The 72,089-nt window shown below is 36.7% G+C and overlaps 1 protein-coding gene and 2 non-coding genes across 3 annotated transcripts; 1 reads left to right on the forward strand and 2 right to left on the reverse strand.

Annotated features, from left to right (window-relative positions):
• Nucleotides 1-21,862: 21,862 nt before the first annotated feature.
• LOC107625337 (Integrase-type DNA-binding superfamily protein) lies at nt 21,863-22,961 on the reverse strand. Its single transcript, XM_088506317.1, has one exon. The coding sequence runs from the start codon at nt 22,768-22,770 to the stop codon at nt 22,027-22,029; it is 744 nt and encodes a 247-aa protein (XP_088362443.1). The 5' UTR covers nt 22,771-22,961; the 3' UTR covers nt 21,863-22,026.
• A 7,715-nt stretch (nt 22,962-30,676) lies between these two features.
• On the reverse strand, nt 30,677-30,784 carry LOC148574209 (small nucleolar RNA R71). Its single transcript, XR_015905758.1, has one exon. It is a non-coding gene; the product is annotated as a small nucleolar RNA R71 (small nucleolar RNA).
• Nucleotides 30,785-65,967: 35,183 nt separating this feature from the next.
• LOC148574210 (small nucleolar RNA R71) lies at nt 65,968-66,071 on the forward strand. The gene has a single exon (XR_015906899.1). It is a non-coding gene; the product is annotated as a small nucleolar RNA R71 (small nucleolar RNA).
• Nucleotides 66,072-72,089: the final 6,018 nt, after the last annotated feature.

Here is a 72,089-nt window from a genome sequence, read left to right on the forward strand (position 1 = left end):
CACTCTTGTGAGTTATTACTACTTGATGCGACCCGGTACACTTGTCGGTGAGTTTGTGTGGAAATCTAATTTTCACCATCAAGTTTTTGGCATCGTTGCCGGGGATTGATTTAGATCGACAATGATTAAGTGGGTGAGAAGTCTAGATTAAGCATTTTCTTTATTTTGTCCTTTTAATTTTCTATTTTCTTCTGAAACCAAGGTGTTTGTGTTTTTGCCTCACTAAGCAAATCTCATCTGACACATGAATTTCAATTTTCATTGGTGATTGTGTCTTACAAAATTCAAATGAAGTTCAACTCATCTTATGATCAAACAAATTTTATGTAATATTACCCACCATCACCAATTGACTATTCTAATGATGGCTGGAAATATCACCAAGAAATCACAAATTCTGAGCACTCCAATCAATGGAGATATGCTTCAGAGCCACAAGATGAGCAAGACAATTTCATGGAATATTGCCCACCATCACAATATGATTCAAGTCATTATCCTAATGATGGTTGGGAATATCACCAAGAAATGATAAATGATGAAGCAATTCACATGAGATATGATCCAGAACCACAAGATGATTTATGTCATTACCCTCATGGTGTCTGGACATGTCAACAAGAGTGTGAACAATCAGTTGAAATGGGACACTTCCCAGAGACATAATATGATCCAGATTTTGATGAGTCTAACAACTACTCATATTGTGGCTGGGAAAGTCAAAATCAAAAAACATCTTAATAATCCATATTTCGTTCATCAAGAGACATCTTCACTGGAGTGTACTTTCAATAAATTCATGCAAGATTGTCCCCCAATGCAACAAGATGATCCATACTGTGATGAATTCCATAATTCTTCAAGTTGTGATTGGGAGGATCAAAATCAGAGAGCATTCAATGTGTCATACTCCATTAATCAAGAGCCATCATCACTTGAGCAAACCTTAAATTCATTCATGCAAAATTGTCCTACCTCACCTCCCAGTTTCTCATACGAAAATCCTTCATCACTTGATGATGTCTCAACACAAAGTTTCCTCCACGATCCATACCAACCACAAAATTCATTCCACAATTCACACAATTCATTCCATGCCCCTCAAAACATCACCACAACACATCCATGTCCACAAAATTTCTCTCAACCTTCATCCCTTGAGCTAGCATTTGAACAATACCTACAAACATCCATAGACTCTTGGAAAGAACAAAAACCCTTTGTAATAAGATGGATGGATATTTGGAGCAAGCAAGGAGAAACAAAGAAGTGCTAAGCAGGGGAGATGAAGACCAATTGATGGATGTGAAAGAGGGAGTAGAAAAACAAGATAAAGAGGCTACTGTATCAAGTAAAATTTCAATAGAGGAGGAGGTAGTGGAGGTATTTGAACCTGAAACTGTACATCTACAAAAGCCACTTGAGATGACAAGGGAACATGGAAACTCACAACCCCCACAAGCTGCCCTGAACTAAAAACCCTCGACACTTGAATCTGTGATTGAAAGATATGAAGAGGAGATGAAGAAATCTTTGGAAGAACAACAAGCATCCTCCATGAAAGTACTATTAAGTCAAATGTTGAGTGCAGAGAAGGAAGTGGAAGAACAAGAAAGTGAGGAAGACAACCAAGAAAGCTCATACTCAAGTGAAGCAGAAAGTTGCATAGAAGAAGGGCTCATTGAACCACCAATTCAAAAATATTTTGATGAAGATAATGCTCCAACCATCACACAACCACCAAGTATTAATATCCAAGAAGTGAAGGCAACTAACAAGAGCACCAATCCTACCCCTGATCCAGCAAGCAAGTTCAATCAAGCCATTAACAAAAGGAAGCTTGCTGAGGAGAGACCAAGACAGGGGACAATAGCTGAATCTTCTCCCCCCTTGAGGTCATTCCTCTTAACAAACTGGAAAAAGAGGAAGAAAGTGAAGAACAACATGTCAAGCTAATGACACTAAAAGAGCGCTTGTTGGGAGGCAACCCAACTATAGGTAATATTTCATTTCTTTGCTTTGTTCACTTTTTCTGTTTGCTTTGTTTAAATTCAATAAATTGGCATATGATTACATTCTAAGTTTGGTGTTGCCCTGCAACAATTTGTTTTCAATCTTTTTGGATGATTGCATCAAATCAAAAATGACAGTGTCACACTAAGATTCTAAGTTTGGTGTGCCACTTATTTTCTATGCAATTTATTCAGCAACACCACTTGTCTGCATAATCATAATGCCTTTACAGTATTATCTTTCTTTTGGTTTGACATTTTTTTCTCTCTTTGTTTTAGTCATTTCTTTGTTTTTAATGCTTTCATTTATTTTGTTCCTTAACTGTTTTTGTTAATATCTCACCAAGAAATCCTTATTCATGATAGATTCTTTGCTTGGTGATTGTATTTAACATATAACAGTTTCATTTGCTTAGTTTTAGTTCAAATAAGTGGACATGCGATTGCATTCTAAGTTTGGTGTTGCTATGCAACAAAATTCATTTCTAATCTTTATTTGATACTTGCATCAATTCCAAGTGAAAGTATCACACTAAGTTTGGTGTGCCACTTATTCTTTATGCAATGTATCATGCACACCCTCCTATGTTTGCAATCACAATGTCTCTGTTTCCTATGCCTTGATTGTTATCTTTAATTTTGCCTGCTTAAAACACATGCACTACTAACATTTTTATTGTGTAAGACATTCATGGTCCATTTTAGACCCCATCACCATTGTTCTAATTGTTGCTTGAGGATGAGCAAGCATTCTGAATTTGGCATGGGAAGGGAAAGAATAGAAGGAAAAGGACAACAACAAGAAAGATGAACTACAAGGTGGTAACGCTCCTTTCTCCTCCTACTACTTCCATCATTGTAAATTGCATGATTGTCTTTATCTTCTCTGTATGCATGTGTGTTATGAATAAGCATAGTTTGATTACTGATTTTTAACATCTTGCTGTGACATTATGACTACCAACCTGAGTTTTGTGAGTACAAAAGCAATAAAGCATCATGATCATAAACAAACAAGGTCATTAAAGAAGAACTTAGCATGGGCATATAAGTATTGCAAGGCTAGTATGGTTAATTGTTTCTCAATTGCATTAGATTTTATTTAATTGAAATTTTCATCTAGGACATTTTATGAAATTGTTTGAAATCATGAAAACCTTGAAGAAGCAATTGCAAATTAAGGCAATAAAGAAAAAGGGAAAATAATGAGAAAGCTGAAGGCTCTGAGTACCAATGACAATTCATTTGTTAAGTACTTGTGGTGTTTATGTATCAAGCAAAAAGCTTGAAAACAAAACACTTAGAGTCAAGGCTAGGCTCAAGTGCAAAAGCATTCCCTCAAAGCTCAAGGCTCTGAGCATCAATGATTAGAGAGTAAAGAAAAGAAACAAATGAATTTAATGAAGTCCTCTAATTAAATGCTTGTGGTGCTTATGTATCAAGTGGTAATACTTGAAAACAAAGCATTTAGAATCGTAGCTTTGTTATCAACTCATGGGGCAAAACACCCAAAAGGAGAAGCTAATAAGAAAATCAAAAGCTTATTTCAAGGAAGAAATATAAGGAAAAGATTTCATAAAATGAGCTAGATAGAAGCATCAATTATTTACATTTCTTTTGTGATTGTAGCATGCATAGAAAACTAGCCAACCATGAATATTAAGTTGCTATTCTTCTTACCTTGGATTGTCAATTTTATTGCATGATTCTTTTCTTGCTTGGGGACAAGCAAGGTTTAAGTTTGGTGTTGTGATGACTGCGCATCATGTTGTGTTTTTCTATGCTTTTTCATACAAGAAATTAATGTTTTATGCTTAATTATTGAGTGTTTCAGTGCTTAAATAGTATATTTCTTTGATCTTTTGATTTGATAAACTTTGTAGGAAATAAGTAGAAAAAGAAGCAAAGAAGCACAAATTTAGCTCAATTAAGCTCAAAAGGAGCAAAGAGGATTTGCAACCCTGACCTCTTCACACTCCAACAAGAATAACTCGAGCTATAAAGCTCCAAATGAGGTGATTCTAGTAGCATTGGAAAGTAGGAATCTAGAGATTTCCAAGCATATATGGCACTACATGGTGGACACTAAATCTGAGGGAGAAAACTTATCCCGAAAGTGCAAAGATAAACATAGTATCAACCTGTAGTAAGGCCAGCTGTCCTCTTCACCGTCCAAGGAAGATAACCTGAGCTGTAGAGCTTTAAATGATGCGATCTCAAATTCATTGGAAAGTAGACATCTAGAGCTTTCCAACGATATATAATAGTATGGGGTGAACCTTAAGATTGGGCTACAGAAGCTGGTGCTACCTTTGGCCTCCAAACAGCACCAAGAGCGCTACACTTTGCCAAGAAGCGCTATGCTCTCTTTAAGAGCGCTACACTCACTTTAAGAGCGCTACGCTTTGAGCGCCAGCGACCCTGACAGCACGACCATGCCTTTTTCAAAGGACCATAACTTGAGCTATAGATGTCCAATTGATGCTCTTCCAGTTGCGTTGGAAAGCTGACATTCATAGCTTTCCAACGATATATGATAATCTATATTTGGCATGAAATTGAAGCACAAGTGATAGGCATCTTTATGGCCCAAAAACACACGTGGAGTAGCACTCACTTCCAAAGTGAGCGTCACGCTCACTTAGTTAACTTTTTCCTGAATTTCAAGCTTGGAGCAAAATCTGGTGCTATCCGTACATACTAGGATCGCTCACTAAGTGAGTGCTAGTGAAGAAAACAAGCGCACCAAAGAGCACACTTTGTGAAGTGAACGTTGCGCTCATTGTATCAACTGAGCGCTCCACTGTAGGCAACACCCAAGACCCATTTCATTGAAGCCCCAAAGCAAGAAAAGCCCATTGACATGACTCAAAGGCACAAGAAATAGTTAGACTAGGAATTTCATTTAAATTGTAATTTATTTTCAATTTCAATTTCATTTTCATTTTGTAAAGCCTATATAAAGGCATCAGTTTCATTTCATTAGGGAGGTTGGCTCTAATAGAGAGCAGTAGGAGTAGGAGAAGGGTAGAAGGCTCTGGTAGAGAGCTTAGCTTTCTTTTCCTTTTCTGAGATTTTACATTTCTATTGTAATTGAATTCAATTTGGCTTATGCAATTTCAGTTTCTGATAATTCACTTCTGCAAATTTCCCTTTTTGCAGTTTTACAATTCAGTTACATTGAGCTTGATTTTAATCTTCTGTTCCCATTGCTTTCTGTTTACTTTCATGCAATTTAATTCTTCTGCAATTGTTCTGACTTTTGATTTACTGCCTCATTTAATTTTCCAGCATCCAATTCCCTTTACATTTACTGCACTTTACCTTTCTTGTCATTTAAGCTTCTGCAGTTTACATTCCTTGCTCTTTAAGATTCTGTCAAAATTTACTTTCTGTAATTTATAATTCCTGCAATTTACTTTCTGCTGCATCAATTCTCACTCAATACTATTAGCTTGACTAAACTAATCACTCACTAAAGTTGCTTGATCCATCAATCCCTGTGGGATCGACCTCACTCTTGTGAGTTATTACTAATTGATGCGACCCGGTACACTTGCCGGTGAGTTTGTGTTGAAATCTAATTTTCCCTCATCACCTACCATAGTAAACTCTTTCCATTCTCTTGTATATAAAATCAATGAATGAATTTAGTTGCCATTGTAGGTAGTTTTTCATATTTTCTATACTCTTATACATTGCTTTGATTGATAGTTTGTTTGTTAAATTCATGTTTTGATTAGAATAGTTGTTGTATTTTGCTTAAAGCGTAAGTTTTGTTTGTTTTGTATTTGAAAATTTTTCAAAAATAAAAAGATTTGTTGTCAAATTTGAATTTTGATTGTTTTAGAATGCTTGTAGAATAGGAGAGTGCCCTGTCTCTATTTTATCCTAAAAAAAAGGGTCACCCCACGAATAGTATGGGCGATGCTTATACGTCGTATGCCATATGCAGACTCCTGGTACAAAAACCAGAGAGTTGTGCGGAAATTATGCTGGTTTTGTGCGAAAAGCACAATCTGGACCCATGCGTATGCGTGGGCGATGCTTACGCGTCGCTTGTCCCTGCTGCACCCCACGCGTAAGCGTAGGCGCTCGCGCCCTGTTTCTTCTACTTTCTCCTTTCTTTCTTCTTCCTTTTTCTTTTCTTCTTCTTTCTTTCTATATTTCTTCTTCTCTCTTCTTCCTTTATTAGTTTCTTCCTTTCCCTCTCTTAAAAAAAAATTTAAAAATAAAAATAAAAATAAAAGTAAAAATAAAATTATTAAAAAAAATTCTTTTTCTTATCTTTCCTTTTCTTTTATTGCATTTGCTTATTTTCATTCATTGCATTTTAATTTTATTTTTATAACTTGATTTTATTTTCTTTTCTAAGTTGTTTATTTTAATAATGGTGTTAAATTCTCATACTCAATTGTTGAGAACTTCTTGGATTATTTTGGTGCTTCTTGACTTGTTTGATATTGTTGGGTGATGAAATTTTTAAGTGAATGCTCAACCTTTGATGACTCTTGCATCCTTTGTATATTGATATGAACTCATATTGTCTTTCATGACCCACTTTTTCTTGTTTGAACTTGATGCTCAACATGCTCTTCATGCTTTGACTTTACTCTTGCATCAAGTATTAGTTAATATGCCTTAGCTTATATTGTTTTCTTACTCACATGTTGTAGCTACCATGTAGATGAGAACCATACTTTTATTTGACATTAGCCCCTGCCTATGTTCTATTTGCTTTGATATCTTTGTTTTAGGGCTAATTTTCCTTCTTTTTCTCTCCTTTTAGGCTGGCCACCGAAAGGGAAAGAAAAAGCTTCTAAATGGGGCAACAAACAAGTTCACCCGCACAATCTTTCAAAGAAACTCATCAATTGTAGCAACCCGTCTACCGTACTCTTCTTTGCATGCACTGAGGACGGTGCAATCTTCAAGTGTGGGAAGGTTGTCCGACTGATCTCCATGGGTAACAATTTCCTTTTTCAACACCAATTCTTAATTTTCTTTGTAGTTAGTTGTTGCATTGCATGTTGGGGTGCATGTTAGTTAGAATTTGTACATATTTTTACCACTTCCTTTTTATGTTAGGACTACTCGGTTAGGGTGATGATTTCTCTTCCAAGAAAAATTGTTTTAGGGCACCCTACCAATTTAAAAAAATTTTTGTTGAACTTGCTTGAAGAATTTATTTTGGAACATGGTTTTTGAGCTAATAACACAAGCATGTGAATTTTGAGCCCAATTGTGTTGTTACATCATATAACCACTTATTTCCATTCTTGTGTGCATTTTTCTCTTTCTATGATTGCAATCCTTGATTTGTTTGATTCTATATGTCCATTATTTTGTGTATACATGCATTTATATGATTGAGGCCATCATTTCATTTAGCTCACTTACCCAAATGGCCTACCTTTCATCAACTATTGTCATCCAATTTTGAGCCTATTTAATCCCTTTTGTTCTTAATTTTAGCACATCACTACCCATAAGTGAAAAATAATAAATGTCTCTTAATTTGGATCTTTGATTAGCTTAGGCTAGTGAGGGTGTGTATCATTTGGGTATGGGATACTTGGGACATTGGTTGAGGTAAAAGTGTATTTAGTATTTTTGTTGAAAATCATGGGATTGGGTACGTGCTTATACATTAAATATGTAAAACCATATGCATTAATACGTTTGTATGTACTTTGTTGTGGAAAAAAATGATGAAAAAAAATGTAGAAAAAGAAATAGAAAAATAAAAGAAATAAAATATATAGAAAAAAATGCAATTAAAAGGGGACAAAAATGCCCCAAAGTAAAGTAACAATAACAATGCATATGGAATGTGAATTAAAGAGAATGCATGAGTATGTGAAAAAGTGGGAATCATTGGTAGCTAGGTATTTTATTAGAGTTGTATAGGTTGTTATATGTGTTTGGTGAGAGCTTAGGTTAATCAAAGATTCAAATTTCAAGCTCACTTGACCATACGCATCCTTACCTTTACCCTAGTCCCATTACAACCTATGAATAAGTCCTCATGATGAATGTATGCATGCATTGAATAATTTTTTATTGTTAGATGAAAAATAAATCTTGAGAACCTATCGAAAGCATGATTAGAAGAGAATTGAGCGAATCAACCCAATACACTTGAGCGACTAGAGTGGATATACTTCCGATGAGGGTTCGATGCTCAATTCCTTGTTTTCGGGTTTCATAAGCTTTCTTCTTGCAAATCTACTTGAATTTCATTTTGATATTTGAATTGGTAGGATTCATGATTCATCATACTACTTAGCTCTACATGTGCATATGTGTTTTCGGAGATTGATTTACTTTTAACCAAGTAGGTAGAAGCATTCTGCATTTAGTTGCATTCATATAGTTTATTTACATTGAATAAATGTGAGGACATGCTTAGTTTAAGTGTTGGGAGGTTTGATAAACCCCAATTTTGTGGTTTATCTTGTGCTTAATTTAGGGAATTTTATCATCTTTTCTCACATTTATTCAATGAAATAGCATGGTTTTATGAATTTCTCCTAATTTGTGCTTAAGAGTAAAAACATGCTTTTTAGGCCCAAAAATTACTAAATTTAATTCACTTTAATTCCATTCGATGCTTTGATATGTTTGTTAAGTGATTTTAGGATTAGAAGGCAAAGATTGGGTTGAAGGAATGAAGAAAAGCATGCAAAGTGGGAGAACTCATGAAGAAATGAAGGAATTGCTAAGCTGTCAATTGTGACCTCTTTGTACTAAATCAATCATAACTTGAGCTACAGAGGTTCAAATGAGGCGGTTTTAGTTGCGTTGGAAAGCTAACATCTAGAGCTTCAAAATGATATGCATTTTGCCATAGTTATCTTGCAGTTAGGTGACGTGCACGCGTCGCCCATGCGTGCACGTCGCAGGATCAGCGTGGGCCATTTTAAGCAACTCGTGGCCAGCGATTTCTAGCTCATTTTGGGCCCAATCCAACTCATTTATATGATATTAAACCCAAGGATTGAAGGGGGAATGGACCAAGGAGTCATAGTGTAGTTTCTATCATGTTTTAGGGTAGAATTCTAGAGAGAAGGGCTCTCTCTTCTCTCTAGATTTAGGGTTCTTATTTCCATTTCCTTTTTTATCTAGATTTTAATCTTGTTTCATTTTAGTTTTCCTTTACTTTTATTTGTTCTAGTATTTTAGTTTATTTACTTCTCTTGTTAATTTCTTATTTTGCTCTCTTTTATGTTGATGAACCATTGTTGGATCTTGATTTCCTTTTAATGCAATTTTATGTTTCTATGTCTTCTTTTATGTTTATCTTCATTGTTATTGTTGATTTCTTACTTATGTTGGTTATGGGTTTCATTAATTCTTGCATTTTGTGATGTTTACTTTAATTGTACTCTAGGTGTTTGTTAAAATGCTTTCACTAGTTTTTGAGTAGTTTTCTTAACTCTTGGCCTAGGCTAAGAGAATTGAGTGACCTTGAGTCATTGGGTCTCATTGAATTGGTGATTTGAGAATCCTATGTGGTCAATTTGATAACCATTGATTCTAGCCTACTACTAAGTCAATTTGTAGCTAGGTTAGGACTTATGGATAGATGTTGATCAAGCCTATTTGACGTACTTAATGCATTGAGGTAGACATTATACTTACTTCAAGCATAGGAGTAGACTAAATAGGTTGGTCCCTCATAATTGTCAATATTTGGTTTGTAGACAAGGATGGTGATCTCAATTACCTATGTCTAGCCAAGAGTTCTTCCTTTCTTTTATTAATTCTTGTTATTTACATTTCTTGTTCCTTATTACAAAAACCCCAAAATATTCCTTCATAGCCAATAATAAAGCACTTCATTGTAATTCCTAGGGAGAACGACCCGGGATTAATACTCTTGGTTATTTTATTGGGGTTGAACTAGTGACAATCAAATTAAATTTGATTTGAGCATCACTTGTCGGTTGAGAACTATACTTGCAACGAAGTTATTTCCTCTAACCGAGAAGAAATTATTAGCCGACGGTTTTGCTCTTTCAATTTTCTTGGTTTGTATATATATAATAAGTTTAGTCAAAATAATGAAAATTTTCCAAGAATTTATCTATAGGGCACACCAATTGATTTGTGTAAAAAAAATTTCATTGAACTTGCTTGAACTACATTGTGAAATATGGTTTTGAGCTAAGAACACACAACCATGTGAGTTTTGAGCCTAATTGTGTGATTGTATCATATTAACCACTATTTTCCTTCTTGTGTGTTATTCTCTGTCTATAATTGTAATCTTTGATTTGTTTGATTCCTTATGTCTATTATTCTGTGTATGAATAAATTTATATGATTGAGACCTTTATTTCATTGAAGCTCACTTACCCAAATAGCTTTACCCTTTTGTCTACCATTGTTAACCAATTTTGAGCCTATTTTAATCCCCTTTTGTTCTTAATTTTAGCACATCACTACCCCTAAGTAAAAAATAATAAATGTCCTTAATTTGGATCTTTGATTAGCTTAGGCTAGTAAGAGTGTTTATCATTCAAGTGTGGGAAATTTGGAGAACATTGGGTGAGATAAAAGTGTATTTCATAGTTTTATTGAAAATCTTGGGAATTGGGTACATACTCATGTATTAATTATGTAAACCATATGCATTAATCTTTTTGTATATATTATGTTATTGAAAAATAATTGGATGAAAAAAAGAAAAAAAAAGTAATAAAAAGGGGACAAAATGCCCCAAAGAAGGGTAATAATAACAATGCATATGTGTTATAGTTGAAAAGAATGCATGAGTATGTGTGAAAAACTGAAGAATGCGTAGTTAGGTTTGTATTTGAATTGTATAAGTTGTTATATGTGTTTGGTGAGAGTTTAGGTTAATCAAAGATGCAAATTTCAAGCTCACTTAGCCATATATATATATATATATATATATATCCTTACCTTGACCTTATCCCCACTACAACCTTGTGGAAAGTCCTCATGATATTTGTATGCATACATTTAATAATTGTTGATTGTTAGATGAAAAACAAATCTTAGAAAGAATGATTAGAGGAGAATTGAGTGAATCAACCCTATACACTAGAGCGATTAGAGCGGATACACATCCGATGAGGGTTCGATTGCTCAATTACATGTTTTCACCTATGATCATCTCTTTTCTTGCAAGTTGTTAAATTCTTTTCAATAACTCAATTCAATTGTGGATTTGATTTGATTGTGATTGCTTTAGCCCTTATGTTTATACATACTTTCTTGGAGATTGATTTATTTTGACCAAGTAGTTGCATGCATGTAGATAGGATGCATTTAGATAGTTTACTTATATTGAATAAATGATAATACCCTTTTTTGTATCTTTCTTGGTTTATCATGATGACATGCATGGTTTAAGTTTGGGGAAGTTGATAAACTCCAATTTTGTGATTTATCTTGTGTTGAATTTAGAGGATTTCATCAACTTTTCTCACATTTATTCAATGAAATAGTATGGTTTTGTAAATTCTCTCTAAATTGTGCTTAAGAGTGAAAACATGCTTTTTAGGCTTTAAAATTGCTAAATTTAATTCACTTTAATTCTATTCGATGCCTTGATGTATTTGTCAAGTGATTTCAGGTTTTGAGGGCAAAGCTTGGATCAAAGAAGTGAAGAAAAAGCATGTAAAGTGGATAATTCATGAAGAAATGAAGTTTTGAAAATCTGCCAGGCGAGGCGTACGCGTGACTCACGTATACGCGTGACAAGCAGCACGTGACCTTATTAAAGAAACACGCTGGGGGCGATTTCTGGGGATGCATAATCCCAATCCAACTTATTCCTAAAGCTATTTGATGCATGATGAGCGGATATTTTTTACGCTTTTTGGCATCATTTTCATATAGTTTTTAGCATGTTTTGTTTAATTTTTATTAAGTTTTTATAGGTTTTATTGTAAAATTCATATTTTTTTATTCTACTTTGAGTTTGTGTGTTTTTATGCAATTTCAGGTATTTCTGGCTGAAATTGAGGAGCTGGAGCAAAAGTTTGATTCAGAGATAGAGAAAGCACTGCAGATGCTGTCCGGATCTGACCTCCTTGCATTCGAAAGAGCTTTTTTGGAGCTACAGAAGTCAAAATGAAGCTTTCTCAACGGCTATGGAAAGCTAACTTCTAGAGCTTTCCGGCAATGTATAATAGTTTATACTTTTCTTTAGAATTGAAGGCCTAAAACCGGCGTGCAACACCAGCCTCCTGTCCTAGTCCAGGCGTCCAGCGCCCAAAGGAGGAGACCAGCGTCCAAACGCCCAAAGAGGACCCCTAGCCAATGTTCAATGCCCTAGAGGCCTCCTAGCACGTGGATCTCATCAAAGCGCAGCCCAAACACTCACCAAGTGGGCCTCGGAAGTGAATTTTAGCACTAAAAGACTGGTTTATCCTTTCTTATGTAATCCTTAGTCATTAGCTTAGTATTTAAAGACTTTTTACACTTGATCTTCGAATCATATAGGAGGATCTCTTCCAACATATTTCGTTTTTATGATTGTATTTTCTATCAGTATGAGTTTCTAAACCTCCTAGGTTGAGGGGAGGAGCCTTACTGAGTTTTATGGATTAATAAAAGTACTATTGTTCTCTTCAATCCGTGTTTGATTTCTATTCTAAGATGTATCTTTGTTCTTCATCAATATGAATACGTTGAACTGGCATAAGTTTATCACATTCTACATGGATTCAGAGTGAGTCTTTCATCGGACAATGATGAACCACCAGCTTGATTATACATCTCTTAGACAGCTAATCCACAACTTCGTTGGGGACTTCTCGAGACACCAGTTCAGCCGAAGTACAGGGAGATTAGAGTCTATGTGGTAGAGGCTAGAACTCAAAGGCGCAACATCCTCTAATCCGGAAGATTCGACCTTGTCTGTGGCATTTTGAGTAGGATCACCAAAGGGAATGAACTGCAGGAGCTTCACCTTCAATCAGACTGGATCCGCACTAACCTTGGGGTTCAGATCTGGAGGAGTATTGGCGGCTGCTCAAACCAGCGTCAATCACATACAGCCTACCATAGAAGAAATATTCACAATTGAAGAAGACAGTAATACCAGCGTTAATCCAGAAGGACAAAGCATCTCCAAGCCTTAACCACCTTCTTATCATTATAAACTGGTCAACCTAGTTTAGATCTTACAAATCCAACAACTCTTCTATCTGCCTGACTAAGATCTACAAGATAACCATAGCTTGCTTCAAACCACAATCCTCGTGGGATCGACCCTGACTCGCTCAGGTATTACTTGGACGACCCAGTGCACTTGCTGGTACAGTTGTACGAAGTGTGGGGATTCGTGCACCAAGTTTTTGATGCCGTTGCCGGGGATTGTTCAAGTTTGGACAACTGACGGATTATCTTGTTCCTTAGATTAGGTATTGTCTTTAATTCTATTAGAGTCTTTTATTTTTATTTTCTTCTTATTTTTCGAAAAGAAAAATTTTCAAAAATTTTTTTTCTTTGTTTAATCTTTGTTTTTGGTTTGAGTCTTTTGTTTTTGTTCTTGTTGAGGGAACAAGGGGGGAGCAAAGGGGGAGCAATTAGGATAGAATAGAAACATGCTTTAGGTTAGAATTTTAGAGAGAGAAGCCTTCTCTTCTCTCTAGAATTAGGGTAGATTTAAGTTAGAATTCCCTTAGATTTAGGTTTAATTCTTGTTTTATGTTAGTTTTTCTTGCAATTCATTATTCTTAAATCTTTGCTTTCTTAGTTTGCTTGTTATTTCTTCTATTTTTTCATTTTTATGTTTATGAACTCTTTGTTAGTTTTGTTTTCTATTAATGTAATTTATGTTTTATGTTTCTTATTGCTTTCTTTAATTGCTATTGTTATTTTCTTGCATTGGGTAGTTGTAGGATTTACATTTCTTGCAATTCTACCATGCTTTCCTTTTATGCCTTTCAAGTGTTTGATAAAATGTTTGGTTGGGTTTTAGAGTAGATTTTGATACTCTTGGCTTGTGATTGAGGATTTAGGTCCCTTGAGATTATTGATATCCAGTTTTATTGGTGATTTAGGGTTGTTAATTGGTTTTAGGACCAATTACGTCCACTTGACTTAATCCTCCGATGTTAGAGGGAAACTAAGTGAAATTAACTCTTTGTAATCATCATGATGTGGTCAATGGTCCAATATAAGAAACCTTGACTCTTGATCCTTGCCTTGAGTATATTTTAGCATTTATAATTTCTTAGTTGTTAGTTTTAATTTCTTGTTTATCAAACCCAAACCCCCAAAAGAAACACCATAACCAATAATATGCACACTTCCCTGCAATTCCTTTGAGAGACGACCCGAGATTTAAATACTCTTGGTTTTTATTAGGTTTGCTTAAGTGACAACCTTTTAAACTTTGATTGAGGATTAGTTGTTGGTTTAGAATTATACTTGCAACGAAGTTCTTTTCTATTGAGAAATTCTAGACCGACGATTTCCCTCACGTCAATTAGCTTCCCTTCCCATACCTATAATCCAAATGAAGAACAAATAACTTAATCATGAACTAGATCAATGCAAGACATCAAAATAAAATAAACGTAGATTAATAATCTTTAGAAAACAAAAACAGAGCTCATAACCCCTTGACAGAGAATTAGTTACCCATGGAATGAAAGAAAAACAAGAAGAAAACTGTGGTGAGGAACGGAATGTCCCGTTTTATGAACAAGGTTCACTTATTTATATCTTAATTCTAGAATTCAAATTCAAAACTATCCTAATCTTATTTTGAGGAATGATAAGATAACTAACTACTTTTCTTCCAATTCAAATCAAAACAATAATTCAAATCTAATCTAGAAACAAATCCTAACAACCAAGTCTTTTATGTTTCTAGAAAGAATTAATAACTAATCTTCTAGAATCTTGAATCTTTTGGATGTGATTAAGGCTTCTAATATTGTGTATGATTGAGATTAGGCCTTAATTGTTACATCCTAGGAGTTTGGAAAGTGTCTTCATGCTGGGCTTGCATAGAGGACTTTGGGCGTGTTGCCTAATTACATCTTCAGGGGAGCTGTCATCGGGCTTCTAGTAAGGCACGCCGGGCGTACATGTTTGGAGAGAGGGATTGCCGAGCGTGGGGCCTTGGTAGCCAAGCGTGCATGGTGAAGTATGGGGCGTTGTTTTTCGCGTCTAAAAGATGATGGTGGTGGCTGGCTCAAAATATAGTCCACTATAGATGTATGTATATCATTCTGAAGCTCTAGACGTTAGCTTTCTAACGCAACTAAAACTGCATCATTTGGACATGCTATAGCTCAAGTAGTGATCGCCTGAGTATGAAGAGGTTAAGGTTGAAAACTTGTACTCTGAGCTTGTGGACATGCACGCTGGGCTTGTGTGTTTGGGCTTTGGTTTTCTCCCTTTTGGGCACGATTTTGCTACTTAGGGCACAGTTTTTCCACCCTTAAATCGTACTTGTATTTTCCTTGTAAATAACCTTATTTTCTACATTTTTTTAGCCAAAAACTCCTGAAAACACAAAAACACTATCCCAACTCTAAATATTTGATTATTTATGAAATTTCATTAGAAAAAATAAGAAATTTGACTAAAATCTAAGAAAATAAATGAAAAAGAATCCTAAAAATCACTTAAGTTGACGTGTTATCACCGCCCAACTGTTGGGGTGCAGATGAGATGGCACCACTAAACAATGATTGAGCAGCGCTTGAATAAACTCACAGACCCATATCCAGTCGGCAACCCAGGTAGAGTCGGGGTTTATATAACAAACCTTTTCACCGACCCCGAAGAGCGAAAGCTCGTACTGACGTTGTGCCTCCCCGCCTCCACAAACCGAGCCCTTATCACGAAGTTTCTAGAGGTCTTCCTCTGTAACTCAAGACGGCATCCCACATACATCAGTGGTCACCCAGAAATATGCATTAGGAATGCCGCCAGTCAGGACAACGGAAACCCTAGCGCCCTCTGCCGAACCATACCTAAAAATGGGAACACCACCGTCATCCCACTCCTTGGAAGAAGAAAACCATACAAATTTCACAACTAACGCGCCAAAAAGGAAGCCTAAAAGACAACGGCACCTCCCCGCATTTCCATACCATTACCACTATCACGAAATTACACTAAAAACAGTGGCACCGCTCTGATTTCCAACCACTCCGACCCAGAAAATCACCCCAAATAGACAAACGCAGAAGCAAGTAAATTGAAAGGAAAAAACAGGACAAACAAACTCAAAATATGCATAAGAGAGTTAGAAAACACCAACCTGATTTTCTAAAACAAACAGGAAAAATGACGCAGCACAAAATACGTGACGAACAAATGCACAATGCACAAATGACCAGGTCGAAAGGCAAGCAGCAAATGGAAAAGTATGGAAAGAGGAGAAAAGTGAAAGAAAAAGAAGAAGTTACCAAAAAAAGAAACATAAAAGCAGAAGTGGTTACAAATAAAACCCAAAACATTCAAATGTGAAATGAAGGGGTGGAGAGCAAAATGGGAAGAGAGCACAAAAATTCCCCCCGCCTTAAACGTCAATATTACGCTTGGAGAGTTGCAACTAACAAAATCCCCCTTCAAGAAAACAAACGAGCAAATAATGGGATGGCCAAAGCGCTACATGGACTTCCAACCTCTGCCAGAGAACTCAAATGGCACTCGACCCTCCATGGCAGGCTCACGGCTACACGACAAAGCAAACCTCTACAGGGATGAGACTAAGTAAGCATACTCTCTTGCTGAGGGGACAACTGTTCCGTATCCGATCTTCGGGTCTCCCATCGGAGCAGCTATAACTTAGTTGCCTGGGCCTGGGCCACCACAACGGCCCAAACCAGCCTGATAACCATAAACACCAAACAAACATTCAAATTTAAACACTTTTCTTATCTTAGCCAACAAGATAAGATAAGATAAGATAACAACTCTAAACTATAAAAAGGACTCAAGTACGTTACACATCCCTATCCCTTATTTATATCTCTTAAATCCATTCTGACTTGAGCGTCGGAGTGTTTTTGCATGTATCACCCTGCCACTCCAAAAGTCTAGTTGCGAGTCCCTGATCCATCTCACAATTTGTACCAGCAACTTCCAGTACAGTTTCCAACAACTCAAGCGAATACACATTATTATCATCTGCATAGTAAACAATGGCGCTCAATATGCTTAAACGCCAAATTCCTCTAGTGAACTCATTTGTCCTTCAAATCAGCTTCACCATATACATCATTCCGGTCTTTCTCACTACCTCCGCCGTCTCCATCAGCCTTCATCTCCACCACAACCGCACAACACCGGCGAAGGCACCAATTGCAGTAACTGCCCTAGCCCATTCAAAAAATATACCTGAAGAGCACAGTTATAGGTTGGTCGTGTTACCGCTATCAGCTGCTTCCGCGACACAAAATCGAACCTCTCTACTACCGATCGATGGTTCACTACGCTCAGAGTCACCGAATTGATGATGAAACTGCTCTCTCTGCGACTACCACTTTCACCACTGACAAAAGCTTGAACTACTTTGCTTCCTTCCTCTGCAACAAGTACAGCCAAGTCACATGGCCCATGTCACTTTGCAAAGGATTGTGTGCCTATACGGCTATGCCTCACTCTACATAATAATGTCACACGGCCCATGACCTACTAAATCCACATAGAATGGTAGACGCAAACCACAAACAAGGAAGGAGTGGCCATGGGAGCAAGAAGACTGGCAATGTAGGAAGCTGAAGAAGCCCACTACTTACAAATGAGGTGGCCCAGTTGATGAAAAGCGGTAACTGTCCATCGTGTGAGCTGCAGCTCAAACAAATTTCTTGCCGAGATAATGCCAAAACAAAAAAAACTTCTTGAGGAAATATTCGAATATATGTATCAACAACTTCTGTACCATAATAAAATTAGCATTTTACAATTCCTTTATGCAAATCCTTTTAGTTGAAGAATTGAAGGCAAACATTCTTAGTTCATGGTATCAGCTCATTGTTATATTAGTTTTTCTTTTCACGAATTTAAAATTTGTATATCCTTATACAATTTAAATGTTTTGAGAAAAATTCTTTAAAGTAAAATAAGACAAAATGTATGTATATCACTTTTTTTAGTCTTTGACGGTAGTTTATCTTCATTAAAAACTAGGATGTCTATATGGTTACTCCAAGCATGCAAAAATAATTGTTTACTCATTTTGATATGTATATTTAAAATAAAGTTCTGTGTTCTAGAAGAAAATGTATATCACTTTTTGCAATCTGCGAGGCTGCATTTGTTTCTAATAATAATATAAAATAAAATATTAAAAATAAGATAAAAAATAAAAAAATAAAATTTTGTATTTTTATATTTTTGTATTTTGTTTAATAATAAATTAAAATAAATTATGAAAATTTAATTTATTTTATTTTTTTATTTAAAAAATTTGAAAAAATAAAATAAAAGATATAATTATAAAAAATTAATAAAAATAATAAAAAATAAGTTATATCTTTTGTTAGTATCTTTATATCTTTTTCATCAGGATAAATATAAAATATACTAATTCAATATCTCTAAATATAATATTTTTATTCATATCTTATCTATTAAATATGATTTTGTATTTTTATTTTTTTATCTCAATGCTTTATTTTTGTAAATAAATAAAATACAAAAAAAAAAAAATTCCAATCTTCTAAAATATTAGAAAGACGACACACATATAATGATTTACTAATGCCTCTTATGTCAGATAAAGTTATTTTTCGTAACTTGCCGAATATTGTGAACTATATCCATATATTACCCATTGCAGGTCCTATTTTGGTAAGAACTACAAATAACAAAAATCAATTCTATATTTACATTAATCCTCAATTTTAATTTACCTTCAAATTGTACTATTAAAAATTCCTTAGTACTACTTGTGTATTTATTCCAAGAGAAAGCATAAGCTTCTCTTCTTCTATGTTTATTTGAGAGGAAAATAAAATAAAATAAAATAAAATAAAAGAAAAAGAAGAAAAAAAATAAGAAAAAAATAATTATTTTTTATTATTTAATTGAGGAGGAAAATTAGAGAGGAAGAAAAAGAAATAAAAAAAATTCGTGAAATTCACCAATTTTTTTTTTTTATGTTGGAAAGAAAAAGAAGAGAAAACTTATTTTTTCTCTGTATTTCTAATATTATCCCTTCACTTTTTTCAATATATTTTATAATACAAGAGTAAAATTGTCTTTTTATAATATTTCTTTCTTTCTTATTTTTCTCCTATCCAAACACATCTAAGGAAAATAAAAATCCACTCAATTTCTTTTTTTCCCTTTCTTTTCTTTCTATTTCTTTTCTCTCTATTTTCTTTCAAACCAAACATAGCCTTAAAGCATCCAAAATTCGAACGAAAACCATTTTGAAAAATAGTCTGGCTACACATCCAAGTGTTTTTGGCAAGCAAATCCAATCAAGTTCGCTCAAAATAAAAATTATTTTCATCACACCAACGTGTATCACACGCGCATTTCAATAACGCAACTTTTTCGTCCTCGTCTTCTCCTTCTATCTTTTCGTTTCCTCCTCTTCCTCTTTATTCTTTCAAATTCGCGCACGTAGGTTCTTTTTCTTCTTCTATTTCTCCGTTTCCTTCTCCTCCTCCTACTTGTTATTCTTTCAAATTTGCGCACGTAGGTTCTTCTTCTTCACACACGCAGATTCTTCTTCTTCTACTTCTTCTTCTTCTTCTTCTTCTCTTTCGTTATTGTAATCACCAACAACACCAACATTTTGCTTACAAAAACTAACATTTTGAATTAAATTTGAATTTATATAATGGACAATGTTTGATTCATTTAGTATTATATAGTGGTTTCGCTTTGATAATATTTTCGATTCATTCTAGACACAGGTGTTTCTGAATTTGAATTTATATAATGGACAAATATTCGGTTTATTTGGTATTATACAATGGTTTCGCTTTGATAATATTTTTGGTTCATTCTAGATGTAGGTGTTTATGAATTTGAATTTATATAATGGACAAATGTCCAGTTCATTTAGTATTCTACAATGGTTTCGCTTTAATAATATTTTCGATTCATTTGCAGTCCAGGTGTGTTGTCGATGAATAATTTGTCCCAATGGTTAGAATGACTTTCAAGATAAATTGGATGGAATGGAATAAAATATGATATAATTGAATAAAGTAATAATAAATAATTTCATTATTTTTTGCTAAAAAAAGGCTCCATCATTAACAAAAATACAACCAATTCATTTCTAGATCCAAATGAATCTCAATTAAACTAAGAAATAAACCGAAATTAATTAAAGAATAAATAATTTGGTCAATACTTATCAGCAGCATCAAGTGAACCTCAATTAACACAAAAATGTACTGAAATAATTAAGAAATAAACCGAAAATTATTGAATGATAGCAGCAGAGAAAATCAGAACTAATAAAGATGTTCACATAATGTTGGCATTATTGGTGATGATGATAACGAAAAAGACAAAAAGGAAGACGCAACATTGAAGAAGATGAGAAAGAAGAAGGGAAGAAGATGAACCTGCGTGCGCAAATTTGGAAGAAAAAAAGAAGAAGGAGGGGGAGGAGGAGGAGTAGGAGGAGGAGAAGGAGAAGAAACCAGAAAAAGAGAAGGAGAAGGAGAAAGAAGCGCGTGATTTGAAAAGTTGTTATAACAACTTGGTTAAACTTGATTAAATATTTTGCTTGGATGTAGAGCTTTATTCTTGAAAAAATAAGCATTTTTATAAGAATTTCGATCCTCTAAATTTTAAATTTGTACTTTAGAAGGTAAAGTATAATTTTCTACTCTTGAATGATTTCTCTCTTATATTTATTCTTAGTCCTACCTATAAAATAAATAGTGAGAGATTACACTCTACTCCAAAACCTTTTCATAAAATTAATGTTATATACACAATTAGATTGACATTTATAAAAGACAATTATGAAAAGGTAAAAATAAAGAAAGGTTTTGTAACATGTTTTTGGGAATGATATAAACACCACTTTTATATACGAAAATATTTAAGGAGTTAAAATTTGGAGTAAAAAATAGTCATAACTTATTTTTTAGATTTTATTTGTGTTTATTATTTATCTACAGAATAAATACATAATATTATATATAATAATTGTATAATTAAAAATATTATATAAAATTATAAATATTAAATTAAATAATTTTTTTTGTGTCAAAAAATTGAATAATTTAACTTTGTATTATTATTTTTTTAATATTACTCTTTATATATCCTTTCAATTTTGATATTAATAAAAATAGATAAGAAATAAGAAAAGATAACAAAAATTTTGTGAGTAAATTATCGTTTTTGTCTCTAACATTTGGGGTAAATCCTTTTTGTGTTTCTAACATTTAAATTGTTCTATTTATATCCCTAACGTTTGTAAAAGTGATTTAATGTTATCCTGCCATCAATTACACATCATGAGCTTTAGTTAGATTTCTAAAAATCTCATCTTAAAATTAGACTACAAATGTCTGGGACAAAACCGATAATCCACTTCGGATAATAGTTTATCAAAAATTGAAACTAATCCGTGCAATATTTACCTATAATTCACTTTTTTAGGGATAAAATTGAACTTTAACACAAATAGTGAGTACAATATTAAAATCGAACACATTCAAATGAGATCTAATTGAGAATGAATACGTTCAAGTGAAAATAGTTGAAAAATACAATCTGATCTGTTAGTACAATTGACGACATGATAATATTGAATCACTTTTACAAATGTTAAGAATACAAATAGGACGATTTAAATGTTAGAAACACAAATAAGTCTTACCCCAACATTGAGGACAAAAATAAAACTTTCCTATACAAAATGGTGCAAACGTTATTTATGAAGCTTTTATTACTGTAAATTATACACCCCAGTGAATATCAAATGAAGATATTTAAATAGCATATTTTGTTAACCAACTATCTTTGGATTACTCTTCATTTTCTAAGTTCTAACAAGTAAGAAAGGAAACCAAAGTCTCAATACTCAAACAACCATGAGTGGAGATAAAGGTGACAAAGGAGGAACGCTAAAGATTGTTCCCATAACTTCGGTGTCCCAAAACCCTTTCCAACACGATGGTGTCAAAGGACATGCCGTAAAGCACTCCTCTTTCTTCACTTGCTTCTTATTGTTACTCTCCACAACATTTTCACTACCCTCTTCATCATTTTCTCTTCTCCTCTTCTCACCAACCTTCATTATTGAGCAAGAAACTGAACATTCTTCAGAGTATTCTCCAACTTCAAGAGGGAAGTTCAGTATAGCTTTGCTTCCTCTCATCTTGAAAGCAGCTCTATCGTATGCTCTTGCAGCTTCTATGGCTGTGTCAAATGTTCCGAGCCACACCCTGGATCCTTTCCGATTTGGGTCGCGAATCTCTGCGGCGAACTTCCCCCATGGTCGTCTCCTAACGCCTCTATAATGCTTATCCTCGTTCGGGTAACAATTTTCCGAGAAACTTTGGTTGCTGCAATTAGCGGTTGTTCTTTCATTTTGTTGTGTGAAGGTCATTGTGAGGGCTGGTCTTGTTGAAGGGATTGAGATTTTCTTCAAGAAGGGCTTGCGGTTGCTTAAGTTTGAGGATGTTGGAGGCATAGAGAAAGAGGCTTGAGTTTGAGGGATTTGAATATTGTTGGGGTGGCTTGAAACATAGTTTGGTTTTATATTATTAGTTCGTTGGGGTTGCAAATGATCACTGATGCTCATATTGGAGTCAAAGGCTTGCATACTTCTCTAAGTTCTAATTAAGTCCAAGGGCAGAATTAAAGGATTGCATAGAACTAAGAAGGGTTTAATAATTTGAAGGATTGCATAGAACTAAGAAGGGTTTAATAATTTGAATGATTGCCGAAAGGAGGAGTCTAAGAAAAGGGGAATTGAATTGGTTGTTTTGTTTTGTTGAGTGGAAAGTGGGAGTGAGAGGCGTATAAATATGGGAAAGACTGAAGTGAGGAAAGTAATTTGGGGATGCTTCGATATAGATTCCAAGATGGAGAGACGAAGCATCGTTTTCTTTCTATCGAGTATTGGTGTTTATGTTACGCCTCTCTTGTCTTTTTGGTTGATGTCAAATGTCAAGTTGACTATTTGTTCTAATGGGGACCATTGTCCACTATAAATATGGACTTTCCTGGTTACTTCCAACTGTAGTTGGATTTAAGTAGGGTGTTTTAATAGAGAACAATGACAGGTAAATCTACTTTTGTGGATTAACCAATTTTGATAACAGAGGGAAAAAGAATAATTATTATAAAATATGAGTTTGGTCTCCAATTTTATTTTTTAACAGTGTCTTTAATAAAAAGTAGTTATTATCTGTTTATACTCTGACTCAAAATATAAAGTCAGGTTCAATAAGGATAAAAGACCCAACTAAAAGAGATGGTCTCTGCTGTTTACCCGATCTCTTTAAAAGAGGTCGGACACGATAAAAAGAATCCAGCCCTACTTGTCCAAACAAGTAACTGTCTCCCCAAATATTTTCTACTATCTGTACCTTCACTAAAAGATAGATTTTAACAAACTCCTAAGATAAAGAGAATGGTTACCCATTAACACTACAACATTTTGGGTCTATGGCCACAGTTTTTTTTGTTATGGTAAAAAAACCGTAACAAAAAAATTATAGTTACGGTTTTTAAAAAAAGGGTGGCCTAAAAGGATCTATAGTCACGGTTTACAAGGGTGACCTAAAAGAGTCTATAGTCACGAATTTTTGGAATTTCCAAAAAAGGTCTATGGTCACGGTTTTTTAAAAAAGGGTGACTTAAAGGGGTCTATGGTTGCGATTTTTTGGGGTGACCTAAAGGAGTCTATGGTCATGGTTTTGGGGGATGACCTTAAATGGTCTATGGTCACAGTTATTCAAAAAAAGATGACCTAAAAGAGTATATAGTTACGATTTTGGGGGGTGACCTAAAGAGGTCTGTGATCACCATGTTGCAGGTGACCTAAAATGGTCACGGTTTTGGGAGTGACCTAAAATTGTCACTCTCCAAAAGACATCTATGATCACGGTTTTGAGGTATGACCTAAAAAGTCTATGGTCACAGTTTTACGAAAGGTTATTCTAAAAGGGTCTATGGTCACGGTTTTAGAGAGTGACCTAAAAGTATCTATGGTCACTGTTTTAGGTGGTGACCTAAAGAGGTCGATGGTCACAATTTTCGAAAAAAGGTGACCATAGAGTACTTTTGGCACGATTTTGGAGGGTGATCATTGATAGCAAGAATCGTTGTCGGTCTAGATTTTCTTCCTAAAGAAGGGAATCAATTCGTTGTGAGCATAGCTCCAAACCAACAAACAATCCTCCCAATCAAATTAAAATATGGGTTTTGTGTCACGAATAACGAACCCCTAATAAGAATTTACCGAAGTATTTGGACTCCGGATCGTCTCCCTAGGATACAATGAAGTACTCAATTATTGGCTATAAAGGGGTAAGGGGGTTTTTGGGTTCATAAGAGGGCAAGAAAAGTAGATTAAGCAAGTAAGTAAAAAAAACAAGATAAAGAACTCTTGGCTAAGACTTGGGTAATTGAGATCACCATCCTTGTCAACAAACAAAATATTGATAATCGTGAGAGGCCAACCCATTAAGTCTACTTCCCAAAAGCTTTAAGTACGTAACATCTACTCCTAAGCTTGAAGTACGTCAAATAGGTTTGATCACATCAACCCTTAAGTCCCAACCTACCTACTAATTAGCTTAGTAGTGGGTTAGCGTCAATGGGTATCAAATTGATCACCAAGAGTTCTCAAATCACCAAATCCATTATACCCAATAACTCAAATTTACCCAATTCCCTTAGCTTAGACCAAGAGTTGACAAAACTACTCAAAAACTAAGGAGAGCATTTCATCAAACACATAGAGTGCAATAGAAATAAACATCATAAATTGCAAGAATAATAAAATCTACCAAATACTAATTGCAAGAAAAATAAATTCACAACTCAATTCATCAATAGAAGGAAACATCAACATCAAATTGCATTAAATGTAAACCAATTCCAACATGAGTTCATCATCACAAAAGAGAGCAAAAGGAGAAATTAACATCACAAATAAGAGAATAAAGATGTAGAGATGAGAAATAATAAAAGAAAAAAGATGAGATCAAGTAATTAAACATAGATCTAAGATAATCTAACCTAATCCTAACCTAATTCTAGAGAGAAGAGGGAGATTCTCTCTCTAGAAAACTAACTAAAGGCTCATGTTTACTAAACTAATTGCTCTCCCTTTGCTTGGACTTCAATTCTGCATGAAATACACTCAGAAACAAGTTGGATTTGGGCCTGGGCAGCTCAGAAATCGCCCCTAGCGTTTTGCCTTTAAGTGGGCCATGTGAGAGTATCGGCACGTACGTGCCATGTGCGCGTGCGCGTCGATTTGGCTATTTCTTCATCCGTGCGGACGCGGCATGTGCGCGTGTACGCCTCTATGTAAAACCACTTCTGTGCGTGCGCGCCTTGTACGCGTGCGCGCCCATTGGTGCATTCCCAATCTTTGTTTCTTCATGCATTCTCCCATTTGTATGCTTTTCTCCTCATTTCTTCCATCCAATACTTGCCTTATAGATCTGAAATCACTCAACAAACACATCAAGGCATCGAATGGAATTAAAGTGAATCAAAATCACCAATTTAAGGTCTAAAAAGCATGTTTTTACACTTAAGCAAAATTCAAGGGAGAATTACAAAACCATGCTATTTCATTGAATAAATGTGGGAAAAGGTGGTAAAATATCCTAAAATAAGCACAAGATAAATCACGAAATCGGGGTTTATCAATCATAGAGTATAGTTTTCAAATTTTTTTTGAAACCCTTCCCAAACGACGTATTTCCTCCCCCAAATTCCCCAATTCCCCCTAAGTTGGCCATTCCCTCACTCGTCGTACTTCTCTTAGGAGAAATGAATGAAGATATCCCTTGGTGCCAAAATCCCCATTCCCTTTCTCCCAGCCACACACCCTCCTCCCCGTCATGCACACGCCACCTCTAGTCATGCTCCAACCCCTCTCGTCATTCACAAGTCACCAGCTTCTTCCTCATGGTCATCGAAGCATCATCTGTCATCATCCCCTTTCTTCTGCTCATCAGTCACCAGCCCACTGTCCCTCGTTGTCGTATGTGGAGTCATTCGTCATGGTTGTCTCTCAAAGCCCCAAACCCCTCTTAACGTGATTGATGTTACATTGGGTAAATGACGATTTGTTAAGTGTTGAGGTAGGTAGGGCATGTATTAGACTTAAATTTGGCATTGAGTGGAATTTAATTTTATTTATAATAAGTGGAAATTTTTATGATCTATTGTTGAGGTTCTAGGTAGTGTGATTATTAAGAATGAGGACTTTAATGAGATGTTGATTTAAATATAGAGATACTCTAAGATCCTAAATTGTAATTCAGTCATAGGATAAGCGTAAGCCTTAATTGGGTCAGGTTGAGGAAGTTTAGAAGTGAGCATAGGTGTTTGCAATCTGAAAATAGAATGTGACTTCAATGAATGATTGGATTAGTTAATTAATGAATTAGGGGCTGAAAAATAGAGTGGCGTGATGCGTGAGTATCTTATACCATTTTTCCTATCATTTTCCAATTATTTTTAGTTAGATTTTATTTAGTTTTACTTGATTTTAGTGCAAAAATCCCTTTTGGACGCTACTTTTAGTTGTTTTAGTATTTTTATGATTTTAGGTGAAATTCAAAGCAATTCGGTAGAGTTTGGAGCAAAAACAGAAAATGCTGGTAGCACCCTCCCTAGGTGCTAAACGCCCAACTGGCGTTTGGCGCCAGTAGGGGACTGATGAGCGGATAATTTATACGCTTTTTGGCATTATTTTTACATAGTTTTTAGTATGATTTAGTTAGTTTTTAGTATATTTTTATTAGTTTTTAATTAAAAATCACATTTCTGGACTTTACTATGAGTTTCTGTGTTTTTCTGTGATTTCAGGTATTTTTTTGCTGAAATTGAGGGACTTGAGCAAAAATCAGATTGAGGTTGAAGAAGGACTGCAAATGCTGTTGGATTTTGACCTCCCTGCACTCAAAGTAGATTTTCTGGAGCTTCAGAACTCCAAATGGCGTGCTCTCAATTGCGTTGGAAAGTAGATATCCAGAAATTTCCAGTAATATATAATAGTCCATACTTTGCCCGAGTTTAGATGATGCAAACTGGCGTTCAACGCCAGTTCCATGCTGCATTCTGGAGTAAAACGCCAGAAACAGGTTGCAAAGTGAAGTTAAACGCCAAAAACAGGTTACAAACTGGCGTTCAACTCCAAGAGAAGCCTCTACACGTGTAAAGCTCAATGCTCAGCCTAAGCACACACCAAGTGGGCCCCAGAAGTGGATTTCTGCATCATTTACTCATTTCTGCAAACCCTAGTAACTAGTTTAGTATAAATAGGACTTTTTACTATTGTATTTACATCTTTGGAACATCTTTTGGATTATCTTTTGATCCTTTGATCACGTTTTGGGGGCTAGCCTCTCGGCCATGCCTGGACCTTATCACTTATGTATTTTTCACGGTAGAGTTTCTACACTCCATAGATTAAGGTGTGGAGCTCTGTTGTTCCTCATGAATTAATACAAAGTACTACTGTTTTTCTATTCAATTCAAGCTTATTCCTTCTCTAAGATATCCATTCGCACCCAAGAACATGATGAATGTGATGATTATGTGACGCTCATCATCATTCTTACCTATGAACGCGTGCCTGACAAACACTTCCGTTCTACATGCAAACAAGCTAGAATGAGTATCTCTTAGATATCTAATATAGAGGACCGAGTCTGAGATATTAGAATCTTCGTGGTATAAGTTAGAACCCATGGACGGCCATTCTTGAGATCCGGAAAGTCTAAACCTTGTCTGTGGTATTCCGAGTAGGATCTGGGAAGGGATGGCTGTGACGAGCTTCAAACTCGCGAATGCTGGGCGTAGTGACAGACGCAAAAGGATAGTAAATCCTATTCCAGTATGATCGAGAACCGAGAGATGATTAGCCATGCAGTGACAGCGCATTGGACCATTTTCACAGAGAGGATGGGATGTAGCCATTGACAACGGTGATGCCCTACATAAAGCTTGCCATGGAAAGGAGTAGGAATGATTGGATGAAGACAGCAGGAAAGCAGAGGTTCAGAGGAACGAAAGGCATCTCTATACGCTTATCTGAAATTCTCACCAATGAATTACATAAGTATCTCTATCCTAGTTTATGTTTTATTTATCTTTTAATTATCAATTCACCATAACTATTTGAATCCGCCTGACTGAGATTTTCAAGGTGACCATAGCTTGCTTCAAGCCGACAATCTCCGTGGGATCGACCCTTACTCACGTAAGGTTTATTACTTGGACGACCCAGTGCACTTGCTGGAATAGTTGTATCGAAATTGTGAAGAGAACTAAAATTATGAACGTGCGTATTAAGTTTTTAGCGCCGTTACCAACGAATGAACAATCACGATTTCGTGCACCAAGTTTTTGGCGCCGTTGCCGGGGATTGTTCGAGTTTGGACAACTGACGGTTCATATTGTTGCTCAGATTAGGTAATTTTATTTTATTTTTAAGCTTTTCTATTTCTTATTTTCGAAAATAATATAAAAAAATATAATTTCTTTTTCGTTTTTCCCACAATAATTTTCGAAAAAAAAATTTTATAAAATCATAAAAATCAAAAATATTTTTTGTGTTTCTTGTTTGAGTCTAGAGTCGAGTTTTAAGTTTAGTGTCAATTGCATATTTTTAATTTTCTACAAAAAATTATTTTCAAAAATTTCATGCATTGCATTCTTCATGATCTTCAAGTTGTTCTTGGCCAGTCTTCTTGTTTGATCTTCATATTTTGTTGTTTTGTGTCTTTCCTTGTTTTTCATATGCATTCTTGAATTATTAATGTCTAAAGAATAAAAATTTAAGTTTGGTGTCTTGCATGTTTTCTTTTCTTGAATTTTTTTCAAAAATAAGTTCTTGGTGTTCATCTTGACATTCAAAGTGTTCTTGGTGTTCATCTTGACATTCATAGTGTTTTTGCATGCATTTTTGGTTTTGATCTTAATTCTTCATGTTTTGTTTCATTCTTGCTGTTTAATAAAAAAAAAGAGAGAAAAACATCAAAAAGATATCTTTTCCTTTTTTCTCTTTCATCATTAAAAATTCAAAAATAAAAAAATATCTTTCCCTTTTTCACTCATAAATTTTCGAAAATTTGAGTTGACTTTTTCAAAACTTTTTAAAATTTAGTTGTTTCTTATGAGTCAAATCAAATTTTCAATTTAAAAATTCTATCTCTTTCAAATTTTTTTCAAAAATCAAATCTTTTTCACTTTTTCTTTTATATTTTTGAAAATTTCAATTTGATTCTCAAAAATCTTTTTCTTATTTTGTTTCATAATTTCAAAATCTTTACTAACAATTAATGTGATTGATTCAAAAATTTTTCAAGTTGTTACTTGCCTATTAAGAAAGGTTCAATCTTTAAACTCTAGAATCATATCTTTCTAGTTTCTTGTTAGTCAAGTAATCAACTTTAATTTCAAAAATCAAATCTGTTTAATTTTTTTTTCAAATCTTTTTCAAATTAAATTTTTCAATCATATCTTTCAATCATATCTTTTTCAAAATCAATTTCAAAATCTTTTCTAACCTTTTATCATTTTAAATTGATTTTCAAATCTTTTTTTTCAATCAATCCTATCTTTTTGTTTCAATCATATATTTTTCAAAACTACCTAACTAATTATCTCTAATTTTCGAAAATCACCTTCCTCTTTTTCAAAATTCCTTTTTAATTTAATTTTATTCCTTTTCTAATTTTCGAATTTTATTTTAAATTTAAATTAAAAACAAAAATATTTTTCTTTTCTTTTCAATTATTTTCGAAAATTCTCATCTCTCATATCTTTCTATTTAATTATTCATCTACTAACACTTCTCTTTCACCCAAAATTCGAACACCATCTTCCTCTCTGTGTTCAAGTTTTTCTCTTCCCCTTCTTTTATTCTTCTCTTCTACTCACATAAAGGGATCTCTATACTGTGACATAGAGGATTCCATATTTTCTGTTTTCTTCTTTTTCATATGAGCAGGAACAAGGATAAGAACATTCTTGTTGAAGCTGATCCTGAACCTGAAAGGACTCTGAAGAGGAAGCTAAGGGAAGCTAAAGCCCAACTCTTTGGAGAAAATCTGACAGAAATTTTCGAAAAAAAAGGAGACATGGCCGAAAATAATAACAATGCAAGGAAGATGCTTGGTGACTTTACAGCACCAAATTCCAATTTACATGGAAGAAGCATCTCAATTCCTGCCATTGGAGCAAACAACTTTGAGCTTAAACCTCAATTAATTTCTCTGATGCAACAGAACTGCAAGTTCCATGGACTTCCATCAGAAGATCCTTTTCAGTTCTTAACTGAATTCTTGCAGATCTGTGATACTGTTAAGACCAATGGGGTTGATCCCGAGGTCTACAGGCTTATGCTTTTCCCGTTTGCTGTAAGAGACAGAGCTAGAGTATAGTTGGACTCTCAACCTAAAGATAGCCTGAACTCTTGGGATAAGCTGGTCATGGCTTTCTTAGCCAAGTTCTTTCCTCCTCAAAAGCTTAGTAATCTTAGAGTGGATGTTCAAACCTTCAGACAAAAGGAAGGTGAATCCCTCTATGAAGCTTGGGAGAGATACAAGGAACTGACCAAAAAGTGTCCTTCTGACATGCTTTCAGAATGGACCATCCTGGATATATTCTATGATGGTCTGTCTGAATTATCAAAAATGTCATTGGACCATTCTACAGGTGGATCCGTTCACCTAAAGAAAACGCTTGTAGAAGCTCAAGAACTCATTGACATGGTTGCAAATAACTAGTTCATGTACACTTCTGAAAGGAATCCTGTGAGTAATGGGACGCCTATGAGGAAGGGAGTTCTTGAAATTGATGCTCTGAATGCCATATTGGCTCAGAACAAAATATTGACTCAGCAAGTCAATATGATTTCTCAGAGTCTGAATGGAATGCAAGCTGCATCCAACAGTACTCAAGAGGCACCTTCTGAAGAAGAAGCTTATGATCCTGAGAACCCTGCAATAGCAGAGGTGAAATACATGGGTGAACCTTATGGAAACACCTATAACCTCTCATAGAGAAATCACCCAAATTTCTCATGGAAGGATCAACAAAAGCCTCAACAAAGCTTTAATAATGGTGGAAGAAACAGGTTTAGCAATAGCAAGCCTTTTCCATCATCCACTCAGCAACAGACAGAGAATTCTGAGCAAAATCCATCTAGCTTAGCAAATATAGTCTCTGATCTATCTAAGGCCACTTTAAGTTTCATGAACGAAACAAGATCCTCTATTAGAAATTTGGAGGCACAAGTGGGCCAGCTGAGTAAAAGAGTCACTGAAACTCCTCCTAGTACTCTCCCAAGCAATACAGAAGAGAATCCAAAAAGAGAGTGCAAGGCCATTGATTTAACCATCATGGCCGAACCTACAAGGGAGGGAGAGCTCCAAAGGAATCTGAAGCTCATCTAGAGACCATAGAGATTCCATTGAACCTCCTTATGCCATTCATGAGCTCTGATGAGTATTCTTCTTCTGAAGAGAATGAATATGTCACTGAAGAGCAAGTTGCCAAGTACATTGAACCTCCTTATGCCATTCATGAGCTCTGATGAGTATTCTTCTTCTGAAGAGAATGACTATGTCACTGAAGAGCAAGTTGCCAAGTACCTTGGTGCAATCATGAAGCTAAATACCAAATTATTTGGTAATGAGACTTGGGAAGATGAACCTCCCTTGCTCATCAATGAACTGAGTGATTTGGATCAACTGACATTGCCTCAGAAGAAACAGGATCCTTGAAAGTTCTTAATACCTTGTACCATAGGCACCATGACCTTTGAGAAGGCTCTATGTGACCTTGGGTCAGGGATAAACCTCATGCCACTCTCTGTAATGGAGAAACTGGGAATCTTTGAGGTGCAAGCTGCCATAATCTCATTAGAGATGGCAGACAACTCAAGAAAACAGGCTTATGGACAAGTAGAGGACGTGCTAGTAAAGGTTAAAGGCCTTTACATCCTTGCTGATTTCATAATCCTAGACAATGGGAAGGATAAGGATGAATCCATTATCCTTGGAAGACCCTTCCTAGCCACAGCAAGAGCTGTGATTGATGTGGACAGAGGAGAATTGATCCTTCAACCGAATGAGGACAACCTTGTGTTTAAAACTCAAGGATCTCCTTCTGTAACCATGGAGAGGAAGCATGAAAAGCTTCTCTCACTGCAGAGTCAACCAAAGCCCCCACAGTCAAACTCTAAGTTTGGTGTTGAACCCTTACATTCAAACTCTAAGTTTGGTGTTGGGAGGTTCCAACCTTGCTCTAATTATCTGTGAGGCTCCATGAGAGCTTACTGTCAAGCTATTGACATTAAAAAAGTGCTTGTTGGGAGGCAACCAATGTTATTTAATCATATCTATTTTATTTTCTTTTTTGTTATTTCGTGTTTTATTAGGTTGATGATCATGTGGAGTCACAAAAACTACTGAAAAATCAAAAACAGAATAAAAAATAGCATTGAAAATAGCACACCCTGGAGGAGAGGCATGCTGGTGTTAAATGCCAGAAACAAGCATCTGTCTGGCGTTTAACGCCAGAAACAAGCATCTACCTGGCGTTAAACGCCAGAACAGAGCATGGAAATGGCGTTTAACGCCAGAAACAGGCAGCAGTCTGGCGTTAAACGCCAGGATTGCATGTATAGGGCATTTTACACGTCTAAAGGGTGCAGGGATGAAAAATCCTTGACATCTCAGGATCTGTGGACCCCACAGGATTCTCACATGATCTGTGGACCCCACAGGATCCCCACCACTCCTTCTTTTCCCTTTCCACCTTTTCATAACTCTCTTCCCCAAATATCCTTCACCAATCAACTCAATCACTCTTCCCCATCACCTCTTCACCACTCACATCCATCCTCTCTTCCCCAAAAACCCCACCTACCTTCAAAATTCAAAATATTTTCCCTCCCAAACCCAACCCTAATGGCCGAAACTTAACCCTCCCCCCACTCCTATAAACCCTTCATTCCTTCTTCATTTTGACACAACACAACCCTATCTTCACCCCTTGGCCGAAAACACCTCTCTCTCCCTCTCCTCCATTTCTCTTCTTCTTCTCTTTCTTCTCTTTCTTCTTTTGCTCGGGGACGAGCAAACATTTTATGTTTGGTGTGGTAAAAGCATAGCTTTTTGTTTTTTCATAACCATTAATGGCACCTAAGGCCAGAGAAACCTCTAGAAAGAGGAAAGGGAAGGCAATTGCTTCCACCTCTGAGTCATGGGAGATGGAGAGATTCATCTCAAAGGTCTATCAAGACCACTTCTATGAAGTTGTGGCCAAGAAGAAAGTGATTCCTAAGGTTCCTTTCAAGCTCAAAAAGAATGAGTATCCGGAGATCCGACTTGAGATCCAAAGGAGAGGTTGGGAAGTTCTCACCAACCCCATTCAACAAGTCAGGATCCTAATGGTTCAAGAGTTCTATGCAAACGCATGGATCACTAGAAACTATGATCAAAGTGTGAACCTGAATCCAAAGCATTGGCTCACCATGGTTTGGGGGAAATACTTAGATTTCAGTCCGGAAAATGTAAGGCTGGCGTTCAACTTGCCAATGATGGAAGAGAACGCACGCCCCTACACAAGAAGGGTCAACTTTGATCAAAGGTTGGACCAAGTCTTCATAGACATATGTGAGGAAGGAGCTCAATAGAAAATTGACTCAAGAGGCAAGCCGGTTCAATTAAGAAGGCATGACCTTAAACCAGTGGCTAGGGGATGGCTAGAGTTCATTCAACGCTCAATCATTCCTACTAGTAACCAGTCTGAAGTTACTATAGACCGGGCCATCATGATCCATAGTATCATGATTGGAGAAGAGGTGGAAGTTCATGAGATTATACCTCAAGAACTCTACAAGGTGGCTGACAAGTCCTCCACTTGGGCAAGGTTAGCCTTTCCTCACCTTATTTGCCACCTCTGCAATTCGGCTGGAATTGACATAGAGGGAGACATCCTCATTGAAGAGGATAAGCCCATCACTAAGAAAAGGATGGAGCAAACAAGAGATCATGGACCTCAACATGAGCATGAGGAAATTCCTCACCATGAAATCCCTGAGATGCCTCAGGGAATGCACTTTCCTCCACAGAATTATTGGGAGCAAATCAACACTTCCCTAGGAGAATTAAGTTCCAACATGGGACAACTAAGGGTGGAGCATCAAGAGCACTCCATCATCCTCCATGAAATTAGAGAAGATCAAAGAGCTATGAGGGAGGAGCAAGAAAGACAAGGAAGAGACATAGAGGAGCTCAAGAGCACCATTGGTTCTTTAAGAAGAGGAAGACGCCACCCTCACTAAGGTGGACTCATTCCTTAATCTCCTTGTTTATTTATTTTCCTGTTTTTCAATTTTTGAGCTTTATGTTTATTTATATTTGTGTCTTATTACATGATCATTAGTGTCTAAGTGTCTATGCCTTAAAGTTATGAATATGAATCGATCACCTCTCTTGAATGAAAAATCTTTTAAAAACAAAAGAACAAGAAGTACATGGTTTCGAATTCATCCTTGAAACTAGTTTAATTATTTTGATGTGGTGGCAATACTTTTTGTTTTCTGAATGTATGCTTGAACAGTGCATATGTCTTTTGAATTTGATGTTTATGAATGTTAAATATGTTGGCTCTTGAAGAATAAGGAAAAAGGAGAAATGTTATTTGATAATCTAAAAAATCATAAAAATGATTCTTGAAGAAAGAAAAAGCAGTGAATACAAAAGCTTGCAGAAAAAAAAATGGCGAAAAAAAAAGAGAAAAAGAAAAAAGCAAGCAGAAAAAGCCAAAAGCTCTTTAAACCAAAAGGCAAGAGCGAAAAGCCAATAGTCCTTAAAACCAAAAGGCAAGGGTAATAAAAAGGATCCAAGGCTTTGAGCATCAGTGGATAGGAGGGCCTATAGGAATAAAATCCTGGCCTAAGCGGCTAAACCAAGCTGTCCCTAACCATGTGCTTGTGGCGTGAAAGTGTCAAGTGAAAACTTGAGACTGAGCGGTTAAAGTCAAGGTCCAAAGCAAAAATAGAGTGTGCTTAAGAACCCTGGACACCTCTAATTGGGGACTTTAGCAAAGCTGAGTCACAATCTGAAAAGGTTCACCCAATTTTGTGTCTGTGGTATTTATGTATCCGGTGGTAATACTGGAAAACAAAGTGCTTAGGGCCACGGCCAAGACTCATAAAGTAGCTGTGTTCAAGAATCAACATACTGAACTAGGAGAATCAATAACACTATCTGTATTCTAAGTTCCCAAAAACTATTCAAGAGGCAAAATCTACAAGTCCCGCTCATCTGATTGGAGCTAAGTTTCATTGATATTTTGGAATTTATAGTATATTCTCTTCTTTTTATCCTATTTGACTTTCAGTTGCTTGGGGACAAGCAACAATTTAAGTTTGGTGTTGTGATGAGCGGATAATTTATACGCTTTTTGGCATTATTTTTACATAGTTTTTAGTATGATTTAGATAGTTTTTAGTATATTTTTATTAGTTTTTAATTAAAAATTACATTTCTAGACTTTACTATGAGTTTGCATGTTTTTCTGTGATTTCAGGTATTTTCTGACTGAAATTGAGAAACTTGAGCAAAAATCAGATTCAGAGGTTGAAGAAGGACTGTAGATGCTATTGGATTCTGACCTCCCTGCACTCAAAGTGGATTTTTTGGAGCTACAAAACTCCAAATGGCGCGCTCTTAATTGCGTTGGAAAGTAGACATCCAGGGCTTTCTAGCAATATATAATAGTCCATACTTTTCCCGAGTTTAGATGACGCAAACTGGCGTTTAACGCCAGTTTCATGCTGCATTCTGGAGTAAAACGCCAGAAACAGGTTGCAAAGTGGAGTTAAACGCTAGAAACAGGTTACAAACTGGCGTTCAACTCCAAGAGAAGCCTCTACACGTGTAAAGCTCAATGCTCAGCCCAAGTACACACCAAGTGGGCCAGAAGTGGATTTCTGCATCATTTACTCATTTCTGTAAACCCTAGTAACTAGTTTAGTATAAATAGGACTTTTTACTATTGTATTTACATCTTTGGAACATCTTTTGGGTTATCTTTTGATCCTTTGATCACGTTTTGGGGGCTGGCCTCTCAGCCATGCCTGGACTTTATCACTTATGTATTTTCCACGGTAGAGTTTCTACACTCCATAGATTAAGGTGTGGAGCTCTGTTGTTCCTCATGAATTAATACAAAGTACTACTATTTTTCTATTCAATTCAAGCTTATTCCTTCTCTAAGATATCTATTCGCACCCAAGAACATGATGAATATGATGATTGTGTGACGCTCATCATCATTCTCACCTATGAACGCGTGCCTGACAAACACTTCCGTTCTACATGCAAACAAGCTAGAATGAGTATCTCTTAGATATCTAATACAGAGGACCGAGTCCGAGATATTAGAATCTTCGTGGTATAAGTTAGAACCCATGGACGACCATTCTTGAGATCCAGAAAGTCTAAACCTTGTCTGTGGTATTCCGAGTAGGATCTGCGAAGGGATGGCTGTGACGAGCTTCAAACTCGCGAATGCTGGGCGTAGTGACAGACACAAAAGTATAGTAAATCCTATTCCAGTATGATCGAGAACCGAGAGATGATTAGCCATGCAGTGACAGCGCATTGGACTATTTTCACAGAGAGGATGGGATGTAGCCATTGACAACGGTGATGCCCTACATAAAGCTTGCCATGGAAAGGAGTAGGAATGATTGGATGAAGACAGTAGGAAAGCAGAGGTTCAGAGGAACGAAAGGCATCTCTATACGCTTATCTGAAATTCTCATCAATGAATTACATAAGTATCTCTATCCTAGTTTATGTTTTATTTATCTTTTAATTATCAATTAACCAAAACCATTTGAATCCGCCTGACTGAGATTTACAAGGTGACCATAGCTTGCTTCAAGCCGACAATCTCCGTGGGATCGACCCTTACTCACGTAAGGTTTATTACTTGGACGACCCAGTGCACTTGCTGGTTAGTTGTATCGAAATTGTAAAGATAACTAAAATTATGAACGTGCGTATTAAGTTTTTAGCGCCGTTACCAAGGAATGAACAATCACGATTTCGTGCACCAGGGACTCAGAACCAGAAGCGCATGCTCCCCTTGAGGCATTGAAAGCCCAAAGTGGCATTTAATGCCAGCAGCAGGCCAAATTCACCCCCTCTTTGGGCTCTCGAGTAGATTTAGCACTTATTAGTTTGATTTTATTTTATTTCCTTTTGTGATTTTTATTTACAAAGAATATCTTTTAGGTTTAGAATTTATTATTTTTTATTTTTATTTCCATATCAAATTAGGTTAGTATATAAGGGAAAAGATCACCTGTATTTGGGATCTTCTTCCTCCCGCACTTTTCAGAACCCTGTTTTCTCTGTAAGTCATGAGCAACTAAACCTCTTGGTTAAGGTTAGGAGCTTTGTTTATTTCTATGGATTAGAACTATTGCTTTTCTATTTTAATTAATTTTTTGATTCAATTCTAAGGATTGTTTTCATTCTTAATCTTATGAATTCGGGTGGAACGAGAGTATGACCCTTATTCTGCATGAGTTCTTGTGATTCTCGAGAGAGTTATCTCGCTTGAACTACAACTTGAAAACAAATTCCTCCTAAATTGATAATTACATGAACTAATTGGGATATGTGACATATAATCCTGTTAGTTTTGGGTAATTAGAGTTTTTGTGGCCAAAAACTAGTTTTTGAACTTAACCCTCTAATCGGAATTGAATGACTACGAGAGTGGCGGTTAATGAAGGTTAGGGGAGGCTAAATCACTAAGAGATTAGGGTTTAGACATTTACAATTTGCCATGGAATGAATCATACATTGTTAAAATAGTTGGTAAGAAATTTTAATCCGAAAAGATAAACATCTCCGAAACCTTAATTGTTTTCTCATATTGTTTTTACGCCAAATCCTTAATTGCTTCCTTTACTTACTTATTTACTGTTTTATGCGTTCAACCATCAAAACCCTTTTCCATTCGCCTAACAAAGTCCAACTGGATAGCCATTGTTGCTTAGTCCAGCAATCCTCATGGGATCGACCCTCATTCACTTGAGGTATTACTTGAATGACTCAGTGCACTTGCTAATTAAGCTGTGCAAAAGCTCTTTTCCTACACCAAGTTTTTGGCGCCGTAGCCGGGGATTGTGTGTGATTCAAAACTACCAATTGTCTGGTTGCTTAGATTAGGTATTTTTATTAGTTTTTATTTATTTATTTATTTTTCTTTTAATTTTTGATTTTTAATTTTATTTATTTTTCTTTATTTTCGAATTTTGCCCAATTTGTTTTCTTTTAGTTTGTGATTTTAAGTTTGGTGTCCCTTTAGTGTTTTTCTCTTTTTATTTTAAAAAATTTTAGCATTTTTCTCTTATTAGTTTTCAAAAATTTTTAAGTTATTTTCTCATTTTTTGTTTTCAAATTTTTCTTAGGTTAATTGCTTACTGTATTTTATTTTATTTCTTTTACATAGGATATTTCACTGGGAGTTATCTATACTTTGACATAGAGACTCCCACTTTTTCTATGTTTTTTGTTTGTTTATGAATAGGAACAGGGACAAAGAATCCCTTCTTGAGTTTGACCCTGAGCTTGAAAGGACCTTGAGGCAGCATTTGCAACAAGCTAGAGCTTACAAAGTCAGAGAGAATCTCAAGGAGACTTTTGAGAAGGAAGCTGAAGAGCTCACCATGGACCCTAATGGAGGAAATCCGAATGCTAATGAGCATGCAAGGAGGACTCTGAGCTCTTACACTGCCCCCATGATGAATCCATATTTGACGATATATTTTGGATTGATTTCAGTCGATTTCATCACTCAAACCCATATTTATTCATCCAAATAGCATGCTTTTGTGTTCTCTCCCTTAATTGAGCCTAATTGTGAAAACATGATATTTTATGCATAATTTAATAACTTTTATCCCACTTTTATCACATTCGATGTCTTGATGGTTTTGATGAGTTATTTCAGGTATATTAGGTTGAAATGGCTTGATAAGAGTGGAAGAAGAGCATGAAATTGGGAGAAAACATGAAGAAAACAAAGGAGAAGTACACATTGGAGTGTGCGTGTGCACAACCCACTCTGGGTACGCACAAGAACCACACAGCCATGTGTGTGTGCGCACAACATCCTATGCGTGCGCACAAGACAAAAATCAGCATGTGTGCGTACGCACACACCTGTGCGTACGCATAAGTCCCAGCACGTGACTCACTTAATGCAAATCGCTGGGAGTGATTTATGGGCCTCTAGAGCCCAGTTTTTGGACTTTCTGAAGCTGATTTTTCCTATATCAAAGGGCCTCACTCCATGTGGAAAAGGGGGGAGAAATTAGGGTTAGTTTAGCTTTACGTAGGTTATTTTCTAGAGAGAGAAGCTTCCCATTCTCTCTAGAATTAGCGTTTCTTAGTTTAATTTCTTGTAATTTCTATGTTTAATTCTTGTTTCAATCTAGTTTCTTCTACCTTTCTTTATTTTATTGTCTTAATTTCCTTATGTTATCTTGTTAATTTCTCATTTTTCTTGCTTTTTATGTTTATGAGCACTCTTGTTATTTTAATTTACAATTAATGCAATTTATGTTTCATGCCCTTTTATTGTTTAATTGAGTTGCTATCTTTACTTTTCTTGCTTTTAGTAGTTGTAGCATTTATTATTTCTTGTTATTTTATCGTGCTTCCCTTTCATGCCCTCCAAGTGTTTGATAAAATGCTTGGTTGGGTTTTTGCCTAGTTTTTTCCATTCTTGGTTGGGAAATTAGGTAATTGGGTGAAATTGAGTTGTGGATGTCCATTCCACATTGTGTGAGGATTGTTAATTGATTTGGTTTCCACTAACACTAAGCCTTCCATTAATAGAGTTGGTAAGGACTTGTGGATTGGGATCAATTATGCCCTTTTAACTAATTCTCGATGTAGGATTGACTAATTGGGATTAATTCCACACAATTACCATATTTGTGGTCCATAACTAGGATAGGAATCCTTAATTCTCCAATTCCTACCAAGAGCCCTTTTAGCATTTAATTTCCATTTCCATCACTTTTACTTGCTTTCCATTTAATTTCATGCTTGTTTCATTTATTTCCATTTACATTTCTTGCATCTTACAATCAAAAACCCAAAATCCCCCATAGCCAATGATAACAACATTTCATTGAAACTCTTAGGAAAGACGACCCAGGAGTTAAATACTCTCGGTTATAATAATTTGTTTTGTAATGTGACATCTTTTAGATTAAAATTTGATTGAGAGGATCCATTGCCGGTTTGGTCTATGCTTACAATGAAAGTTATTTTGAGAAATCCCATTGGCATAAATCTTCTTATTATCACCCCACTCCTGACTTTTATGGGCGTAGTATCTGAGTACCCATTATTGGTGCTAATAATTTTGAGCTGAAGCCGCAGTTGATCTCTCTAGTGCAACAAAACTGGCAGTTTCATGGACTCCCGCAGGAGGATCCCAACCTATTCATCTCTAACTCCCTGCAGATTTGCTACACCGTGAAGACGAATGGAGTGAACCTTGAGGTTTACAAGATCAGGCTCTTCCCATTTGCTGTGAGAGTCAAAGCAAAGCAGTGGCTTGACTCTCAGCCCAAGGAGAGCCTGGACACATGGGACAAGGTGGTCACTGAATTTCTGACCAAATCTTTTCCACCTCAGGAGCTGACTAAGCTTAGGGTGGATGTCCAGGCCTTCAAGAAGAAAGATGGAGAATTCCTCTATGAGGCCTGGGAGAGGTACAAGCTGATGATTAGAAAGTGTCCCCCTGACATATTTTCAGAGTGGACCAGGCTGCAGATCTTTTGTGATGGCCTCTCTGAGATGGCCAAGATGTCACTGGACAACTCTGCTGGTGGTTCCTTGCATATGAAGACGATGCCTGAAGAGGCTAATGAACTTATAGATTTAGTTGCTAACAACCAATATCTATATACTTCTTAGAGGAATCGTGTGAATACAGGGACTACTAAGAAGAAATGAGTCTTGGAAGTAGACACACTAGATGCCATTTTGGCTCAAAACAAGCTCATGTCCTAGTAGATTAGTATGATCTCTCAGCACTTAACTGGGATGCAAGTCTCAGCTGTCAATACTCAAGAGGCATCCTACGACATGACTGGGAACTACACCCAAGAGGACGCTTGTGGCTATGCTCAACCCACCATTGAGAAAGTGAATTATATGGGAAATTCCTCCAGAAATTCTAGTAATAATCCCTATGTGAATAATTTCAATCAAGGATGGAGGAATCACCCTAACTTTGGGTGGAGGGAGCAGCCACAAAATCCCTAATAGAGCTTCAACAACAATCAGGGTAGAACCAATCAGAATAGGTTTAACAACAGGCAGTTCCAACCTTCTCAGCAGCAACAAGAGCTCTCTCAGTCACAGAGCATCTTTGACGTAGCCCCAATAGTCTCTGAACTTTCCAAGACAACTCATAGCTTTATGCAGGAGATGAGAGCTTCAATTCAGAACTTGAAAGTACAAGTGGGTCAGTTGAGTAAGAGGATACCTAAGAGAACTCCTAACACTCTTCCAAGCAACACAGAGGTGAATCCAAAGGAAGAGTGTAAGGCCCTTGATTTAAGAAAATTGTCGTGGTGTAGAATTTCCTCAAATGAATTTTCATTGCAAGTATAGTTCTACACCAACAAATAATCCTCCCAATCAAAAATTTAAGTTGTCATAAGTAACAAACCCAAATAAGAATTAACCGAAGTATTTAGACTCCGGGTCGTCTCACAAGGAATTGCAATGAAGTGGTCAATTATTGGCTATGAAGAACAAAAAGAGGGGGGTTGATTTGATAAGAGGACAAGAAATCAAATGACAAGAAAAGTAAAGAGAGCAATTAAAGAAAGCAATTAATAAATAGAGACATTCATGGCAAGAATTGAGATCATAGGCTTTCTATCCTAGTCATACAAAGATTAATTCATCTTATTTAGTCAACTCCAATACATAGGGAGAAAGTCAAACAAGATTAATCAATCATACCACAATAATAAACAAGAATTTATCTTATTTCGTCATCTCCAACACTGGAAGAAGATATAGGTTATCTTCCATGAGAGAAAGTCAAACAAGACTAGTTAATCTCAAATAAAAAGTCCTAATCAACTCACTAATTGAATTAACAAAAGATTAGCGTCATTGAAAATGATATTAACTAACAACTCTAGATCACCAACATAAGTTGGGTTTTCATGACTCAAGATTGCCTAATTACTCTTTCCAAGCCAAGAATGCTCAAAATCTACTCTAAAGTCCAACCAAGCATTTTATCAAACACTTGGTGGGTAATAAAGGAAAGCATAATAAATGAAAAGAAATAGTAAAATCTACTAACTACAAATTGCAAGGAAAGTAAATCAACGATTCAAATCATCAATTAAAAGAACATCAACATTAAATTTCATTAAATGTAAACAAGATCCAACATGAGTATTCATAAACATAAAGAGACATAAAAGTAAAATTAACATAAAAACTAAGAAGAATAGAGTAGTAGAAACAAGAAATTGGAAAAGAAACAAGATGAAATCAAGAAATCATGCCTAGATCTAAGATGGATTAACCTAACCTAATTCTAGAGAGAAGAGGGAGCTTCTCTCTCTAGAAACTAACCTACATGATGCTATACTACTAAAACAATTGCTCCCCCTTTTCCAAGCTTGAATTCTGCATGAAATAGCATTAGAAATGAGTTGGGTTGGGCCCAAAGTGCTTCAGAAATCGCTGGGGGCGATTTCACTTTAGTGGGCCACGAGCAGCATCGGCGCGCACGCGTACATGGCGCGTGCGCGCCCCTATACGCAAAGAAACATATAGCAAATTTTATATCATTTCGAAGTCTTGGATGTTAGCTTTCCAACACAACTGGAACCGCCTCATTTGGACTTCTGTAGCTCAAGTTATGGTCGATTGAGTGCAAAGAGGTCAGGCTTGACAACTTTACGGTTCCTTCATTTCTTCATGAGTTCTCCCACTTTGCATGCTTTTCTCCTCACTTCTTCCATCCAATACTTGCCTTATGAACCTAAAATCACTCAACAAACATATCAAGGCATCGAATGGAATTAAAGTGAATTAAAATCACCAATTTTAGGGCCTAAAAAGCATGTTTTCATACTTAAGCACAAATCAAGGGAGAATTGCAAAACCATGCTATTTCATTGAATAAATGTGAGAAAAGGTGATAAAATCCCCCAAATTAAGCACAAGATAAACCAAAAAATTGGGGTTTATCAAATCTTCCCACACTTAAACCAAGCATGTCCTCATGCTAAGAATAAAGAAGGACAAGAAAATGGGTATGAACATTTATTCAATGCAAAGAAACTATATAAACTTATCTACATGCATGCAACTAAATGCAATATGATTCTACCTACTTGGTTAAAAGTAAATCAATCTCCAAGAACATATATAATCAAGTAGGGCAAAGGTCATATGACGACTCACAAACTCTACCAATTCAAATATCAAAATGAAGTCCAAATAGACTTGCAAGAAGAACGCTCATGAAAGCCGGGAACAAGGAATTGAGCATCGAACCCTCACCGGAAGTGTATCCGCTCTAGTTGCTCTAGTGTATAGGGTCGATCACTCAATTCTCTTCTAATCATGCTTTCTATGATTTTTTTCATCTAACAATCAACAATTATTCAATGCATGCATACATTCATTGTGAGGACTTGTTCATAGGTTGTAATGGGGCTAGAGTCAAGGTAGGATGCATATGGTCAAGTGAGCTTGAAATTTGAATCTTTGATTAACCTAAGCTCTCACCTAACCTATATAACAACCTATAAAATTCTAATATGGTACCTAGCTACCCAAGATTCTCACTTTTTCACATACTCATGCATTCTCTTTAGTTCATATTCCAAATCCATTGATTTTTATTGAACTTTATTTTGGGGCATTTTTGTCCCCTTTTTTATTTCTTTTTCTCTTTTTTTTTTTCTTTATATATATATATATGTGTGTGTGTGTGTTTTTTTTCTTTTTTTTTTATCATTTTTTTTCTAAAGTATATACAAATGTATCAATGCATATGGTTTTACATATGGTGCATGAATATGTACCAAATTCCCAATATTTTTAACAAAAATAAAACTTATACTTTTACCTCAACCAATGTCCCAAGTTTCCCATACCCAAATGATACACACCCTCACTAGCCTAAGCTAATCAAAGATCCAAATTAAAGACATTTATTGTTTTTCGCTTAGGGGTAGTGATGTGCTACAATTAAGAACAAAAGGAATTCAATAGGCTCAAAATTGGCTAACAATGGTTGATGAAAGGTAGGCTATTTGGGTAAGTGAGCCAAATGAAATGACGGCCTCAATCATATAAATGTATGTATACATAGAATAATGGACATAAAGAATCGAACAAATCAAAGATTACAATCATAGAAAGAGAATAATGCGCACAAGAATGGAAATAAGTGGTTATAAGATGTAACCACACCATTGGGCTCAAAACTCACATGCTTGTGTTCTTAGCTCAAAAACCATGTTCCAAAATAAATTCTTCAAGTAAGTTCACACAAACATTTTTTTCAAATTGGTAGGGTGCCCTAAAAATAAATTTTCTTGGAAAAGAAATCATCACCCTAACCAAGTAGTCCCAACATAAAAAGAAATGGTGAAATATGTACAAATTCTAACTAACATGCAACCTATCATGCAATGCAACAACTAACTAATAAAGACAAAAATTAAGAATTGGTATTGAAAAAAGGAAATTATTACCCATGGAGATCGGTCGGACGACCTCCCCACACTTAGAAATTTGCACCGTCCTCGGTGCATGCAAAGAAGAGCAAGGTGGACGGGTAACTACAATTGATGAGCTCCTTCAAAAGGTTGTGCGGGTGAGCTTGTTTGTTGCCCCATTTAGAAGCTTTTCCATTCCTTTCCTTCTTGGTGGCCAACTTAAAAGGAAAGAAAAAGAAAGAAAATGAAACCCACCACAAAGATATCAAAGCAAATAAAACATAGGCGGGGCTAATGCCAAATAAGAGTAAGGTTCTCACTACATGGTAGCTACAACATGTGAGTGAGAAAACAATATAAGCTAAGGCATATTAACTAACACTTGATGCAAGAGTAAAGTCAAGGCATGAAGAGCATTCAAAAGCATCAAGTTCAACTAGAAAGAGTGGGTCATGAAAGACATGCAAGTTCATATCAATGCACAAAGAATATTAGAGTCATACAAGATTAAGCATTGATTTAAAAGTTTCATCACCCAACAATATCAAACAAGTGAAGAAGCACTAAGATTAACCAAGAAATTCTCAATAATTGAGTAAGAGCATTCAACACCATTATTAAAATAAGAAACTCAAAGAAAAATAAAGTAAAAACAGGCTATAAAAACAAAATGAAAATGTAAAGAATAAAAGTATGCGAATGCAATGGACAAAAGAAAATGGAAAATGAGAGAAAAAAAACTTTTTTTTACCGGCGCGGACGCGTTATGCACGCTTACGCGTCGATGCGAAGTTGCCTGAAGGGCGCGTACGCGCCAGGTGCACGCACGCGTGGGTTGCAGGCACAGAATAGGCACAAACTGGGCATAACTCTCTGGAACATGTACCAGGAGGGCAGGTGGCGCTATCGGCGTGCACGCGCATAGCGTGCGTGCACGCGCATCACGCAATTAGCTTCAAGGACGCGTACGCGCCACGTGCGCGCACGCGCGGGTGGTTTGTGCTTCAAGCATGGTGCTGGCACAGTGTAGGCGCAACTCTCGGATCAATGTATGGAGGGGTGAGATTTTTCAATCCACACGTCCGCGCACATGGCGCGCCCGCGTGGATGGTCGAAAATTCTTGAGGCGCGCGTACGCGCCAGGTGCGCGCACGCGCGGGTTGGTGCTCTGTTTTTCAAAATTTTTCTATGTTCTTGCACCAATCCAAGCATTCTTAACCTCCAAACAGCTACCCAAGCACAATAAAACCTTATTTAACATATTAGACTACCAAATAAATTCAACAAACTACTCTAAATATGACTTTAAACTAATTCTACCAATATTTACAAAAGAGAAAATGAAAAGATATTACCATGGTGGGGTGTCTCCCACCTAGCACTTTTATTTATTGTCCTTAAGTTGGACTTATGGGGAGCTCCTCTTAAGGTGGCTTGTGCTTGTAACCATCTTGGAACATCTACCAATGCTTGAATCTCCAATAAGCTCCATTCTTCAATGTTAATATCTTCAAGCTTTGATGGAGTTCTTCACAAACCATGAGCTCCCAAAGTTGATTCTTCTTGTGCGATCCGGGATCCCACACTTTGTTTTGACACCCATCTTCAAATTGATCATCATGATTCTAATTGGGTTGCATGACCTTAGAATTCTCAATTAAGCATCCAAACATTCTCCTAGACCCATGTGATTTGGTTCTACACCAACCATTGCTATTCAACTTCAAGCATGCAACCATCATGAACTTAGAGTGATGTGTCCAACCACTACACAACTCTCTCCTACTCTTAACTCCACAAAGGGCTCTAAGTTGACCATCATTCTCAATCAAAGTATATTCAAGTGAGAAAGCAAAGCTTAGGGATAAGAATTTTACCCACTTGAATGTTGTATTAGATGGTGACTTAGGAAGGGGTGGTTCTAATGATCTTGCAAGTTCCACTCCCTTGTGCTCTTCTTTGACTACCTCCACCTCTTCACAAGCTTCTTCAATTTCAACGTCTTCCTCTTGGTAGCTCTCTTCCAATTCAATCTCTTCTTTATTGCTTACCAAGGGCATGGGAGGTTGTGCATCTTCTTCTTTGATCTCAATTTCAAGCCCAATGGGAGAGGATTCAATTGTAGATAGGAACTCCTCAATGATTGAATCCATTTCTTGATCAACCTCTTCAAAGTCTTCAATCATGATATGCTTAGGAGGTTGTACACCCTTCTCTAATTCTACATTCCCATGGACTTCCAACATCCCCTATGTTTCCAACCACTTCTTCCGGCTCATTTATCTCAACTTCTTCCCCTTGTGACAATTCTTGCTTTAACTCTTCTTCTTCACCTTGAAGCTCTAAACTCACTCCCTCACTATGCTCCTTGATTGCTTTTCCACATTCAACAATGGGAATTCCTTGATTGCATAGGCTTAGGCGGGAGGAGACCATATTGCTAACGGCTTCCGCTAGGATAGCTATCTTGGCTTCTAGCTCCTTAAACTCCTTTTGGTTCTCTTCTTGCCTTCGAATGTAAGAACTAACACATTCTTGGAGAGGATCATCCACTGGAAGTGGTGTCAAAAAAGAAGGTTCATTGTTTGGGAAGGGAGTTTCATAATTTAAAGTTGGTTCATCTTGGTAAGGGTATGGAGGTGGTGTATATTAAGGTGGTTCTTGAGAGTAATTGTGTTGGAATATTGGTGGTTCCATGTGTGGTTCATATGGTTCATATGGTGGTTGGTATGGTGGATAAGGATTATGGTCATATGGAGGTGTTTGGTGATAGGGGGCTTGTGAGTATGATGGTTCAAAATTATGTTGAGGGGGTGGTTCATAGGCATATGGTGGTGGTTGTTGACAATCACAATAAGGGTCACCACATCCATTAGATTGATATACAATAGGATTAGAATTATACCCATAAGAATCCAGAGGTTGTTGTTGCCAAGAAGGGTGATCAATCCTTTGAGGCTCCTCCCACCTTTGATTGTTCCATCCTTGATGCACATCCTCATTGTAGCTCCCATTTCCTACAACATAATTTGAACCAAACTCATAGCCAAAGTGAGAATGAGAATTCATAATATCAAAAGAGAATAAAAACAAGTACTAATAAGAACTAATAAAAACTAACTCCTAAAGCAAGAAAAACTAACAAAGAAGCCTATTAGCATATATACAATAGCCAATAACATAACACCATTGCAACTCCCCGGCAACGGCGCAATTTTGATTTAAGAAAATTATCGTGGTGTAGAATTTTCTCAAATGAATTTTCGTTGCAGGTATAGTTTTACCCCAACAAACAATCCTCCCAATCAAAAATTTGAGTTGTCACAAGTAACAAACCCCAAATAAGAATTAACCGAAGTATTTAGACTCCGGGTCGTCTCACAAGGAATTGCAATGAAGTGATCAATTATTGGCTATGAAGAACAAAAAGAGGGGGGGTTGATTTGATAAGAGGACAAGAAATCAAATGACAAGAAAAGTAAAGAGAGCAATTAAAGAAAGCAATTAATAAAGAGAGACATTCATGGCAAGAATTAAGATCATAGACTTCCTATCCTAGTCATACAATGATTAATTCATCTTATTTAGTCAACTCCAACACATAGGGAGAAAGTCAAACAAGATTAATCAATCATACCACAATAATAAACAAGAATTTATCTTATTTCGTCATCTCCAACATTGGAAGAAGATATAGGTTATCTTCCATGAGAGAAAGTCAAACAAGACTAGTTAATCTCAAATCAAAAGTCCTAATCAACTCACTAATTGAATTAACAAAAGATTAGCGTCATTGAAAATGATATTAACTAACAACTCTAGATCACCAACATAAGTTGGGTTTTCATGACTCAAGATTGTCTAATTACTCTTTCCAAGCCAAGAATGCTCAAAATATACTCTAAAGTCCAACCAAGCATTTTATCAAACACTTGGTGGGTAATAAAGGAAAGAATAATAAATGAAAAGAAATAGTAAAATCTACTAACTACAAATTGCAAGGAAAGTAAATCAACGATTCAAATCATCAATTAAAAGAACATCAACATTAAATTTCATTAAATGTAAACAAGATCGAACATGAGTATTCATAAACATAAAGAGACATAAAAGTAAAATTAACATAAAAACTAAGAAGAATAGAGTAGTAGAAACAAGAAATTAGAAAAGAAACAAGATGAAATCAAAGTATGGAATTAAAGTGAATTAAAATCACCAATTTTAGGGCCTAAAAAGCATGTTTTCATACTTAAGCACAAATCAAGGGAGAATTGCAAAACCATGCTATTTCATTGAATAAATGTGAGAAAAGGTGATAAAATTCCCCCAAATTAAGCACAAGATAAACCACAAAATCGGGATTTATCAGCCCTCACAATAGGCAAGGAGGCCGAGCCTAAGGAGGTACATGCTGCTGAGGAATTGAAGGAAGAAAAGGCTCAAGGAGAAAACTGCAAAAGGAGACCAAGGATGAGAAATTTACTCTGTTCTTGGAAATCTTCAAAAATTTGCAAATCAATATTCCTTTTGCTGAGATGTTGGAGAAGATGCCTCCCTATTTGGCCTGTTTGAAAAGTGCACTCTAAAAAGAAGGCCTTAAAGGGAGATGAAACTCTGGTCTCAACTAAGGAGTGCAGTGTATTGATTCAGAGGAAGCTACCCAAAAGGATGCCTGACCCCAGAAGCTTCCTGATCCCCTGTACCATTGGGATTATTACATTTGAGAAGGCACTGTGCGACCTTGGATCTAGCATAAATTTGATGCCACTCCCTGTGATGTGGAAGCTGGGAATTCAAGCAATGCAGCCTACAAAAATAGCACTGGAGATGGCTGACAAGTCTCGGAAGTAGGCCTATGGGCTAGTGGAGAACGTACTAGTCAAAGTTGGGGAACTTTCCATGGAGATTATTGGATTGAGCAAGCAATGGCTATCTTGTAAATCTTAGTCAGGTGATTAGAAAAGATGATTGTTTGTTTAAAAGCATAAACGAAATAGTAAAGAACGAAATACCAGATTGATATAAAGGAAACAATGATAATGTTTTAGTTAAGGCTTCGTAGATGTGTATTCTTTCTGGATTAACTTTTCTTACTGTTTACTTCAATAACGAATGATTCATTCAATGGCAGCCATAAGTGACTAACTCATGTCCTCTCATCAAGTTAATCTCTTCTAAGCCACAACAGTCCACCATATCTAAGTAACTCATATCCTCTCATTAAGTGACTCATGGCTTGTCACTACAGTCGAAGATGAAGCTCTAAGCAATCCATTCTCCTTTGCGATCATACTCAAAATGCCATAGATAAGGTCGGATCTTCCAGATTAGAAAGTGCTGCTTCTTTGACTCTAGCCTTAGCGCCACAGAGACCTCAGTAACCCACGGTCAACGGGATTTCATGTCACGTATCCAAAGTTACCCAAGCACGCTCTTGGAATCCGCAATGCATTCTCTAGCTTTAGTTCAATGCTATCTGGGTCTGGACTCGCACGGAACCCATGTAGAACAAGGATGAATGTCACGGTTCACCCTCAATTCATTGAGATTGAAGAACTAGAACACATAAGAGAATAGAATCAGACATATTGAAATAGAACAGTAATATTATTAATCCATGAGAATCAACAGAGCTCCTAACCCTAACTTAGGAGGTTTAGTCGCTTTTATCTTACAGAAAATAGTAATGTAATTCAAAAGTGGTGGAAGAAGATCCTAAACATGGGTGATCTTCTTCTTTAAATACTAATCTAATAACTAGAGATTACAGAAATAAGATAGACTGGACTCTTAGTGCAAAAGTCCACTTCTTGGGCCTTTTGCTTAGAAAGCTTATTTTTTAATGAAAGCTTGGTGGCAAGTGTTGCAGCAGCCTTTTGGCTTAATTTTTGCTCAACACTCCTTCACCCCAGACACTTGGCTCACAATTTCTTCCAAGGAACATTGATGCCTAGCATCTCTTTGGATCACTAAATACTTTGTAACTAGGTTGCTTTTGATAATGGACTTTCGGTTGGCAATCCCAGATTAGTTAATCCAAGTGGCCAAGTTTTAAAATACTCATCAGAACCTAATTGTCCAAGCATATCCTTGTACAAAAGCACCACAGGCATATGTCTTAAGGTCCAAGCTATTGGTGTCTAGCCTTATTGTTTGTTTCTTTGCCAATTCTTGGCTTTTCTTTTCTTTTTATTTCTTACTTTGATCCATTCTCAAGGGATATTCATTGATAAAAGGCTTTACAGCAGCAAACTAATTCACACTACAAAGAACATGTTATTATGCAGCTTTTATTATTGAGCTATTCATTAAATCAAACAAGTACCACCACTGAATTTCATTCTAATTTCTACAACATTGGACAATCACTTTCTTGTTTCAAACATTTTTCTTTTATTTATGCAGAAGAGAACAAAACAGAATTTAGGCTAATGAGTTATGACAAGCACAATGTAGGCTAGCATTTTTGGTAAACATCTCCACTTACACCTAATTGAACACTTCAGCAAGACATATAGGAATCCCCAAGTTAAAATACTTCAAAGCAACAAGGATTAAGTGTCAATACAACCTGTTGGGAATGTCTCTCAGCTTTTCCTTCTGTCATCATTATTTCTCTCTGTTGTTCCTCCTTTGGATGATGATGCAGAACTCTTTCACAGATTGAATGTTTTCCTGCATAATCCTTAAAAGTTGCTTGATTCTCAAGCCCTTAGGCAATTGGTTAGTATGCAAGATTTGCTTGTAGGCTTTTGAACTTATTATTTTGTGTGTGAACACTAAACTTAGTTCTTTGCCAATGTTTCTCATACAACCAGTCAACCACACACACACACACACACACACACACACACACACACACACACACACACACACACACACACACACATATATATATATATATATATGAAACCTTTTGCCTTTGCTGAAGGTCATAAAGTTAAAAACTAGAAAATAGACAATGGTTAAATAGTTTCTCTGATTGCTTGGAGCTAGCAACTCTTTATGCAGAAGGTGAAAATGTGTTTTTTTTTAATGAGATTTCGGTGGAACACCAAACTTAGCATTCTTCATTCTCCCTTGAATTGTTTTGGTGTGCAACACCAAACTTAGCTCCTTGCAATACAGATAAGACTACTCAACCTTTTTATTGAAATAGCTGTGAAAAGAGGTTACCTCAGGTTGGGTTGCCTCCCAACAAGGTCTCTTTTATTGTCACTAGCTTGACATCCTTCATTCTTGCTCAGCTCAGGTTCTGAACCTCCTTTTCTTTGTCCCATTGGCCTCCCAAGTAATGCTTTGCCCTGTGACCATTTGCTGTAAAATGGCTCTTTGTTGCTTCATCTAGCAATTCAAGGCTTCCAAAAGGGAAAACCTTTGTCACCAAGTACGAACTAGTCCATTTGGATTTGAGTTTGCCAGGGAAGACTTTGAGCCTGGAGTTATATAAGAGTACTTACTGTCCTGGTTTGAACTCCTTCCTTGAGATCTTCTTGTCATGTCACCTCTTAGCTTTTTCCTTGTATATCTTAGCATTTTCATAGGCTTCTAGCCTAAACTCATCCAACTCATTTAGTTGCAGTAGCCTCTTCTCCCCTGCTGCTTGAGAATCAAGGTTGAGGAGTTTAGTGGCCCAGAAAGCTTTATGCTCAAGCTCTACAGGGAGGTGACAAGATTTGCCATATGACAGCTGAAAAGGGGACTTTCCAATAAGAGTTTTGAATGCTGTCCTATATGCCCAGAGTGCATCTTCTAGCTTTCTGGCCCAATCTTTTCTGGTGGCTCTCACAGTCTTCTCTAAAATCCTCTTCAACTCCCTATTTGCAAGTTCTGCTTGGCCATTGGTCTGTGGGTGATAAGGTGTGGCTATTTTATGCATCACCCCATATTTGTGAAGTAGTTTATCCATCTGTTTATTGCAGAAATGACTGCCACCATCACTGACAAGTCCCTTAGGCACTCCATATCTAGTGAAAATGTGCTTCTTCAGGAATTGAAGGAGAATTTGTGCATCACATGTGGTTGTGGCTATTGCTTCCACCCACTGGATGCATGTGGTTCGCCTCCAAGACATTGATGCATGCAGATTTTTGTCTCCAAAAAGGCACCATTCCTTAGGCACATGTGACTCTCTTTTCACCTTGTCATGACCGTGCATGCTCCATTTTGTCTTCTACTCAATCTCCCTTATACCTATACAATTAAATCAAGACAATGGTAAGTTTTAAGGTTTGAATTACGGTGGTGTAGTGCCACGCAATAAAGAAAAACAAAATTCTATATGTTCCTTATTCATAAATAACCAATTATGCTCTTTAGATAGTGAATCAAAATTTGGTGAACACCGAACTTGTCCCCTGCTAAGTGATCCATATAAAATGCAAAGAACATTCGTCACAATTGGTACATTCATCATAAGGGATATTTTATTTTCTACCATGAACTCATAAAATGAAACAATGTATGGTTCATCTATTCATAAATTTGATCCTTTGAGCAAAAATGGTTTTTCTGAGATTCAATGCATATGTAGACACCAAACTTAATGTTTGGCTATATACTCCACCTGAATGAATAAGTATATATCTTAAGATAGCTTGAGAAGCTATTTTAGAGTGCCTTTAGGTACACCAAACTTAGGAATCAGACATATGCTTCACAATGATATGTACAATTATCAAATCTGCTTGTAAGAACTCAAATACATGCTAGGAGAACCATTTATTAAAATTAAAACAAAGCAAGAATATTAAATCATGGGCTGCTTTTATTGTCATTAGCTTGACATTGACTTTGTTAGGGTGGATGATGATTGTGGTGTCTCAGTTTATCTCCTCTTACTGTAAGCTTTCTTCCAGTGCCTTGATGTTCAATCTCTGTATGCTCCAGTGAGAGTATCCTGTTGATAGTGTAGTAATCATCAGTTTGTTGCTCTGTCCCCAACTGTTGGTAGATTAGTTGCACTTTATCTCCCTTTGAGAATCCTTCAGTTGGGATCTTTTTATTTTTGCATCCTTTTAGATCCTTTTTCATGCTTTTCTTCCCCTTTTTTGGTGATCCTTCTGCTTTGACAATGGGCTGTATTTTGGGATCTGTCTTCTTAGTGGCCAACACCTCACTTTCTTCTTGCTTCCTCTCATCATTTTGTACAGTCTCATTCTTTTTTTGTCCTGCTTTGTTGCTTGTCTCTTGCTTTGGAGGGGAACTAATGAGTATCTCTTTGGATTCTTCCTTCCAATGCAAGTCTTCTCTGTCATCCTTCATGCAGTTCTCCTTTTCATCAGTAAGAAAGACATTCAAAGTGATGCTCTTATCATGTACCCTTAGGGTCAATTCTCCTTGTTCAACATCTATGATGGCCCTTGCTGTGGCCAGGAATGGTCTTCCTAAGATAACAGAGTTACTCCCTTCTTCTCTTAGGTCCAGGATTACAAAGTCTGCAGGGAATATAAACTTATCCACCTTGACCAAAAGGTTTTTAATCACTCCTTTGGAAAATACCAATGATTTGTCTACGAGCTCTAGTGACATCTGTGTGGGCTTTACCTCCTCTATGCATAGCTTTCTCATCATAGAATAAAGAATTAGATTGATGCTGGCTCCTAAATCACACAGTGCTTTTTTTATGGTCATATTACCAATGGTGCAAGGTAAAAAGAAGCTTCCAGGGTCTTGGAGTTTCGGAGGGAGCCCTTTTTGGATCACTGCACTGCATTCTTGTGTTAGAAGCACTATTTTCTTCTCATGCCAGCTTCTCTTTTTGTTGATGAGCTCCTTCAGGAACTTTGCATATAGAGGCATCTGCTTTAATACTTCAGCAAGTGGGATATTAATCTCCAACTTCTTGAAGACCTCAAGGAACTTGGGGAATTATTGATCCTTGAGTTCTTTTTGTAGTCTTTGAGGATATGGCAGAGAAGGTGTGTAAGCCTTCACAACCTTCCTCTGGTCTTATGATGATTTCTCCATGATTTGTTTCCCTTTCCTTGAAGATTAGAGCTGCTCATCTTTTTCTTTAAGCTTCTCCTGTTCTTGCTCGTCTTCTTCCGTGTTACTGGCTTGATCTTTCTTGCTGCTAGCCTTGTCATTGTTTATAGGCTTCTTGTTGACTTCTTTGTCATTCACCAAGATTCTTCCACTCCTTAATTGGATAGCTTTGCATTCTTCTTTGGGATTCAAAATGGTATCATTTGGGAGTGAGCTTGTTGGTCTTTCAATCACTGCTTGCTTGGACAATTGCCCAATCTGCCTTTCTAAGTTTCTCATTGAAGCTTTATGATTCTTGCTTGTCATCTCCTGATGTTTCATTATTTTTTCCATCAATATCTCCAAGTTTGAGATCCTTTGAGCATCTTGTGGTGTCTGTGGCTGATTGTGGGATGTTGAGGGTGGATGATAGTTGTTTTGGTTAGTAGCTGGGTTATGGGGTGGATAATAGCTGGAATTGGTGTAGTTGTTTTGGGGTTTTCTGTATGGATTCTGGTTAGTGTTTTGCTGGTTTTGGTTTGTGTTTCTTGAGTTATTCTGGTTTGAATTCTTCTGCCAAGGCTACTGGTTTTGATTGTCTTCCCACCTTAGATTTGGATGGTTTCTCTAAGAGGGTTGTATGTATCTCCATGGAATAATTCATTCTGGCTGGATCCTTGGTTGTGCATGTAGTTCACTTGTTCCTGCTACTGATCTTCACAATTTTCCTCATTTTGTCCCCACCCAGCTGGTGGTTGATTGGTGACATTTACTGATGCAACTTGTAGACTATCAATCCTCTTAGCCATCTACTCAAATTGTTGCTGAATTTGCTGATGCATCACCTTGTTTTGAGCTAGAATAGTATCCACACCTTCCAACTCCAGTACACCCTTTCTCTGGGCTGGTTGGCGTTGTCTTTGATGAGCAAAGAAGTATTGAATCTTTGTCACCATATCTATGAGGTTTTGGGCTTCCTCTGCTGTCTTCATTAGTTGCAATGAACCTCCTGCTGAATGATCTAATGCTTCCTGAGCTTTCAGAGTCAACCCTTCATAGAAATTCTGAAGTATGTCCCATTCATTGAACATTTCAGGGGGGCATTTTCTAATCAAGGCCTTGTATCTCTCCCAAGCCTCATAGAGGGATTCTACATCCATCTGTGTGAAGGTTTGCACCTCTGTCTTTAATCTGATAATCCTTTGAGGTGGGTAGAACTTGGCTAGGAATTTGCTCACTAGATCCTCCCAGCTAGTGATGTTTTCTTGTGGAAAGGCTTTCAGCCATTGAGCAGCCTTGTCCCTCAATGAAAATGGGAACAGCAAGAGTTTATATATGTCTGGATGCACACCATTAGATTTCACTGTGTCATAGATCCTCAGGAAGATAGATAAATGCTGATTTGGATCTTCTAGTGGGCTTCCTCCATAGGAGCAGTTATTTTGTACCAAAGTGATGAGCTGGGGCTTCAATTTAAAGTTATTTGGATTGACATTTGGGGTAAGGATGCTACTCCCACAATGCCTTGGATTAGTAAACGTGTAAGAAGCCAAGACTCTCCTCTGGGGTTGACCATTGTTATTGGCTACTCCCACCGGTGGATTTGTTGGATTCTCTTCCATTTCTTGATATTCTTCTTCAGAAGTTTCTTCACCAATGACCCCCTTTCCTCTGGCTTCCCTTCTCAGTCTTCGAAGAGTTCTCTCGTCACGATCACCAGAGGTAGAAACCTCTCTCCTTGCTTCTGTCATACAACCAAAACAACAAGAAACACACAGAGCACTCTGTAGCTTGAGTGCAGTTAGAGTTAGTAGAGACAAAGTCTCAAATAGTTAGTGTGCTTATCAAAAATAAAAAAAACAAAGAAAAAGTGCTTAATCTAGACCACCACCTTACTTAATCATTGACAATCTAGATCAATCACCGGCAACGGCACCAAAAACTTGATAGGTGGAAAAGCGATTCCACACAAAACTCACCGACAAGTGTACCGGGTCACATCAAGTAGTAATTACTCACATGAGTGAGGTCGATCCCACAGGGATTGATGGATTGAGCAATTTTAGTTAGGTGGTTAGTTTAGTTAAGCAAATGGTTGATGATTTTGGGAGAAGTTTGAATTACAGAAGCTAAATTACAGGAAATTAAAGGGAGAGGGGAAATTGATAGAAAAGTAAAGTGCAGAAGAGATAAATTGCATGTAACTTAAAGAACAAGAAAGTAAAAGAGCTGAAACTTAAATTGCAAGAAAAGTAAATTACAGAAACTTAAAGTACAAGAAATGTAAATTGCTGAATCTAAATTGCTGAGAAATGTAAATTACTTGAAGAGTAAAACGAATTTGGGTGCTGGAATTCAGAATTTAACAAGAAAATGTAAATCAAAGCAAATCAGAAAACTATCAGATGAAAGGATTCAATTCAGTAGCAAAACAGAAATGAAAATAGCTTGAAGAAACAAACAGCAAGAAAACTTGATTCAATTATAAAAATATTAAATAGAAATTGAAGATCGAAGGAGAGTAATGAGATTAGAAAGCAGATCTAGATCTCAATTACTCCCTTGATCAGGCAGAAAGAAATTGCAGAAGAAAATGAAATTTAAAACAGCAAAAGAAACTTAGATCCAAATTCTCAGATCCAGATTCAATGGAATTCTTAAATCTCAATGCAAAAACCCAAAACAAAAAAGTAGAAGTTACAGAGAATGAAAACAGAAAACTAAATTCAGATCCAATTCTTAGAACAATTGAGAAGAGAGATAAAAGATGATTCTCAAACTTAAAATCAATGAAGCTCTTCAATCTCAATTCAAATTCCAAGAACAGGTAGCAGAAGTTGCAGAAGAAATGAAAATGCAGAAAGAAAAACTCAGATCCCAATTTCTAAATTTAGAACAATTCAAATCAAAGTGAAAACTAAAATGGAGCTAAAAGTACCAAGGTAAAAGTAAAATGAGCTAAAAGATCCCTTTACAAATCAAATTAACTCCTATTTATACACTTTCTATTTTTGGTTTTCAGAATTTGGAGTGGACTTTTCAAGTTGGTGAAGAAGTGGATCCAAGATGGCTTTTGATTGAAAATTGGAACCAGGGCCACCTCAAGTGGAGCGCTCAGTTAAGAAAGAAAACGTAGCGCTCCCTTGCCTTGTGCCTCCCTTCGAACCAAGCCTTGCCCATAGTGTATACATAGCGCTCAGTGAGAGAATTCCAACGTAGCGCTACACTTAGTTTCCCTTGGTTCCCTCTTCGAACCTTGCTGGCTTCACTTTGGCCAATTTCCTTGTACTAAGCATTGTTGTGTAGCGCTCAGTGAAGTGCTTGCAACGTAGCGCCCTTCTTTGCTTGCGCAAGGTTCCCATTTCGAACCTTGGTGCTCCCCCTTGGCTTCAATGCGCCTTGCTTTTCTTCTTTTGCCATGCCCGAAAATGTTAAAACATTTTAACGTAGCGATCAATTAATTGAATGCTGGGCTTGTTTGCTGAGCTCCTTTGAGTGCTCCGTTGTGTACATTGAATGCTATGCTTGGCTTTGCTTTGGTGAGCCTTGTCCTCTAGCGTTCAATTTATGAACACTCCGCTCAATTAGTGAGCTCTATGCTTGGTTCCTTGAGTGCTACGCTTTTATGGCTATGGCCACACTTTGGTTGAGCACGCTTTCATGGTTCTTTCTTTTCTTCTCCTACAAGCAACCAAATAAACGTATCACAGTATCACCAAATTCACAAGGTTTCTAAATCCTTCATAAAATCAACTAATTCTAGCTTAAACCTTATGATTTTGTGTTAATTAAATATTGGTTGATTGATTTAACATAACCATGAAGATCCACTCCAAATCACTTACTTATAGTGCAAGAAAGTGCATAAAACCTAAAGAAACAAGTGAAAAATGCTTGAAAAGCTAGTATAAGATGACTTGTCATCACTTGACCATATAAATCCTTACCTTTACCCTAGCCCCATTACAACCTATGAATAAGTCCTCATGATATATGTATGCATGCATTGAATAATTGTTGATTGTTAGATGAAAAACAAATCTTAGAAAGCATGACTAGAAGAGAATCGAGTGATCAACCCTATACACTTGAGTGACTAGAGTGAATACACTTCCGGTGAGGGTTCGATGCTCAATTCCTTGTTCCTGGCTTTCATGAGCTTTCTTCTTGCAAGTCTATTTGAACTTCATTTTTTTATATTTGACTTGGTGGGATTCATGAATCGTCATATGATCTTAGCCCTGTTTGTTCATATACGTTCTTGGAGAATTGATTTACTTTTAACTAAGTAGGAAGAATCGCTTTGCATTTAGTTGCATGCATTTAGGTAGGTTTATATAGTTTCTTTGCATTGAATAAATGTTCATATCCCCTTTTCTTGGTGCTTAAGTGTGGGGACATGAAGACATGAGGACATGCTTGTCCTTCTTGTCCTTCTTTATTCTTAGCATGAGGACATGCTTGGTTTAAGTGCGGGGAAATTTGATGCACTACTATTTCATGGTACATTTTGTGCTTAATTTAGTAGATTTTATCAATTTTTCTCACATTTATTCAATGATATAGCATGGTTTTGTAATTTTCTCCTAATTTGTGCTTAAGTGTGAAAATATGCTTTTTATGCCCTTAATTGGTTAATTTTAATTCACCTTTAATTCCATTATATGCCTTGATATGTTTGTTAAGTGATTTTAGGTCAATAAGGCAAAGATTGGGTTGAAGGAATGAAGAAAAAGCATGCAAAAGTGGGAGAACTCATGAAGAAAAGAAGGAATTGCAAAGTTGTCAATCCTGACCTCTTCGCACTAAATCGATCATAACTTGAGCTACGAAGGTCCAAATGAGGCGGTTTCAATTGGATTGGAAAGATAACATTCGGAGCTTCAGAATGATATAAAACTTTTTATAGTTTCCTTGCAGTTAGGTGACGTGCACACATCACCCATGCGTGCGTGTCTCAGGATCAGCGTGGACCATTTTGGGCAAAACGTGGCCAGCGATTTCTGAAGCATTTTGGCCCAATCCAACTCATTGCTGATGCTATTGAACCCAAGGATTGAAGGGGGAATGAACCAAGTAGTCATAGTTGAGTTTTATGAGGCTTTAGTTAGTTTCTAGAGAGAGAAGCTCTCTCTTCTCTCTAGAATTAAGTTAGATCTAGATTAGGATTTCTTAGATCTAGGTTTAATTCTTGCTTTCATCTACTTTTACTTTACAATTTCTTGTTCCTCTACCTTTTCTCTCTCTAGTTTTGTATTTTACTCTTTATAATTCTTTACTTTGTTGTTGATGAACTTTTGTTTCTTCTATTTTCTTTTAATGCAATTTTATGTTTGATTTCTTTTATTGTTTAATTGCTTTGTTGTTGTTAATTTCTTGCAATTAGTAGTTGTAGATCTAAACTTCTTGTAAATTTATCTTACTTTCCTTTTATGCCTTCTGCTGCACGAAATCGTGATTGTTCATTCCTTGGTAACGGCGCTAAAAACTTAATACGCACGTTCATAATTTTAGTTCTCTTCACAATTTCGATACAACTAACCAGCAAGTGCACTAGGTCGTCCAAGTAATAAACCTTACGTGAGTAAGGGTCGATCCCACGGAGATTGGCGGCTTGAAGCAAGCTATGGTCACCTTGTAAATATCAGTCAGGTGGATTCATTGGTGAGAATTTCAGATAAGCGTATAGAGATGCCTTTCGTTCCTCTGAACATCTGCTTTCCTGCTGTCTTCATCCAATCATTCCTACTCCTTTCCATGGCAAGCTTTATGTAGGGCATCACCGTTGTCAATGGCTACATCCCATCCTCTCTGTGAAAATGGTCCAATGCGCTGTCACTGCATGGCTAATCATCTTTCGGTTCTCGATCATACTGGAATAGGATTTACTATCCTTTTGCGTCTGTCACTACGCCCAGCACTCGCGAGTTTGAAGCTCGTCACAGCCATCCCTTCCCAGATCCTACTCGGAATACCACAGACAAGGTTTAGACTTTCCGGATCTCAAGAATGGCCGTCCATGGGTTCTAACTTATACCACAAAGATTTTAATATCTCAGACTCGGTCCTCTGTATTAGATATCTAAGAGATATTCATTCTAGCTTGTTTGCATGTAAAACAGAAGTGTTTGTCAGGCACGCGTTCATAGGTGAGAATGATGATGAGCGTCACATAATCATCACATTCCTCATGTTCTTGGGTGCGAATGGATATCTTAGAGATGGAATAAGCTTGAATTGAATAGAAAAACAGTAGTACTTTGTATTAATTCATGAGGAACAACAGAGCTCCACACCTTAATCTATGGAGTGTAGAAACTCTACCGTTGAAAATACATAAGTGATAAGTTCCAGGCATGGCCGAATGGCCAGCCCCAAAACGTGATCAAAGGATCAAAAGATAATCCAAAGATGTTCCAAAGATGTAAATACAATAGTAAAAAGTCCCATTTATACTAAACTAGTTACTAGGGTTTACAGAATGAGTAATTGATGCAGAAATCTACTTCTGGGGCCCACTTGGTGTGTGCTTGGGCTAAGCATTGAGCTTTACACGTGTAGAGGCTTCTCTTGGAGTTGAACGCCAGTTTGTAACCTATTTCTGGCATTTAACTCCACTTTGCAACCTGTTTCTGGCGTTTTACTCCAGAATGCAGCATGGAACTGGCGTTGAACGCCAGTTTGCGTCATCTAAACTTGAGAAAAGTATAGACTATTATATATTTCTGGAAAGCCCTGGATGTCTAATTTCCAACGCAATTGAGAGCGCGCCATTTGGAGTTCTGTAACTCCAGAAAATCCACTTTGAGTGCAGGAAGGTCAGAATCCAACAGCATCTGCAGTCCTTCTTCAACCTCTGAATATGATTTTTGCTCAAGTCCCTCAATTTCAGCCAGAAAATACCTGAAATCACAGAAAAACACACAAACTCATAGTAAAGTCCAGAAATGTGATTTTTAATTAAAAACTAATAAAAATATACTAAAAACTAATTAAATCATACTAAAAACTATGTAAAAACAATGCCAAAAAGCGTATAAATTATCCGCTCATCACAACACCAAACTTAAGTTGTTGCTTGTCCCCAAGCAACTGAAAATCAAATAGGATAAAAAGAAGAGAATATACTATAAATTCCAAAATATCAATGAAACTTAGCTCCAATCAGATGAGCGGGACTTGTAGCTTTTTGCCTCTTGAATAGTTTTGGCATCTCACTTTATCCATTGAGGTTCAGAATGATTGGCATCTATAGGAACTCAGAATTCAGATAGTGTTATTGATTCTCCTATTTCAGTATGTTGATTCTTGAACATAGCTACTTTATGAGTCTTGGCCGTGGCCCTAAGCACTTTGTTTTCCAATATTACCACCGGATACATAAATGCCACAGACACATAACTGGGTGAACCTTTTCAGATTGTGACTCAGCTTTGCTAAACTCCCCAATTAGAGGTGTCCACTCTTCTTTTGCTTTGTACCTCGACTTTAACCGCTCAGTCTCAAGTTTTTTCTCGACACCTTCACGCCACAAGCACATGGTTAGGGACAGCTTGGTTTAGCCGCTTAGGCCAGGATTTTATTCCTTTAGGCCCTCCTATCCACTGATGCTCAAAGCCTTGGATCCTTTTAATTTACCCTTTCCTTTTGGTTTTAAGGGCTATTGGCTTTTTGCTCTTGCCTTTTGGTTTAAAGAGCTTTTGGCTTTTTCTGCTCGCTTTTTCTTTTTCTTTTTCTCTTTTTTCGCATTTTTTTTGTTTCTTCTTTTTTTTCTGCAAGCTTTTGTATTCACTGCTTTTTCTTGTTTCAAGAATCATTTTTATGATTTTTCAAATTATCAAATAACATTTCTCCTTTTTCCTTATTCTTCAAGAGCCAACATATTTAACATTCATAAACAACAACTTCAAAAGACATATGCACTGTTCAAGCATTCATTCAGAAAACAAAAGTATTGTCACCACATCAAAATATTTAAACTAGTTTCAAGGATGAATTCGAAACCATGTACTTCTTGTTCTTTTGTAATTAAAACATTTTTCATTCAAGAGAGGTGATGGATTCATATTCATAACTTTAAGGCATAGACACTTAGACACTAATGATCATATAGTAAAGGCACAAACATAAATAACACATAAGGCTCAAAAACTGAAAAACAAAAAATAAATAGACAAGGAGATTAAAGAATGAGTCCACCTTAGTGAGGGTGGCGTCTTCCTCTCCTTGAAGAACCAATGGTGCTCTTGAGCTCCTCTATGTCTCTTCCTTGTCTTTCTTGCTCCTTCCTCATAGCTCTTTGATCTTCTGTAATTTCATGGAGGATGATGGAGTGCTCTTGGTGCTCCACCCTTAGTTGTCCCATATTGGAACTTAATTCTCCTTGGGAAGTGTTGATTTGCTCCCAATAATTCTGTGGAGGAAAGTGCATCCCCTGAGGCATCTCAGGGATTTCATGGTGAGAAATTTCCTCATGCTCATGTTGAGGTCCATGATCTCTTATTTGCTCCATCCTTTTCTTAGTGATGGGCTTGTCCTCTTCAATGAGGGTGTCTCTGGCCTTAGGTGCCATAAATGGTTATGGAAAAAGCAATTCTTTTACCACACCAAACTTAGAAGGTTTTCTCGTCCTTGAGCAAAAGAAGAAAGAAAGGATGAGAAGAAGAAGAGATGGAGGAGATGGAGGTGTGTGAATGGTTCGGCCACTGGGGGTTTAAGGTGGTTATGATGTGTGAAAAGGAAGGAGTGATGGTTTGAATTTGAGTGGGTGGGTGTAGGTGGGTGTATGATGGTTTTGGAAGGGAATTGGAGGTGATTGGTGGAGGTTATTTTGGGGAAGAGAGTTATGAAAAGGTGTAAAGAGGAGAGAAGAAGTGGTGGGGATCCTGTGGGGTCCACAGATCCTGAGGGGATTCTGTGGGGTTCACAGATCAAGTGGGGTCAAGGAATTAACATCCCTGCTCCAATTAGGCGTGTAAAACGCCCTTGCTGTGCAATCCTGGCGTTTAACGCCAGACTGCTGCCTGTTTCTGGCGTTAAACGCCCAAATGTAGCTTGTTTCTGGCGTTAAACGCCAGCTTGGTGCCTGTTTCTGGCGTTAAACGCCAGACAGATGCTTGTTTCTGGCGTTTAAATGCCAGACTGCTTTCCTCTAGGGTGTGCTGTTTTCAATGCTGTTTTTCATTCTGTTTTTGATTTTTCAGTAGTTTTTATGACTTCACATGATCATCAACCTAAAAAATAAAGTAATAATAAAATAGATATAATTAAATAACATTAGGTTGCCTCCCAACAAGCGCTTCTTTAATGTCAATAGCTTGACAGTGAGCTCTCATGGAGCCTCACAGATAATTAGAGCAAGGTTGGAACTTCCCAACACCAAACTTAGAGTTTGAATGTGGGAGTTTAACACCAAACTTAGAGTTTGGTTGTGGCCTCCCAACACCAAACTTAGAGTTTGACTATGGGGGCTTTTGTTGACTCTGCAGTGAGAGAAGCTTTTCATGCTTCCTCTCCATGGTTACAGAAGGAGATCCTTGAGTTTTAAACACAAGGTTGTCCTCATTCAATTGAAGGATCAATTCTCCTCTGTCCACATCAATCACAGCTCTTGCTGTGGCTAGGAAGGGTCTTCCAAGGATGATGGATTCATCCTCATCCTTCCCAGTGTCTAGGATTATGAAATCAACAGGGATGTAAAGGCCTTTAACCTTTACTAGCACGTCCTCTACTTGTCCATAAGCCTGTTTTCTTGAGTTGTCTGCCATCTCTAATGAGATTCTGGCAGCTTGCACCTCAAAGATTCTCAGTTTCTCCATTACAGAGAGTGGCATGAGGTTTATCCCTGACCCAAGGTCACATAGAGCCTTCTCAAAGGTCATGGTGTCTATGGTACAAGGTATTAAGAACTTTTCAGGATTCTGTTTCTTCTGAGGCAATGTCAGTTGATCCAGATCACTCAGTTTATTGATGAGCAAGGGAGGTTCATCTTCCCAAGTCTCATTACCAAATAATTTGGCATTCAACTTCATGATTGCACCAAGGTACTTGGCAACTTGCTCTTTAGTGACATCTTCATTCTCTTCAGAAGAAGAATACTCATCAGAGCTCATGAATGGCATAAGGAGGTTCAATGGAATCTCTATGGTCTCTAGATGAGCCTCAGATTCCTTTGGTTCCTCAGAGGGAAACTCCTTGTTGATCACTGGACGTCCCAGGAGGTCTTCCTCACTGGGATTCACGTCCTCTCCCTCCCTTGTAGGTTCGGCCATGATGGTTAAATCAATGGCCTTGCACTCTCTTTTTGGATTCTCTTCTGTATTGCTTGGGAGAGTACTAGGAGGAGTTTCAGTGACTCTTTTACTCAGCTGGCCCACTTGTGCCTCCAAATTTCTAATGGAAGACCTTGTTTCAGTCATGAAACTTAAAGTGGCCTTAGATAGATCAGAGACTATATTTGCTAAGCTAGATGGATTCTGCTCAGAATTCTCTGTCTGTTGCTGATTGGATGATGAAAAAGGCTTGCTATTGCTAAACCTGTTTCTTTCACCATTATTAAAGCCTTGTTGAGGCTTTTGTTGATCCTTCCATGAGAAATTTGGATGATTTCTCCATGAGGGATTATAGGTGTTTCCATAGGATTCACCCATATAATTCACCTCTGCTATTGCAGGGATCTCAGGATCATAAGCTTCTTCTTCAGAAGATACCTCTTTAGTACTGTTGGATGATTCCTTCAATCCATCCAGACTCTGAGAGATCATATTGACTTGCTGAGTCAATATTTTATTCTGAGCCAATATGGCATTCAGAGTATCAATTTCAAGAACTCCCTTCCTCATAGGCGTCCCATTATTCACAGGATTCCTTTCAGAAGTGTACATGAACTGGTTATTTGTAACCATGTCAATGAGTTCTTGAGCTTCTGCAGGTGTTTTCTTTAGGTGAATGGATCCACCTGCAGAATGGTCCAGTGATATCTTTGATAGCTCAGACAGACCATCATAGAATATATCCAGGATGGTCCATTCTGAAAGCATGTCAGAATGACACTTTTTGGTCAGTTCTTTGTATCTCTCCCAAGCTTCATAGAGGGATTCACCTTCTTTCTGTCTGAAGGTTTGAACATCCACTCTAAGCTTGCTAAGGTTTTGAGGAGGAAAGAACTTGGCTAAGAAAGCCGTGACCAGCTTATCCCAAGAGTTCAGGCTATCTTTAGGTTGAGAGTCCAACCATACTCTAGCTTTGTCTCTTACAGCAAACGGGAAAAGCATAAGCCTGTAGACCTCAGGATCAACCCCATTGGTCTTAACAGTATCACAGATCTGCAAGAATTCAGTTAAGAACTGAAAAGGATCATCGGATGGAAGTCCATGAAACTTGCAGTTCTGTTGCATCAGAGAAACTAATTGAGGTTTAAGCTCGAAGTTGTTTGCTCCAATGGTAGGGATTGAGATGCTTCTTCCATGTAAATTGGAATTTGGTGCAGTAAAGTCACCAAGCATCTTCCTTGCATTGTTATTATTTTCGGCCATGTCTCCTTCCTTTTCGAAAATTTCTGTCAGATTTTCTCCAGAGAGTTGAGCTTTAGCTTCCCTTAGCTTTCTCTTCAGAGTCCTTTCAGGTTCAGGATCGGCTTCAACAAGAATGTTCTTATCCTTGTTCCTGCTCATATGAAAAAGAAGAGAACACAAAAGAAAATATGGAATCCTCTATGTCACAGTATAGAGATTCCTTATGCAAGTATAAGAAGAGAAGAATGTAAGAAGGAGAAGAGAAAAAATTCGAACACAGAGAGGGGGATGGGGTTCGAATTTTTGGGTGGAGGAGAAGTGTTAGTAGATGAATAAATAAATAGATGGATGTGAGGAAGAGAAGAATTCAAAAATTTAAATAAATAAAATAAAAATATTTTAAAATTAAAGTTAAAATTTGAAAATTAAAATTAAAATCAAATTAAATTAAAAATTAAAACAATTAGTAAAAAAAAAGTGAATTTTGAAAAAGATGAAGGTGATTTTCAAAAATTAGAGAGAGAGAACTAGTTAGGTAGTTTTGAAAAAGATAAGAATCAATCAAAAAGTTAAGTGGTTAATTGAAAAAGATTTGAAAATCAAATTTGAAAAGATAAGAAGTTAGAAAAGATTTTGAAATTGATTTTGAAAAAGATGTGATTGAAACTTAAATTGAAAAAGATTTGAAAAAAAAATTTAAAAAGATTTGATTTTGAAAATTAAAGTTGATTACTTGACTAACAAGAAACTAAAAGATATGATTTTAAAATATAAAGATTGAACCTTTCTTAATAGGCAAGTAACAACTTAATATTTTTGAATCAATCACATTAATTGTTAGTATTAAATTCGAAAATATGAAATAGAAATAAGAAAAAGATTTTTGAAAATCAATTTGAAATTTTTGAAAATTATGAAAGAAAAATGAAAAAGATTTGATTTTTTTTGAAAAAGATTTGAAAAAAGACAGAGTTTTTAAAATGAAAAATTGATTTGACTCATAAGAAACAACTAACTTTTAAAAAGTTTTGAAAAAGTCAACTCAAATTTTCGAAAATTTATGAGTGAAAAAGGGAAAGATATTTTTTTTATTTTTGAATTTTAATAAAGAAAGAGAAAAAAGGAAAAGATATCTTTTTGATGTTTTTCTCTCTCTTTTTTTTTTATTAAACAGCAAGAATGAAACAAAACATGAAGAATTAAGATCAAAACCAAAAATACATGCAAAAACACTATGAATGTCAAAATGAACACCAAGAACACTTTGAATGTCAAGATGAACACCAAGAACTTATTTTTGAAAAATTTTAAAGAAAAGAAAATATGCAAGACACCAAACTTAAAAATTTTTATTCTTTAGACATTAATAATTCAAGAATGCATATGAAAAATAAGGAAAGACACAAAACAAGAAAATATGAAGATGAAACAAGAAGACTGGCCAAGAACAACTTGAAGATCATGAAGAATGCAATGCATGAAATTTTCGAAAATAATTTTTTTAGAAAATTAAAAAGATGCAATTGACACCAAACTTAAAACTCGACTCTAGACTCAAACAAGAAACACAAAAAATATTTTTGATTTTATGATTTTATAAATTTTTTTTTGTTTTTTCGAAAATTATTGTGGGAAAAACGAAAAGGAAATTTTATTTTTTTTATTATTTTCGAAAATAAGAAATAAAAAAGCTTAAAAATAAAATAAAATTACCTAATCTGAGCAACAATATGAACCGTCAGTTGTCCAAACTCGAACAATCCCCGGCAACGGCGCCAAAAACTTGGTGCACGAAATCGTGATTGTTCATTCCTTGGTAACGGCACTAAAAACTTAATACGCACGTTCATAATTTTAGTTCTCTTCACAATTTCGATACAACTAACCAGCAAGTACACTGGGTCGTCCAAGTAATAAACCTTACGTGAGTAAGGGTCGATCCCACGGAGATTGTCGGCTTGAAGCAAGCTATGGTCACCTTGTAAATCTCAGTCAGGCGGATTCAAATGGTTATGGTGAATTGATAATTAAAAAACATAAATAAAATATAAACTAGGATAGAGATACTTATGTAATTCATTGGTGAAAATTTCAGATAAACGTATAGAGATGCCTTTCGTTCCTCTGAACCTCTGCTTTCCTGCTGTCTTCATCCAATCATTCCTATCCTTTCCATGGCAAACTTTACGTAGGGCATCACCGTTGTCAATGGCTACATCCCATCCTGTCTGTGAAAATGGTCCAATGCGCTGTCACTGCATGGCTAATCATCTGTCGGTTCTCGATCATACTGGAATAGGATTTACTATCCTTTTGCATCTGTCACTATGCCCAGCACTCGCGAGTTTGATGCTCGTCACAGCCATCCCTTCCCAGATCCTACTCGGAAGACCACAGACAAGGTTTAGACTTTCCGGATCTCAAGAATAGCCATCCATGGGTTCTAACTTATACCACGAAGATTCTAATATCTCGGACTCGGTCCTCTGTATTAGATATCTAAGAGATACTCATTCTAGCTTGTTTGCATGTAGAACGGAAGTGTTTGTCAGGCACGTGTTCATAGGTGAGAATGATGATGAGCGTGACATAATCATTACATTCCTCATGTTCTTGGGTGCGAATGGATATCTTAGAGAAGGAATAAGCTTGAATTGAATAGAAAAATAGTAGTACTTTGTATTAATTCATGAGGAACAGCAGAGCTCCACACCTTAATCTATGGAGTGTAGAAACTCTACCGTTGAAAATACATAAGTGATAAGGTCCAGGCATGGCCGAATGGCCAGCCCCAAAACGTGATCAAAGGATCAAAAGATAATCCAAAGATGTTACAAAGATGTAAATACAATAGTAAAAAGTCCTATTTATACTAAAATAGTTACTAAGGTTTACAGAATGAGTAATTGATGCAGAAATCCACTTCTGGGGCCCACTTGGTGTGTGCTTGGGCTGAGCATTGAGCTTTACACGTGTAGAGGCTTCTCTTGGAGTTGAACGCCAGTTTGTAACCTGTTTCTGGGGTTTAACTCCACTTTGCAACCTGTTTCTGGCGTTTTACTCCAAAATGCAGCATGAAACTGGCGTTGAACGCCAGTTTGCATCATCTAAACTCGGGCAAAGTATGGACTATTATATATTTCTGAAAAGCCCTGGATGTCTACTTTCCAACGAAATTGAGAGAACGCCATTTGGAGTTTTGTAGCTCCAGAAAATCCACTTTGAGTGCAGGGAGGTCAGAATCCAACAGCATCTGCAGTCCTTCTTCAACCTCTGAATCTGATTTTTGCTTAAGTCCCTCAATTTCAGCCAGAAAATACCTGAAATCATAGAAAAATACACAAACTCATAGTAAAGTCCAGAAATGTGATTTTTAATTAAAAACTAATAAAAAATACTATAAATTAACAAAATCATACTAAAAATTATGTAAAAACAATGCCAAAAAGCGTATAAATTATCCGCTCATCACCTTCCAAGTGTTTGACAAAATGCTTGATTGGGCTTTAGTGTAGATTTTTCTCCTCTTAGATTTGGTTGAGTAATTGGAGACTTTTGAGTTATCAAACTCTTTTGTTGATTGATAATTGAAAGTTGCTAGTTGACTTGAATTCCATTAACTCTACTCTTTCCTTAGGAGTTGACTAGGACTTGAGGATTCATGTTGATTTATCTACTTGACTTACCTCCATACCTAGAGGTTGACTAAGTGGGAGCAATGGACAATTGATGTCACAATTGAGGAAGATAATGAGGATAGGACTTCTAGTTCTCATTCCTTGCTAAGAGCTTTCTTAGCTATTCTTCCAATTTACTTTTCTTGTTCCTTATACAAAATCCCAAAATATACATCTCATAACCAATAACAAGGACACTTCCCTGCAATTCCTTTGAGAGACGACCCGAGGTTTGAATACTTCGGTTATTATTTTTAGGGGTTTGTTTCTTGTGACAACCAAATTTTTGTATGAGAGGATTCTTTGTTGGTTTAGAAACTATACTTGCAACGAGATTTTATTTGTGAAATTCTTTACCACAAAAAATTCACTCATCAGTATTGACCCTTCCAGTGTAAGAGTGAGGGTCTCCTAACAGTTGTGGTAATTTGAGCGGCACTCTTACACTCTCCAGACTGAAATCTAAGAGTCTCTTTCGGACCATGGTGCGCCAACTCTTGGGGCTTGGGTTCACACTTGTATCATGCCTTTTTGTGACCCATAAATTGGCATAGAACTCTTGCATCATTATTAATCCAACTTCCGGGATAGGATTGGTTAGGACTTCCCAATATCTTCTCCAGATTTCTTGTTGGATCTCCGGGTACTCATTCTTTTTTAGCCTAAAGGGGACTTCGGGGATCACCCTTTTCTTTGCCACTACTTCATAGAAGTGGTCTTGATGAGCCTTGGTGAGGAATCTACTCATTTCCCAAGGTTCGGAGGAGAAAGCAATGGATTTTCCTTTCCTCTTTCTAGAGGACTCTTCGACTTTGGGTGCCATACTTAGGAATGGTAGAAGTCAAAAAGTAAAGCTTTTGCAACATCAAACTTAAAAACTTTTCTCGTCCTCGAGCAAATATGAATAAAAAGGAAAGAAGATAGTAAAAGAAGAAGATAATAGTGGAGATAGGAGAGAGGGATTCGGCCAAGTGGGGGGGGGGGGGATTCATTGTGTATAAGGTTTGTGTATGTGTGAGTTTGAAGGGGTAATTGAGGGGATATTTATAAGGGAGGGTGGGTTAGGGTTCGGCTTTGGAGGTGAGGAAATTGGGAGGGAAAGTTTTGAATTTGAGTTAGGTGGGGGTTGGTGGGAGTTATGATGGGTTTAGGAAAGTGTGTGTATTGGGAAAAGTGAAAGTGGTGTGTGGGTTTTCAAGGTATAGAGAGGTGAGAGAGAGAGTATGGTAGGTAGGGTAGCTGGAGATTCTGTGGGACCCACTGGTCCTGAGGCTAGGGAATTTGAATTCTGTGCCCCCTTGTGGGCGTTGAACGCCCAACTTTGCTCCCTGAACGCCAGCTTCTGCTCGATTAACGCCCATCCCTTTCCTTGTCTGACGTTCAATGCCAGCAAGGGGGTCTCCCTAGGGTGTTCTGCTCGTCCTCTTCCTCTTTTTTTCCCTGTTCTAAGTACTGTATATGATCACAAACATTAAAAAGCAAGGGAAATAACTATGAAAATAAACTAATAAACTCAAATGAGAACAAACTAAAAGAAATAAAAACAGAAATACTTTACTCATGGTTGGGTTGCCTCCCAACAAGCGCTTCTTTACCGTCACTAGTTTGACGGGTAGCTCCTTTACGGAGAATGATAGGGGCTCAAAATTTCACCCTTTACAGTTAACTTTCTTCATGTGCTCTCATGGATGAGCTCCACATGCTCTAGAGATAGGATTCTGTTCATAGTTTGTGGAATGACTGGACTGTCAGTGAAGACCACTCTCATTCCAGGTGAGAGGTCCTCAGTGGGGATCTTCTTTCCTCTCTAACCTTTAGGCACTTTCTTCTTACTACCATCCTTCTCAGAGCTTGATGATGGTTATCCTACACCAAACTTAGAGTTGGTGTCTAGGGGCTCTATTAGGCTCTACACTGAGAGAGGTGGTGGAAGCACTAAGTGCTTGTCAATTGTGCCTTCTCTAACTGA

The sequence above is a fragment of the Arachis ipaensis genome, chromosome B2 (genome assembly GCF_059453495.1).
Source record: "Arachis ipaensis isolate K30076 ecotype BB chromosome B2, ASM5945349v1, whole genome shotgun sequence".
NCBI classification, from domain to species: Eukaryota; Viridiplantae; Streptophyta; class Magnoliopsida; order Fabales; family Fabaceae; genus Arachis; species Arachis ipaensis.

Excerpts from the sequence above, each read along its gene's own strand:
- LOC107625337 (XM_088506317.1), bottom strand. The coding sequence starts at position 22,770 with ATGCAAGCCTTTGACTCCAATATGAGCATCAGTGATCATTTGCAACCC.